Here is a 72,089-nt window from a genome sequence, read left to right as displayed (position 1 = left end):
TCCCATCATTGTATGAGGTATCTAGACCATTAAAATTTCCTAGATTTGTAAAAGATTTGGATCGCAAAGGTCCATTGCAACAACACCAAAGTGGAAATTTGTTCTTAACAACCATCTTTTGGGTGCATCTCCTTTCTTGCGAGGTCACGAATGTGCATCTAGCACCCCTTTGATTGATTTTCAAACAATCCCAGCAGACTGAGCTATAATTTTTCTAAAATTTCTTCTGATTCATCTGGCTGTCATTTGATAGCTTTTTCTTTGTTCAATCTTTGTGTGTAAGAGTACGGTAATTATCGAGGGTTTTTCCGTTTGATATGATAGTAGGATGATAATTGGCAGAAAAAAAATGCATTATAAGAGTAGCGAAGCGCAGTTTAGTACAAATCTTTGCTCTATAAAAAATTGTCGAAAGAAGTTAATGGTTATAAGTAGTCAAATAGAGCTTTAAGTGTGATCGTCTACCAGTGCCTGCCCACAGGAGCAAGGATAGGTGACACGATTTGGCTTTGTTGTGATTCCTTATGCTTGCTTGAACCTTTGAAACTGTGAAGGTTTGAAAATCTTTAAAGGACCTTACTCATATAAGAGCCCCCAAAAGAGAAATTTCTGGAGCTCTTCATAGTGAGGTCTCTTTCCACCTCCCATCATTGTATTAGGTATCTAGACCGTTAAAATTTCCTAGATTTGTAAAAGATTTGGATCGCAAAGGTCCATCGAAACAACACCAAAGTGGAAATTTGTTCTTAACAACCATTTTTTGGGTGCATCTCCTTTCTTGCGAGGTCACGGATGTGCATCTAGCCCTCTTCGATGACATGGAATCTCTAATGTGTACGTACAAAGGAGTAGCTTGTGAGTGGCACAAGAACGGGTAGCATCATTCTCTCATGAGCATAGGCAAAATTGTCGTGGCCAAAATCATTCATATCTCTCTCTCTCTCTCTCTTCTCTTAACACATTTCCACCACTCTTGATGTATGCAAATATCCTAGATTAGGCAAAAATGTGATTATAGTTTGTATAAAACTAAACCGAATCCCATCCATAAACTCAAGTAAGATTTTCTGTGGCTTTGACATGTATGCTTTTGCTGGAGCTTCCCTAACAAAATAGTCATGATCGTATCCCAAGCTAGTAGCATAAGCATTAGCAAGACGATCACTCGAATTATTTATTCTGTGAGAATTGTAATCTTAACAAGTTTAGTTGGTTTGAAGATAGTAGTGGCAAACTCATATGAGATGATGGATTTGATTGGTGATAGTATTTATTCGCTGCTGATGGATTTGTTTGGTCATAGTATGAGCCTCTAATGCTATCGATACATCCATTTATATTGATTGGCTGGGGTATATGAATCTCTAACTTATAATGAAACACAAGTCCTAGCCACATGTGAATTGGATTGACCTAAGTGTAAAGAATGACTTTGTTCTCGCTCTACTGCATCAAACTTTGTGTTTTGTTTTCATGAAAATGTAGTCTTCTTTTTTTGAATGATGCCACACGTGATTGATTTTGAATTGACTACTATAGTGTCACTTAGCGCATATAATTGTGGTGTGTTAACCTTGTGCATTTTCGTGTGAGCTTGATTAGCATGGAATAACCTCATCAAGCTCTTGCATTTGGTATCTGTGCTTCACCTTTTTTCGGCACTTGTAGCCCAAAAGCCACGAATTTTTGAGACAAAGCCCATGAAAATTGGGATTTGTGTGTATTCTCACAAGCTTAGAGCTCGTGAGAGCTTAATCTATTAGTATGGCATCGTTTAGAGCTCATAATTTGTCATTGAGTGGAAACTTCACTACCATTACTAGCTTGTAGGATTTGGCTTGGTAAGATGTTTGTAATAGACGCTGCGTGTGACTCTTGCTTATAGTCATCACACTCGATGATCCACTCCCCCATATTAACACGAGTGCTGGCTTGATTAGCTTTTCAACATCATGTATCATGCGACCCACTAACATTGGCACACCTTTCTTGGGAGGGAATCCTAGGCCAGTGGTCCTGTAGAGAAGTCTAGAGTGCCCCACATTCATATTACTCTTAGGTGCTACCCTAGCAGAGATACAAGGCTCTTATAGCAGTTAGAGACATGGAAATGTCTTTAGGGCTTCTTTTAGGCACTCGAGTTGTTTGGTTGGTTATTTTTGCTTGATTTTCAAACAATCCCAGCAGACTCAGCTATAATTTTTCTAAAATTTCTTCTCATTCATGTGACTTTCATTTAATAGGTTCGTCTTTGTTCAATTTTTGTGTATAAGAGTACGGTAATTTTCGAGGGTTTTTCCGTTTGATATGATAGTAGGGAGCGTAGCGTAGTTTAGTACAAATCTTTGCTCTACAAAAAATTGTCAAAAAAAGTTAATGGTTATAAGTAGTCAAATAGGGCTTTAAGTGTGATCGTCTACTAGTTAGTGCTTGCGCACAGGAGCAAGGATAGGTGACACCATTTGGCTTTGTTGTGATTCCTTACGCTTTGCTTGAACCTTTGAAACTGTGAAAGTTTGAAAATCTATAAAGAACCTTACTCATATAAGAGTCCCCAAAAAAGAAATTTCTGGAGTTCTTCATAGTGAGGTCTCTTTCCACCTCCCATCATTGTATGAGGTATCTAGACCATTAAAATTTCCTAGATTTGTAAAAGATTTCGATCGCAAAGGTCCATTGCAACAACACCAAAGTGGAAATTTGTTCTTAACAACCATCTTTTGGGTACATCTCCTTTCTTGCGAGGTCACGAATGTGCATCTAGCACCCCTTTGATTGATTTTCAAACAATCCCAGCAGACTCAGCTATAATTTTTCTAAAATTTCTTCTGATTCATCTGGCTGTCATTTGATAGCTTTTTCTTTGTTCAATCTTTGTGTGTAAGAGTACGGTAATTATCGAGGGTTTTTCCGCTTGATATGATAGTAGGATGATAATTGGTAGAAAAAAAATGCATTATAAGAGTAGCGAAGCGCAGTTTAGTACAAATCTTTGCTCTACAAAAAATTGTCGAAAGAAGTTAATGGTTATAAGTAGTCAAATAGAGCTTTAAGTGTGATCGTCTACCAGTGCCTGCCCACAGGAGCAAGGATAGGTGACACGATTTGGCTTTGTTGTGATTCCTTATGCTTGCTTGAACCTTTGAAACTCTGAAGGTTTGAAAATCTTTAAAGGACCTTACTCATATAAGAGCCCCCAAAAAAGCAATTTCTGGAGCTCTTCATACTGAGGTCTCTTTCCACCTCCCATCATTGTATTAGGTATCTAGACCGTTAAAATTTCCTAGATTGGTAAAAGATTTGGATCGCAAAGGTCCATCGAAACAACACAAAGTGGAAATTTGTTCTTAACAACCATTTTTTGGGTGCATCTCCTTTCTTGCGAGGTCACGAATGTGCATCTAGCCCCCTTCGATGACATGGAAGCTCAAATGTGTACATACAAAGGAGTAGCTTGTGAGTGGCACAAGAACGGGTAGCATCATTCTCTCATGAGCATAGGCAAAATTGTCATGGCCAAAATCATTCATATCTCTCTCCTCTTAACACATTTCCACCACTCTTGATGTATGCAAATATCCCATGTCATTTAATCAGAGTGCATGCCAACCCTCATTGATTACTTCCTTGCAATATACTAGATTAGGCGAAAATATGATTATAGTTTGTATAAAACTAAACCGAATCCCATCCATAAACTCAAGTAAGATTTTCTGTGGCTTTGACGTGTATGCTTTTGCTGGAGCTTCCCTAACAAAATAGTCATGATCGTATCCCAAGCTAGTAGCATAAGCATTAGCAAGACGATCACTCGAATTATTTATTCTGTGAGAATTATAATCTTAACAAGTTTAGTTGGTTTGAAGATAGTAGTAGCAAACTCATATGAGATGACGGATTTGATTGGTGATAGTATTTATTCGCTGCTGATGGATTTGTTTGGTCATAGTATGAGCCTCTAATGCTATCTATACATCCATTTATATTGATTGGCTGGGGTATATGAATCTCTAACTTATAATGAAACACAAGTCCTAGCCACATGTGAATTGGATTGACCTAAGTGTAAAGAATGACTTTGTTCTCGCTCTACTGCATCAAACTTTGTGTTTTGTTTTCATGAAAATGTAGTCTTCTTTTTTTGAATGATGCCACACGTGATTGATTTTGAATTGACTACTATAGTGTCACTTAGCGCATATAATTGTGGTGTGTTAACCTTGTGCATTTTCATGTGAGCTTGATTAGCATGGAATAACCTCATCAAGCTCTTGCATTTGGTATCTGTGCTTCACCTTTTTTCGGCACTTGTAGCCCAAAAGCCACGAATTTTTGAGACAAAGCCCATGAAAATTGGGATTTGTGTGTATTCTCACACGCTTAGAGCTCGTGAGAGCTTAATCTATTAGTATGGCGTCGTTTAGAGCTCATGATTTGTCATTGAGTGGAAACTTCACTACCATTACTAGCTTGTAAGATTTGGCTTGGTAAGATGTTTGTAATAGACGCTGCGTGTGACTCTTGCTTATAGTCATCACACTCGATGATCCACTCCCCCATATTAACACGAGTGCTGGCTTGATTAGCTTTTCAACATCATGTATCATGCGACCCACTAACATTGGCACACCTTTCTTGGGAGGGAATCCTAGGCCAGTGGTCCTGTAGAGAAGTCTAAAGTGCCCCACATTCATATTACTCTTAGGTGCTATCCTAGCAGAGATACAAGGCTCTTATAGCAGTTAGAGACATGGAAATGTCTTTAGGGCTTCTTTCAGGCACTCGAGTTGTTTGGTTGGTTATTTTTGCTTGATTTTCAAACAATCCCAGCAGACTCAGCTATAATTTTCTAAAATTTCTTCTCATTCATGTGACTGTCATTTGATAGGTTCTTCTTTGTTCAATTTTTGTGTATAAGAGTACGGTAATTATCGAGGGTTTTTCCGTTTGATATGATAGTAGGGAGCGTAGCGTAGTTTAGTACAAATCTTTGCTCTACAAAAAAATTGTCAAAAAAAGTTAATGGTTATAAGTAGTCAAATAGGGCTTTAAGTGTGATCGTCTACTAGTTAGTGCCTGCGCACAGGAGCAAGGATAGGTGACACCATTTGGCTTTGTTGTGATTCCTTACGCTTTGCTTGAACCTTTGAAACTGTGAAAGTTTGAAAATCTATAATATAAGAGCCCCCAAAAAAGCAATTTCTGGAGCTCTTCATAGTGAGGTCTCTTTCCACCTCCCATCATTGTATGAGGTATCTAGACCATTAAAATTTCCTAGATTTGTAAAAGATTTGGATCGCAAAGGTCCATTGCAACAACACCAAAGTGGAAATTTGTTCTTAACAACCATCTTTTGGGTGCATCTCCTTTCTTGCGAGGTCACGAATGTGCATCTAGCACCCCTTTGATTGATTTTCAAACAATCCCAGCAGACTCAGCTATAATTTTTCTAGAATTTCTTCTGATTCATCTGGCTGTCATTTGATAGCTTTTTCTTTGTTCAATCTTTGTGTGTAAGAGTACGGTAATTATCGAGGGTTTTTCCGTTTGATATGATAGTAGGATGATAATTGGCAGAAAAAAAATGCATTATAAGAGTAGCGAAGCGCAGTTTAGTACAAATCTTTGCTCTATAAAAAATTGTCGAAAGAAGTTAATGGTTATAAGTAGTCAAATAGAGCTTTAAGTGTGATCTTCTACCAGTGCCTGCCCACAGGAGCAAGGATAGGTGACACGATTTGGCTTTGTTGCGATTCCTTATGCTTGCTTGAACCTTTGAAACTGTGAAGGTTTGAAAATCTTTAAAGGACCTTACTCATATAAGAGCCCCCAAAAGAGAAATTTTTGGAGCTCTTCATAGTGAGGTCTCTTTCCACCTCCCATCATTGTATTAGGTATCTAGACCGTTAAAATTTCCTAGATTTGTAAAAGATTTGGATCGCAAGGGTCCATCGAAACAACACCAAAGTGGAAATTTGTTCTTAACAACCATTTTTTGGGTGCATCTCCTTTCTTGCGAGGTCACGAATGTGCATCTAGCCCCCTTCGATGACATGGAAGCTCAAATGTGTACATACAAAGGAGTAGCTTGTGAGTGGCACAAGAACGGGTAGCATCATTCTCTCATGAGCATAGGCAAAATTGTCATGGCCAAAATCATTCATATCTCTCTCCTCTTAACACATTTCCACCACTCTTGATGTATGCAAATATCCCATGTCATTGAATCGAAGTGCATGCCAACCCTCATTTGATTATTTCCTTGCAATATACTAGATTAGGCGAAAATGTGATTATAGTTTGTATAAAACTAAACCGAACCCCATCCATAAACTCAAGTAAGATTTTATGTGGCTTTGACATGTATGCTTTGGCTGGAGCTTCCCTAACAAAATAGTCATGATCGTATCCCAAGCTAGTAGCATAAGCATTAGCAAGATGATCACTCGAATTATTTATTCTGTGAGAATTATAATCTTAACAAGTTTAGTTGGTTTAAAGATAGTAGTGGCAAACTCATATGAGATGACGGATTTGATTGGTGATAGTATTTATTCGCTGCTGATGGATTTGTTTGGTCATAGTATGAGCCTCTAATGCTATCGATACATCCATTTATATTGATTGGCTGGGGTATATGAATCTCTAACTTATAATGAAACACAAGTCCTAGCCACATGTGAATTGGATTGACCTGAGTGTAAAGAATGACTTTGTTCTCGCTCTACTGCATCAAACTTTGTGTTTTGTTTTCATGAAAATGTAGTCTTCTTTTTTTGAATGATGCCACACGTGATTGATTTTGAATTGACTACTATAGTGTCACTTAGCGCATATAATTGTGGTGTGTTAACCTTGTGCATTTTCATGTGAGCTTGATTAGCATGGAATAACCTCATCAAGCTCTTGCATTTGGTATCTGTGCTTCACCTTTTTTCGGCACTTGTAGCCCAAAAGCCACGAATTTTTGAGACAAAGCCCATGAAAATTGGGATTTGTGTGTATTCTCACACGCTTAGAGCTTGTGAGAGCTTAATCTATTGGTATGGCGTCGTTTAGAGCTCATAATTTGTCATTGAGTGGAAACTTCACTACCATTACTAGCTTGTAAGATTTGGCTTGGTAAGATGTTTGTAATAGACGATGCGTGTGACTCTTGCTTATAGTCATCACACTCGATGATCCACTCCCCCATATTAACACGAGTGCTGGCTTGATTAGCTTTTCAACAATACGTGATGCCTTGCCCTTTCATAATGAGCTGCTTCCACACTCAAAGATGCAATGTTATGGCAATCTCTATGAAAGCTATTACTATACCTATACTACCCAACGATAGAATATACACAAGCCTTTCGAAAAATGTGGATGTGAATCCATTGGATAAGGGGAATTTCGTACAGAGGGGAACATATTATTATTTGACCATGCATTACTATGGATTATTAGGCATAATCTAGGAATTTTTTTCCTTGCTACATCCCTTAAAAAATTCACCCTTTTTTTTTCATGACGTGGCTAGATACAAAAACTCAAGAAGCAATCAAAGTCCTACTAATGCATCTATTCTACAAGAAGAAACTACAAGAAGCCATTAAAAACTTCTCCCTCTTTGGACAACTCTCACCTTTGTCTAGCAAAATGATAGTGGTGGACGTCTTCATCAAAAAAGCTATGCTATATATTAAGGAAAAATTCTTGAAAGGGATATTCAAAAGGGAGAGATTGATGATACTGATAAAAGTCATAGGGGAAGAGAGGGAGAGCTTCTACACCACAAAGAACCGCATATTCAGCTCCCCCTCCCCATAGAATATGGACAGACTCCTCACTTATTGACTCCTCTGAAAGTTTTGATAACCCCAAAACAATGTTGGTCATATGCACTGTTAGATAGCATGCATGTTAGTGATGTAGTAAATCTAGCTTCCATTTATTAGAAAAGAACGTTTTTCTTGTTGAAGACAGGCATGCATGAAATGTATCAAGAGTGACATCTTTTGAAATATTTAGCTTGCATCATTGAGATCAAATCATATATATAGGTGAAGACATTCTATGAACTTCACATGTCTCCACGTGGACATACATGGAATGCCTTATTAGGCATAATCTATGAAATGTTTTTCTTGCTATATCCCTTAAGAAATTCACCCTTTTGTTCATGACATGGCATCTGTTCTACAAGAAGCCAAAAAAATCTTCTCCCTCTTTGGAAAACTCCCACCTTTTTCTAGCAAAATTATAGTGGTAGATATCTATCTTCATTAAAAAAGCTATGTTATATATTAAGAAAAAATTATTGAGAGGGATATTCAAAATGGACAGACTAATGATACTAAGACAAGCCATAGGGGAAGTGAGGGAGAGCTTCTACACCACAAAGAACCGCATGTTCAGCTCCCCCTCCCTATAGAATATGGTAAGGCTCCTCACTTGTTAACTCCTCTCGAAGTTTTCATACCCCCAAAACAATGTTGGTCAAATGCACTGCTAGATAACATGCATGTTAGTGATGTAGTAAATATAGCTTCCATTCATCAAAAAACAAGAGACAAGCATCTTGTGACATATAAAATGTATCAAGAGTGACATCTTTTGAAATATTTAGCTTGCATCATCGAGATCAAATCATTTAGGTGAATACATTCTTTGAACTTCACATATCTCTAGGTGAACACACACATGGATTAGAACTAAGATACCATATGATTGATATGGTATGCAAATGTATTTATATGTGGCTAGATGAGCTATCTATAGTATAGGAATAATCTATCCAAACCACGATAGTGGCCATATAGTAGGTGGTAGAAATATAATCTATTAATAAAGGCGTAAACCATGAAGTATCAAAAAATATGACATCGTTTTTTCCACAACTTGATAATGTGGCTATCCCACTTGGATATGAATTTTTAGTAACGCAACTCTCTCAAAAGTTGTAGCTCTCGGTTTTGTTGTAGCTAAGGTCTCCCTCCAAAATAAATATAGAACCTTTATGTAACAACACTTAAGAATTTACGTTTGGATGGACGTCTTAGACTTTAATATAAGCATTGCCAAACCGTCCATGAACCTGAAGAACGAAGAATTTTTGTGCCTTGGTAGAAGAACGAATCATGCAATCCATTATAAACTATTTCCTAGAATCCCAACCTCTGCTTGAAAATCTAACTTGGATTCTTTAAAAGAGTATTCTTTGCCAACTTCAAATCTCCAATCTAATAGAGCACCTTTTATATACAATCATGCAGGAAGTATACCATACCATGCAAGGAAAGATCTCAAGTTGCTCTCATTAAATTAATAGAAGACCGTCTTAAAAGATTGTCTATCATGGAGTCTCCAAGCACCTTGCATCCCACCACTTGGGTCCCACACCTAAAATAACCCCCAACGCTTACCTCTACGCACAATACTTCATGTTCACATAAGAAATCTAAGCTCGCTCCCCTTCTTCCACACGGAAAGAGCCCCAAACAGTCGCTCCAAATCAACCTACTCCTCTGTCCCTCCAATCCTCCAAAACGTTTGTGATTTTCCAAAAAGCTAGCTAGTACAACCCCTATCTCCTACCTACCACCGCTAGAGCTAACACTATCGTCAAATGTAACCCCCCCTTTTGGTCTTTAAGACTAAGTTGTCTACCAAACCCTTCCACTCAAAATATCTCCGAAGGATGAGGATCTAGGGTTAGAGATTTCTCCTTACGTGGGATTCATTTGTTCTTAATACTCCACCCCTCTGTCTATATTTTGGTTTTCCTTTTGTGCCTTTGAAAATCTCCCCCAATCTCCCTACAATAAAATATTTGGCTTTCCCTCATTGACCCTTTCTTTGCTCTTTGAAACCTGTAATACATATGCTAAGCTAATAAAATCTGATCTTGTTTATTTTGTCTTTGCTTGAAAAGATTTAACTGGGTTGAAGACCTATTTCAATCCTAGTTCAATGTGCAAAATCATTGGAATGAATCTTTATTCTAACTATGACGTAAAAACATGATTTATATATAGAAGAGTTTTTGTGCAAATACTTTCCAATTTTTATAGAGTCTATTGTCTTTGAAATTTAAGCTCTTTTTGGTACGAGTATTAGCTCTAAACTCTCTCTCTCTTGTAGCCACTGTGGGTTGCTTCTTGCGCGCTTCACCAGGGGCACTTTTCTCCCATTGGGTTTTTCCCCCTGGACATCCGATGTGAAAGGACACCTTATCTCTTAGGGTTTCATATAAGCTTTGTAGCTCTGAGTTTTTAGATACATTATAATTCCAATACAGAGAGAGAGAGAGAGAGAGAGAGACTACAGAGATCTCGTACACAAGCTCTGTGTCTTCTCCTTCTCCATCTTCTTCCTACTCTGAGTTGCTGTCTTCCTTCTGTTTCCTGTTTCATCATCTTCAACAATTGGTATCAGAGCGAGGTGATTTCCAGAGCCTCTACTTGCGTTTTCGCGTCCGCGCGCGCAATCGCAATTTTCAGGCAGTTTTCGGAAAATTTGCTCGTGGGAGCATCCTCGATGTTCCGGGAGTATTCTGATTAGGTGACCTGGGGTTTTACCCCCCTTTCGAAGCCGTTCGAGCCCTCAGAATTTTGTTCTGAGCAGCGTAGCAGAAGTTACTTTTCGGAGGCGTTTAGATCAAGAGGGTGTGCTTTTTGACAGATTTTCTTCAGGTAAACAGTTCTTTTGGGAAGCAGCTTGTCTTAGCTTTGTGCTGAGATTTTGTGTAGAGTTTTGCTTGGATTGGAGAGGAGATTTGTGAATCTCTTGGAGGTTCTTTTGCTCTCTTGTGTGCATCTACAGTATGGCTCAATCTACGGAGAAAGAGAATTTTGGTGCGTTTACATCCAAAGACAAATTGGATGGTACCAACTATTCTCTTTGGTCTTTTATGGCCAAAAATGTTTTGGTTGGTAAAGGATTGTGGGATTATGTATCTGGAGATGAAGTTCGTCCAGGTAGCATTGCACCTGCCACGCCTGGTCGTGGTGCAGCTGTTGGTGCAGGACCCTCACAAATCACTCCAGAGCAAAAGAGATGGGATACTAAAGATGCACAGGCTATGGCTGTGATTGCCTTAACCATAAAGAGGACAATCACACCACATATCAGATCTTGCAGAACTTCTGAGGATGCTTGGAACACTCTGCAAGCTATGTTTGGAGGAAGAAACGCTGCTAGAATAGAGTTTTTGAAGAAACAACTTGACAAAATACAGATGGACGAAGGTGACGATATTGTCGAGCATCTTACAAAAATCAGGGATCTTAAAGAGCAATTGCTCAGCATTGATGAAGTGATTCTAGAGAAGGACTTGGTTTCCAAAACACTCAATTCACTACCACCATCTTATTTGACTTTTCAGACTTCTTTGACTCTGTCTTTGAGAGCTAATCCTGAGCCTGTTCATTTTGAAGAGTTAGTGGCTTTGCTATTGCAGGAGGATCAATCACGTAAGAACAAGTCTTTACAGGTGGATGGTATGGATCATGCTCTTGTTGTACAGAACAAAAACAAGGGTAAAGAGAGTGCTCATCACTCCAAGTCTAGTGCAGGACAATCTTCAGAGAAGTCTAAAGGTGATTCCGACAAGTCCAAAAAGAAAGATAAATGTCACTACTGCAAGAAACCTGGTCACTACATTAGTGAGTGTAAAAAGCGAATTGCTAAAGAAAAGAAGAAAAAGGTCAAGTTTGGTTGTTTCAGCTTCTGGTGATTCTTCTACAGCTAAAGAAGAGTCTGCAAACTTTGTGCAGGATTCTTATGCTTTTGTAGTATGTTCAGATTTTTCTGCTTACAGTGTTGACAAGACACAAATGATTTGGTACTTTGATAGTGGTGCATCCAGGTATATTACTTCAAGGAAGGATTTGTTTTGTTCATTGGATGCAGCTCCAGCAGGAAAGAAGGTGACATGTGCAAATAATGCTTCTTATCCAATCAAAGGCGTTGGTAAGATTTTGATTACCATTTCAGATGGTTCAGATTTATGCTTGCCATATGTCTTATATGTTCCAGGGATCAAGAAGAATTTGTTGTCTGTATCCTCTCTTGCAAAAAATGGTCTTCGGGTCATTTTTGAGGATGACAGATGTGTTGTACGAGATCGAGAGAATGGCTATTCTCTTATCACTACAGGTACGCTGGACAATGGACTATTTGTGCTAGATCGTTATGAAAAGCAGATTCAGGTATGTATTGCAGAAACAAAGACTCATGCAATGCAGGATGCTGAATTGTGGCATGCTAGATTTGGGCATGTTGGTTATGGCAGTTTGATGACTTTACAACGTCATAATATGGTGCATGATTTGTCTTTATTGGAGATGCCACCAAGACATGTATGTGAAGGTTGCGTTCTTGGAAAGATGCACAGATTTGCATTTTCGCAGGATGGTTCAGTTAGAGCGACACGAAAGTTGCAACTTGTACACAGTGATGTATGTGGTCCTATGAGGATGCCATCTATAGGAAACAGCCTTTAGTTTGTGACCTTCATTGATGATTACCATTTCAGATGGTTCAGATTTATGCTTGCCAGATGTCTTATATGTTCCAGGGATCAAGAAGAATTTGTTGTCTGTATCCTCTCTTGCAAAAAATGGTCTTCGGGTCATTTTTGAGGATGACAGATGTGTTGTACGAGATCGAGAGAATGGCTATTCTCTTATCACTACAGGTACGCTGGACAATGGACTATTTGTGCTAGATCGTTATGAAAAGCAGATTCAGGTATGTATTGCAGAAACAAAGACTCATGCAATGCAGGATGCTGAATTGTGGCATGCTAGATTTGGGCATGTTGGTTATGGCAGTTTGATGACTTTACAACGTCATAATATGGTGCATGATTTGTCTTTATTGGAGATGCCACCAAGACATGTATGTGAAGGTTGCGTTCTTGGAAAGATGCACAGATTTGCATTTTCGCAGGATGGTTCAGTTAGAGCGACACGAAAGTTGCAACTTGTACACAGTGATGTATGTGGTCCTATGAGGATGCCATCTATAGGAAACAGCCTTTAGTTTGTGACCTTCATTGATGACTTTTCCAGGTTTTGTTGGGTGTATCCACTCAAAGCAAAGTCAGATGTGTTTGCAATTTTTCAACATTATGTCGCCATGGTTGAAAATGAAACAGGTTGCAAAGTACAAACTCTTCGTACCGGTCGAGGAGGTGAATACATGTCAGGTGTTGCAGAAAGGAAGAACAGGTCTTTAATGGAGACGGCTAGATGTATGCTCAAGGCTAAGAGTTTGCCTCATAAGCTATGGATGGAGGCAGTTGCTTGTGCAGCACATGTTTTGAACAGGTGTCCTACTCGTGCCTTGAAGACCATTACTGCATATGACAAAAAACCTTCAGTCAGTTATCTTCGTGTTTTTGGTTGTCTTGCTTATGCTCACGTCCCTCAGCAGTTACGTGGGAAGCTTGATGATAAGGCAATCAAATGTATATTTGTGGGGTATAGTAGTGGAAGTAAAGGTTATAAACTTTACAATCCTGCTACAAACAAGATTTTTGAAAGTCGTGATGTAATTTTTGTAGAAACTACTGCTCAACCTATGGTTGCCTTTGATGTACCTCATATGCAGACACATGATGTATTTGAAGGTTTGCTTCCTTCTTTTGTGGAGAATCAAGAATCACAACAGGTTGATAATCTTGATCAATCTTTTTATAAGCATGTGACACCTCATGATGTAGAGGAAATTGTGCGTGAAGAGCAAGAAGTTCTCAGGGAAGAAAGAACCTTGCCTAAATGGGTTCAGAAAACTTTGCAGGATAGCAAGTTGGATGCACCGTTGCCACGAAAAACACGTGCTGGTACTACTTTTGGCAGAGAGCAAGTAGATTTGGCTTGCTTTAGCACTCTTTGTGATGCAGATGATCCTGATTCATTTGAACAAGCTTTAGAGTGTGTTCACTGGAAAGATGCTATGCAGCAAGAAATTGATTCTATTCATAAGAATCATACATGGGATCTAGTGGACTTGCCTACAGGTAAAAAGCCTATTGGTACAAAGTGGGTTTTTAAGGTAAAAAGGAAACAAGATGGTACTGTTGACAGGTACAAAGCAAGGCTTGTGGCAAAAGGCTATGCGCAACAGAAAGGCATAGAGTATGATGAAACCTTTGCTCCTACTTCTCGTGCGTCCACAGTTAGATCATTAGTTGCAATTGCTGCTCATCATGGTTGGAAAGTGCATCAGTTGGATATCAAAACTGCTTTTTTGAATGGTGATTTGCAGAAAGAAGTTTATGTAAGTCAACCAAGTGGTTTTATTGTAAAAGGTCAAGAGCAAAAGGTATGTAGATTGCGTAAAGCTTTGTATGGTCTCAAACAGGCTCCAAGAGCATGGTATGAGAAGATACATACTTATTTGATTGGCCAGGGATTTCAGAATAGTCCAACAGAAAGTACTTTGTATGTCAAAAAGAGAGATGGAGTTCTCATTATGCTAACACTTTATGTCGATGATATGCTTCTTACAGGCAATACTGCAGATGAAATTGAAGCGTTTAAAGATGCTTTGAGAAAAACCTTTGAGATGTCTGATCTTGGTTTGCTACATTATTACTTGGGTATTCAGTTTGTGCAATCAGAGGATGGCATATACATGTTGCAGGCAAAATATTTGCATAAAATTTTGGACAAGTTTGGTATGCAAAATTGTAAGCCAATCTCTACACCCGTAGAAACTGGATCAAAGTTGAGCATGCATGATGCTGGAGAAACTTTTGATGTACATACTTATGCAGCAGCGGTTGGTTGCTTGATATATTTGGCAGGCAACACTCGTCCAGACATTCAATTTGGGGTTTCACAAGCAAGCAGATTTATGCACAGCCCAGGTATGAATCATTGGCAGGCTGTGAAGCGCATACTTCGTTACCTTTCAGGTACCCCTAATCTTGCCATGTTCTTTCCAAGGGGGGATATGTATGGAAAGCACAGTTCTATGCAGCTTCTTGGTTACAGCGATTCAGATTGGGCTGGTGATTTTGACACACGACATTCCACAAGTGGCAATTGTTTTTTCTTGGGAAATGCATGTATATCTTGGCTAAGCAAGAAGCAACCCACAGTGGCTACATCAACTTGTGAAGCTGAGTACAGGGCAGCTTTCATGGCAACAGTTGATTGTGTATGGATACGCAGGTTATTGGCAGATCTTTGTGAGTGTCAACAGGCACCCACTACCATTTTCACTGACAGTCAGAGTGCTATGGCAGTTGCAAGGAATCCAGTATTTCATGCAAGAACAAAGCACATAGAGGTTCACTACCACTATGTCAGGGAAAGGCTACATGCAGGGGAGATCACACTAACTTACTGTCCTACACAGGATAACATTGCAGATCTATTTACGAAGGCGTTATCACAAGAAAAGTTTGAAGCTTTCCGAAAAGCTTTGGGCTTACTCTCATACACATGATGATCTGCTACCTTGTACGGATTCACACTATCACTACAGGGGGGATTTGTAGACATGTAGTAGTGTTAGTGTGTGTATACGCGCTTCACCAGGGGCACTTTTCTCCCACTGGGTTTTTCCCTCTGGACATCCGGTGTGAAAGGACACCTTATCTCTTAGGGTTTCATATAAGCTTTGTAGCTCTGAGTTTTTAGATACATTATTATTCAAATACAGAGAGAGAGAGAGAGAGACTACAGAGATCTCGTACACAAGCTCTGTGTCTTCTCCTTCTCCATCTTCTTCCTACTCTGAGTTGCTGTCTTCCTTCTGTTTCCTGTTTCATCATCTTCAACATCTCTCTCTCTCTCTCTCTCTCTCTCTCTCTCTCTCTCTCTCTCTCTCTCACAGCACCTAGATCTACTTTGGAAATCACTTTAAGCCTTATAAATCTAAGTTGTATACCATGGGAAAACAATCCCTTATAAAAATTTGGAGGATAACTTTGAACTCCATACAATATACAAGGAAATGACTCTTTAAAAAAGGGGACCTCCATAATATGCCCACCCCTACCACTAGTAAGAGCTTTCTCACACTTGAGGAACTCGATGGAGAATAGTTACAAGTGGTTCAATAAACCTTGTCAAGTGCCATTCCCAAATTCAACATGGCAAAGAAACTTATGGAGCAATTCACAAAACCCTACATGCATCGCACCCTTTTGGATATCATTCTTACTAGGGCCAACAATAAATCTAATGACCCTATGCGATGTTTCCTTGATGGTTCTTCTTACAGAAGGTATTTTTCTTACATTGAACTCCCTGAATAACGCTCAAAATACCGACTTAATGCAAGTTCTAAATGTCGACAACTCTGTTATTGAGGAACAATATGTGATGCCTTGCCCTTTCATAACGAGCTGCTTCCACACTCAAAGATGCAATGTTATGGCAATCTCTATGAAAGCTATGACTATACCTATACTACCCAACGATAGAATATACACAAGCCTTTCGACAAATGTGGATGTGAATCCATTGGATAAGGGGAATTTCGTACAGAGGGGAACATATTATGATTCGACCATGCATTACTATGGATTATTAGGCATAATCTAGGAATTTTTTTCCTTGCTACATCCCTTAAGAAATTCACCCTTTTTTTTCATGACGTGGCTAGATACAAAAACTCAAGAAGCAATCAAAGTCCTACTGATGCATCTATTCTACAAGAAGAAACTACAAGAAGCCATTTAAAACTTCTCCCTCTTTGGACAACTCTCACCTTTGTCTAGCAAAATGATAGTGGTGGACGTCTTCATCAAAAAAGCTATGCTATATATTAAGGAAAAATTCTTGAAAGGGATATTCAAAAGGGAGAGATTGATGATACTGATAAAAGTCATAGGGGAAGAGAGGGAGAGCTTCTACACCACAAAGAACCGCATATTCAGCTCCCCCTCCCCATAGAATATGGACAGACTCCTCACTTATTGACTCCTCTGAAAGTTTTGATACCCCCAAAACAATGTTGGTCATATGCACTGTTAGATAGCATGCATGTTAGTGATGTAGTAAATCTAGCTTCCATTGATTAGAAAAGAACGTTTTTCTTGTTGAAGACAGGCATGCATGAAATGTATCAAGAGTGACATCTTTTGAAATATTTAGCTTGCATCATTGAGATCAAATCATATATATAGGTCTTCGAAGACATTCTATGAACTTCACATGTCTCCACGTGGACATACATGGAATGGCTCATTAGGCATAATCTATGAAATGTTTTTCTTGCTGTATCTCTTAAGAAATTCACCCTTTTGTTCATGACATGGCATCTATTCTACAAGAAGCCAATAAAGTCTTCTCCCTCTTTGGAAAACTCCCACCTTTTTCTAGCAAAATTATAGTGGTAGATATCTATCTTCATTAAAAAAGCTATGTTATATATTAAGAAAAAATTATTGAGAGGGATATTCAAAATGGACAGACTAATGATACTAATACAAGCCATAGGGGAAGTGAGGGAGAGCTTCTACCCCACAAAGAACCGCATGTTCAGCTCCCCCTCCCTATAGAATATGGTAAGACTCCTCACTTATTAACTCCTCTCGAAGTTTTCATACCCCCAAAACAATGTTGGTCAAATGCACTGCTAGATAACATGCATGTTAGTGATGTAGTAAATATAGCTTCCATTCATCAAAAAACAAGAGACAAGCATCTTGTGACATATAAAATGTATCAAGAGTGACATCTTTTGAAATATTTAGCTTGCATCATCGAGATGAAATCATATAGGTGAATACATTCTTTGAACTTCACATATCTCTAGGTGAACACACACATGGATTAGAACTAAGATACCATATGATTGATATGGTATGCAAATGTATTTATATGTGGCTAGATGAGCTATCTATAGTATAGGAGTAATCTATCCAAACCACGATAGTGGCCATATAGTAGGTGGTAGAAATATAATCTATTAATAAAGGCGTAAACCATGAAGTATCAAAAAATATGACATCGTTTTTTCCACAACTTGATAATGTGGCTATCCCACTTGGATATGAATTTTTAGTAACGCAACTCTCTCAAAAGTTGTAGCTCTCGGTTTTGTTGTAGCTAAGGTTTCCCTCCAAAATATATATAGAACCTTTATTTAACAACACTTAAGAATTTACGTTTGGATGGACGTCTTAGACTTTAATATAAGCATTGCCAAACCGTCCATGAACCTGAAGAACGAAGAATTATTGTGCCTTGGTAGAAGAACGAATCATGCAATCCATTATAAACTATTTCCTAGAATCCCAACCTCTGCTTGAAAATCTAACTTGGATTCTTTAAAAGAGTATTCTTTGCCAACTTCAAATCTCCAATCTAATAGAGCACCTTTTATATACAATCATGCAGGAAGTATACCATATACCATGCAAGGAAAGATCTCAAGTTGCTCTCATTAAATTAATAGAAGACCGTCTTAAAAGATTGTCTATCATGGAGTCTCCAAGCACCTTGCATCCCACCACTTGGGTCCCACACCTAAAATAACCCCCAACGCTTACCTCTACGCACAATACTTCATGTTCACATAAGAAATCTAAGCTCGCTCCCCTTCTTCCACACGGAAAGAGCCCCAAACAGTCGCTCCAAATCAACCTACTCCTCTGTCCCTCCAGTCCTCCAAAACGTTTGTGATTTTCCAAAAAGCTAGCTAGTACAACCCCTATCTCCTACCTACCACCGCTAGAGCTAACACTATCGTCAAATGTAACCCCCCCCTTTTGGTCTTTAAGCCTAAGTTATCTACCAAACCCTTCCACTCAAAATATCTCCAAAGGATGAGGATCTAGGGTTAGAGCTTTCTCCTTACGTGGGATTCATTTGTTCTTAATACTCCACCCCTTTTGGTTTTCCTTTTGTGCCTTTGAAAATCTCCCCCAATCTCCCTACAATAAAATATTTGGCTTTCCCTCATTGACCCTTTCTTTGCTCTTTGAAACCTGTAATACGTATGCTAAGTTAATAAAATCTGATCTTGTTTATTTTGTCTTTGCTTGAAAAGATTTAACTGGGTTGAAGACCTATTTCAATCCTAGTTCAATGTGCAAAATCATTGGAATGAATCTTTATTCTAACTATGACGTAAAAACATGATTTATATATAGAAGAGTTTTTGTGCAAATACTTTCCAATTTTTATAGAGTCTATTGTCTTTGAAATTTAAGCTCTTTTTGGTACGAGTATTAGCTCTAAACTCTCTCTCTCTCTCTCTTTCTCTCTCTCTCTCTCTCACAGCACCTAGATCTACTTTGGAAATCACTTTAAGCCTTATAAATCTAAGTTGTATACCATGGGAAAACAATCCCTTATAAAAATTTGGAGGATAACTTTGAACTCCATACAATATACAAGGGAATGACTCCTTAAAAAAGGGGACCTCCATAATATACCCACTCCCACCCCTACCACTAGTAAGAGCTTTCTCACACTTGAGGAACTCGATGGAGAATAGTTACAAGTGGTTCAATAAACCTTGTCAAGTGCCATTCCCAAATTCAACATGGCAAAGAAACTTATGGAGAAATTCACAAAACCCTACATGCATCGCACCCTCTTGGATATCATTCTTACTAGGGCCAACAATAAATCTAATGACCCTGTGGGATGTTTCCTTGATGGTTCTTCTTACAGAAGGTATTTTTCTTACATTGAACTCCCTGAATAACGCTCAAAAGACCGACTTAATGCAAGTTCTAAATGTCGACAACTCTGTTATTGAGGAACAATATGTGATGCCTTGCCCTTTCATAACGAGCTGCTTCCACACTCAAAGATGCAATGTTATGGCAATCTCTATGAAAGCTATGACTATACCTATACTACCCAACGATAGAATATACACAAGCCTTTCGACAAATGTGGATGTGAATCCATTGGATAAGGGGAATTTCGTACAGAGGGGAACATATTATGATTCGACCATGCATTACTATGGATTATTAGGCATAATCTAGGAATTTTTTTCCTTGCTACATCCCTTAAGAAATTCACCCTTTTTTTTCATGACGTGGCTAGATACAAAAACTCAAGAAGCAATCAAAGTCCTACTGATGCATCTATTCTACAAGAAGAAACTACAAGAAGCCATTAAAAACTTCTCCCTCTTTGGACAACTCTCACCTTTGTCTAGCAAAATGATAGTGGTGGACGTCTTCATCAAAAAAGCTATGCTATATATTAAGGAAAAATTCTTGAAAGGGATATTCAAAAGGGAGAGATTGATGATACTGATAAAAGTCATAGGGGAAGAGAGGGAGAGCTTCTACACCACAAAGAACCGCATATTCAGCTCCCCCTCCCCATAGAATATGGACAGACTCCTCACTTATTGACTCCTCTGAAAGTTTTGATACCCCCAAAACAATGTTGGTCATATGCACTGTTAGATAGCATGCATGTTAGTGATGTAGTAAATCTAGCTTCCATTGATTAGAAAAGAACGTTTTTCTTGTTGAAGACAGGCATGCATGAAATGTATCAAGAGTGACATCTTTTGAAATATTTAGCTTGCATCATTGAGATCAAATCATATATATAGGTCTTCGAAGACATTCTATGAACTTCACATGTCTCCACGTGGACATACATGGAATGGCTCATTAGGCATAATCTATGAAATGTTTTTCTTGCTGTATCTCTTAAGAAATTCACCCTTTTGTTCATGACATGGCATCTGTTCTACAAGAAGCCAATAAAGTCTTCTCCCTCTTTGGAAAACTCCCACCTTTTTCTAGCAAAATTATAGTGGTAGATATCTATCTTCATTAAAAAAGCTATGTTATATATTAAGAAAAAATTATTGAGAGGGATATTCAAAATGGACAGACTAATGATACTAATACAAGCCATAGGGGAAGTGAGGGAGAGCTTCTACCCCACAAAGAACCGCATGTTCAGCTCCCCCTCCCTATAGAATATGGTAAGACTCCTCACTTATTAACTCCTCTCGAAGTTTTCATACCCCCAAAACAATGTTGGTCAAATGCACTGCTAGATAACATGCATGTTAGTGATGTAGTAAATATAGCTTCCATTCATCAAAAAACAAGAGACAAGCATCTTGTGACATATAAAATGTATCAAGAGTGACATCTTTTGAAATATTTAGCTTGCATCATCGAGATGAAATCATATAGGTGAATACATTCTTTGAACTTCACATATCTCTAGGTGAACACACACATGGATTAGAACTAAGATACCATATGATTGATATGGTATGCAAATGTATTTATATGTGGCTAGATGAGCTATCTATAGTATAGGAATAATCTATCCAAACCACGATAGTGGCCATATAGTAGGTGGTAGAAATATAATCTATTAATAAAGGCGTAAACCATGAAGTATCAAAAAATATGACATCGTTTTTTCCACAACTTGATAATGTGGCTATCCCACTTGGATATGAATTTTTAGTAACGCAACTCTCTCAAAAGTTGTAGCTCTCGGTTTTGTTGTAGCTAAGGTTTCCCTCCAAAATATATATAGAACCTTTATGTAACAACACTTAAGAATTTACGTTTGGATGGACGTCTTAGACTTTAATATAAGCATTGCCAAACCGTCCATGAACCTGAAGAACGAAGAATTATTGTGCCTTGGTAGAAGAACGAATCATGCAATCCATTATAAACTATTTCCTAGAATCCCAACCTCTGCTTGAAAATCTAACTTGGATTCTTTAAAAGAGTATTCTTTGCCAACTTCAAATCTCCAATCTAATAGAGCACCTTTTATATACAATCATGCAGGAAGTATACCATATACCATGCAAGGAAAGATCTCAAGTTGCTCTCATTAAATTAATAGAAGACCGTCTTAAAAGATTGTCTATCATGGAGTCTCCAAGCACCTTGCATCCCACCACTTGGGTCCCACACCTAAAATAACCCCCAACGCTTACCTCTACGCACAATACTTCATGTTCACATAAGAAATCTAAGCTCGCTCCCCTTCTTCCACACGGAAAGAGCCCCAAACAGTCGCTCCAAATCAACCTACTCCTCTGTCCCTCCAGTCCTCCAAAACGTTTGTGATTTTCCAAAAAGCTAGCTAGTACAACCCCTATCTCCTACCTACCACCGCTAGAGCTAACACTATCGTCAAATGTAACCCCCCCCTTTTGGTCTTTAAGCCTAAGTTATCTACCAAACCCTTCCACTCAAAATATCTCCAAAGGATGAGGATCTAGGGTTAGAGCTTTCTCCTTACGTGGGATTCATTTGTTCTTAATACTCCACCCCTTTTGGTTTTCCTTTTGTGCCTTTGAAAATCTCCCCCAATCTCCCTACAATAAAATATTTGGCTTTCCCTCATTGACCCTTTCTTTGCTCTTTGAAACCTGTAATACGTATGCTAAGCTAATAAAATCTGATCTTGTTTATTTTGTCTTTGCTTGAAAAGATTTAACTGGGTTGAAGACCTATTTCAATCCTAGTTCAATGTGCAAAATCATTGGAATGAATCTTTATTCTAACTATGACGTAAAAACATGATTTATATATAGAAGAGTTTTTGTGCAAATACTTTCCAATTTTTATAGAGTCTATTGTCTTTGAAATTTAAGCTCTTTTTGGTACGAGTATTAGCTCTAAACTCTCTCTCTCTCTCTCTCTCTCTCTTTCTCTCTCTCTCTCTCTCTCACAGCACCTAGATCTACTTTGGAAATCACTTTAAGCCTTATAAATCTAAGTTGTATACCATGGGAAAACAATCCCTTATAAAAATTTGGAGGATAACTTTGAACTCCATACAATATACAAGGGAATGACTCCTTAAAAAAGGGGACCTCCATAATATACCCACTCCCACCCCTACCACTAGTAAGAGCTTTCTCACACTTGAGGAACTCGATGGAGAATAGTTACAAGTGGTTCAATAAACCTTGTCAAGTGCCATTCCCAAATTCAACATGGCAAAGAAACTTATGGAGAAATTCACAAAACCCTACATGCATCGCACCCTCTTGGATATCATTCTTACTAGGGCCAACAATAAATCTAATGACCCTGTGGGATGTTTCCTTGATGGTTCTTCTTACAGAAGGTATTTTTCTTACATTGAACTCCCTGAATAACGCTCAAAAGACCGACTTAATGCAAGTTCTAAATGTCGACAACTCTGTTATTGAGGAACAATATGTGATGCCTTGCCCTTTCATAACGAGCTGCTTCCACACTCAAAGATGCAATGTTATGGCAATCTCTATGAAAGCTATGACTATACCTATACTACCCAACGATAGAATATACACAAGCCTTTCGACAAATGTGGATGTGAATCCATTGGATAAGGGGAATTTCGTACAGAGGGGAACATATTATGATTCGACCATGCATTACTATGGATTATTAGGCATAATCTAGGAATTTTTTTCCTTGCTACATCCCTTAAGAAATTCACCCTTTTTTTTCATGACGTGGCTAGATACAAAAACTCAAGAAGCAATCAAAGTCCTACTGATGCATCTATTCTACAAGAAGAAACTACAAGAAGCCATTAAAAACTTCTCCCTCTTTGGACAACTCTCACCTTTGTCTAGCAAAATGATAGTGGTGGACGTCTTCATCAAAAAAGCTATGCTATATATTAAGGAAAAATTCTTGAAAGGGATATTCAAAAGGGAGAGATTGATGATACTGATAAAAGTCATAGGGGAAGAGAGGGAGAGCTTCTACACCACAAAGAACCGCATATTCAGCTCCCCCTCCCCATAGAATATGGACAGACTCCTCACTTATTGACTCCTCTGAAAGTTTTGATACCCCCAAAACAATGTTGGTCATATGCACTGTTAGATAGCATGCATGTTAGTGATGTAGTAAATCTAGCTTCCATTGATTAGAAAAGAACGTTTTTCTTGTTGAAGACAGGCATGCATGAAATGTATCAAGAGTGACATCTTTTGAAATATTTAGCTTGCATCATTGAGATCAAATCATATATATAGGTCTTCGAAGACATTCTATGAACTTCACATGTCTCCACGTGGACATACATGGAATGGCTCATTAGGCATAATCTATGAAATGTTTTTCTTGCTGTATCTCTTAAGAAATTCACCCTTTTGTTCATGACATGGCATCTGTTCTACAAGAAGCCAATAAAGTCTTCTCCCTCTTTGGAAAACTCCCACCTTTTTCTAGCAAAATTATAGTGGTAGATATCTATCTTCATTAAAAAAGCTATGTTATATATTAAGAAAAAATTATTGAGAGGGATATTCAAAATGGACAGACTAATGATACTAATACAAGCCATAGGGGAAGTGAGGGAGAGCTTCTACCCCACAAAGAACCGCATGTTCAGCTCCCCCTCCCTATAGAATATGGTAAGACTCCTCACTTATTAACTCCTCTCGAAGTTTTCATACCCCCAAAACAATGTTGGTCAAATGCACTGCTAGATAACATGCATGTTAGTGATGTAGTAAATATAGCTTCCATTCATCAAAAAACAAGAGACAAGCATCTTGTGACATATAAAATGTATCAAGAGTGACATCTTTTGAAATATTTAGCTTGCATCATCGAGATGAAATCATATAGGTGAATACATTCTTTGAACTTCACATATCTCTAGGTGAACACACACATGGATTAGAACTAAGATACCATATGATTGATATGGTATGCAAATGTATTTATATGTGGCTAGATGAGCTATCTATAGTATAGGAATAATCTATCCAAACCACGATAGTGGCCATATAGTAGGTGGTAGAAATATAATCTATTAATAAAGGCGTAAACCATGAAGTATCAAAAAATATGACATCGTTTTTTCCACAACTTGATAATGTGGCTATCCCACTTGGATATGAATTTTTAGTAACGCAACTCTCTCAAAAGTTGTAGCTCTCGGTTTTGTTGTAGCTAAGGTTTCCCTCCAAAATATATATAGAACCTTTATGTAACAACACTTAAGAATTTACGTTTGGATGGACGTCTTAGACTTTAATATAAGCATTGCCAAACCGTCCATGAACCTGAAGAACGAAGAATTATTGTGCCTTGGTAGAAGAACGAATCATGCAATCCATTATAAACTATTTCCTAGAATCCCAACCTCTGCTTGAAAATCTAACTTGGATTCTTTAAAAGAGTATTCTTTGCCAACTTCAAATCTCCAATCTAATAGAGCACCTTTTATATACAATCATGCAGGAAGTATACCATATACCATGCAAGGAAAGATCTCAAGTTGCTCTCATTAAATTAATAGAAGACCGTCTTAAAAGATTGTCTATCATGGAGTCTCCAAGCACCTTGCATCCCACCACTTGGGTCCCACACCTAAAATAACCCCCAACGCTTACCTCTACGCACAATACTTCATGTTCACATAAGAAATCTAAGCTCGCTCCCCTTCTTCCACACGGAAAGAGCCCCAAACAGTCGCTCCAAATCAACCTACTCCTCTGTCCCTCCAGTCCTCCAAAACGTTTGTGATTTTCCAAAAAGCTAGCTAGTACAACCCCTATCTCCTACCTACCACCGCTAGAGCTAACACTATCGTCAAATGTAACCCCCCCCCTTTTGGTCTTTAAGCCTAAGTTATCTACCAAACCCTTCCACTCAAAATATCTCCAAAGGATGAGGATCTAGGGTTAGAGCTTTCTCCTTACGTGGGATTCATTTGTTCTTAATACTCCACCCCTTTTGGTTTTCCTTTTGTGCCTTTGAAAATCTCCCCCAATCTCCCTACAATAAAATATTTGGCTTTCCCTCATTGACCCTTTCTTTGCTCTTTGAAACCTGTAATACGTATGCTAAGCTAATAAAATCTGATCTTGTTTATTTTGTCTTTGCTTGAAAAGATTTAACTGGGTTGAAGACCTATTTCAATCCTAGTTCAATGTGCAAAATCATTGGAATGAATCTTTATTCTAACTATGACGTAAAAACATGATTTATATATAGAAGAGTTTTTGTGCAAATACTTTCCAATTTTTATAGAGTCTATTGTCTTTGAAATTTAAGCTCTTTTTGGTACGAGTATTAGCTCTAAACTCTCTCTCTCTCTCTCTCTCTCTCTCTCTCTCTCTCTCTCTCTCTCTCACAGCACCTAGATCTACTTTGGAAATCACTTTAAGCCTTATAAATCTAAGTTGTATACCATGGGAAAACAATCCCTTATAAAAATTTGGAGGATAACTTTGAACTCCATACAATATACAAGGGAATGACTCCTTAAAAAAGGGGACCTCCATAATATACCCACTCCCACCCCTACCACTAGTAAGAGCTTTCTCACACTTGAGGAACTCGATGGAGAATAGTTACAAGTGGTTCAATAAACCTTGTCAAGTGCCATTCCCAAATTCAACATGGCAAAGAAACTTATGGAGAAATTCACAAAACCCTACATGCATCGCACCCTCTTGGATATCATTCTTACTAGGGCCAACAATAAATCTAATGACCCTGTGGGATGTTTCCTTGATGGTTCTTCTTACAGAAGGTATTTTTCTTACATTGAACTCCCTGAATAACGCTCAAAAGACCGACTTAATGCAAGTTCTAAATGTCGACAACTCTGTTATTGAGGAACAATATGTGATGCCTTGCCCTTTCATAACGAGCTGCTTCCACACTCAAAGATGCAATGTTATGGCAATCTCTATGAAAGCTATGACTATACCTATACTACCCAACGATAGAATATACACAAGCCTTTCGACAAATGTGGATGTGAATCCATTGGATAAGGGGAATTTCGTACAGAGGGGAACATATTATGATTCGACCATGCATTACTATGGATTATTAGGCATAATCTAGGAATTTTTTTCCTTGCTACATCCCTTAAGAAATTCACCCTTTTTTTTCATGACGTGGCTAGATACAAAAACTCAAGAAGCAATCAAAGTCCTACTGATGCATCTATTCTACAAGAAGAAACTACAAGAAGCCATTAAAAACTTCTCCCTCTTTGGACAACTCTCACCTTTGTCTAGCAAAATGATAGTGGTGGACGTCTTCATCAAAAAAGCTATGCTATATATTAAGGAAAAATTCTTGAAAGGGATATTCAAAAGGGAGAGATTGATGATACTGATAAAAGTCATAGGGGAAGAGAGGGAGAGCTTCTACACCACAAAGAACCGCATATTCAGCTCCCCCTCCCCATAGAATATGGACAGACTCCTCACTTATTGACTCCTCTGAAAGTTTTGATACCCCCAAAACAATGTTGGTCATATGCACTGTTAGATAGCATGCATGTTAGTGATGTAGTAAATCTAGCTTCCATTGATTAGAAAAGAACGTTTTTCTTGTTGAAGACAGGCATGCATGAAATGTATCAAGAGTGACATCTTTTGAAATATTTAGCTTGCATCATTGAGATCAAATCATATATATAGGTCTTCGAAGACATTCTATGAACTTCACATGTCTCCACGTGGACATACATGGAATGGCTCATTAGGCATAATCTATGAAATGTTTTTCTTGCTGTATCTCTTAAGAAATTCACCCTTTTGTTCATGACATGGCATCTGTTCTACAAGAAGCCAATAAAGTCTTCTCCCTCTTTGGAAAACTCCCACCTTTTTCTAGCAAAATTATAGTGGTAGATATCTATCTTCATTAAAAAAGCTATGTTATATATTAAGAAAAAATTATTGAGAGGGATATTCAAAATGGACAGACTAATGATACTAATACAAGCCATAGGGGAAGTGAGGGAGAGCTTCTACCCCACAAAGAACCGCATGTTCAGCTCCCCCTCCCTATAGAATATGGTAAGACTCCTCACTTATTAACTCCTCTCGAAGTTTTCATACCCCCAAAACAATGTTGGTCAAATGCACTGCTAGATAACATGCATGTTAGTGATGTAGTAAATATAGCTTCCATTCATCAAAAAACAAGAGACAAGCATCTTGTGACATATAAAATGTATCAAGAGTGACATCTTTTGAAATATTTAGCTTGCATCATCGAGATGAAATCATATAGGTGAATACATTCTTTGAACTTCACATATCTCTAGGTGAACACACACATGGATTAGAACTAAGATACCATATGATTGATATGGTATGCAAATGTATTTATATGTGGCTAGATGAGCTATCTATAGTATAGGAATAATCTATCCAAACCACGATAGTGGCCATATAGTAGGTGGTAGAAATATAATCTATTAATAAAGGCGTAAACCATGAAGTATCAAAAAATATGACATCGTTTTTTCCACAACTTGATAATGTGGCTATCCCACTTGGATATGAATTTTTAGTAACGCAACTCTCTCAAAAGTTGTAGCTCTCGGTTTTGTTGTAGCTAAGGTTTCCCTCCAAAATATATATAGAACCTTTATGTAACAACACTTAAGAATTTACGTTTGGATGGACGTCTTAGACTTTAATATAAGCATTGCCAAACCGTCCATGAACCTGAAGAACGAAGAATTATTGTGCCTTGGTAGAAGAACGAATCATGCAATCCATTATAAACTATTTCCTAGAATCCCAACCTCTGCTTGAAAATCTAACTTGGATTCTTTAAAAGAGTATTCTTTGCCAACTTCAAATCTCCAATCTAATAGAGCACCTTTTATATACAATCATGCAGGAAGTATACCATATACCATGCAAGGAAAGATCTCAAGTTGCTCTCATTAAATTAATAGAAGACCGTCTTAAAAGATTGTCTATCATGGAGTCTCCAAGCACCTTGCATCCCACCACTTGGGTCCCACACCTAAAATAACCCCCAACGCTTACCTCTACGCACAATACTTCATGTTCACATAAGAAATCTAAGCTCGCTCCCCTTCTTCCACACGGAAAGAGCCCCAAACAGTCGCTCCAAATCAACCTACTCCTCTGTCCCTCCAGTCCTCCAAAACGTTTGTGATTTTCCAAAAAGCTAGCTAGTACAACCCCTATCTCCTACCTACCACCGCTAGAGCTAACACTATCGTCAAATGTAACCCCCCCCCTTTTGGTCTTTAAGCCTAAGTTATCTACCAAACCCTTCCACTCAAAATATCTCCAAAGGATGAGGATCTAGGGTTAGAGCTTTCTCCTTACGTGGGATTCATTTGTTCTTAATACTCCACCCCTTTTGGTTTTCCTTTTGTGCCTTTGAAAATCTCCCCCAATCTCCCTACAATAAAATATTTGGCTTTCCCTCATTGACCCTTTCTTTGCTCTTTGAAACCTGTAATACGTATGCTAAGCTAATAAAATCTGATCTTGTTTATTTTGTCTTTGCTTGAAAAGATTTAACTGGGTTGAAGACCTATTTCAATCCTAGTTCAATGTGCAAAATCATTGGAATGAATCTTTATTCTAACTATGACGTAAAAACATGATTTATATATAGAAGAGTTTTTGTGCAAATACTTTCCAATTTTTATAGAGTCTATTGTCTTTGAAATTTAAGCTCTTTTTGGTACGAGTATTAGCTCTAAACTCTCTCTCTCTCTCTCTCTCTCTCTTTCTCTCTCTCTCTCTCTCTCTCACAGCACCTAGATCTACTTTGGAAATCACTTTAAGCCTTATAAATCTAAGTTGTATACCATGGGAAAACAATCCCTTATAAAAATTTGGAGGATAACTTTGAACTCCATACAATATACAAGGGAATGACTCCTTAAAAAAGGGGACCTCCATAATATACCCACTCCCACCCCTACCACTAGTAAGAGCTTTCTCACACTTGAGGAACTCGATGGAGAATAGTTACAAGTGGTTCAATAAACCTTGTCAAGTGCCATTCCCAAATTCAACATGGCAAAGAAACTTATGGAGAAATTCACAAAACCCTACATGCATCGCACCCTCTTGGATATCATTCTTACTAGGGCCAACAATAAATCTAATGACCCTGTGGGATGTTTCCTTGATGGTTCTTCTTACAGAAGGTATTTTTCTTACATTGAACTCCCTGAATAACGCTCAAAAGACCGACTTAATGCAAGTTCTAAATGTCGACAACTCTGTTATTGAGGAACAATATGTGATGCCTTGCCCTTTCATAACGAGCTGCTTCCACACTCAAAGATGCAATGTTATGGCAATCTCTATGAAAGCTATGACTATACCTATACTACCCAACGATAGAATATACACAAGCCTTTCGACAAATGTGGATGTGAATCCATTGGATAAGGGGAATTTCGTACAGAGGGGAACATATTATGATTCGACCATGCATTACTATGGATTATTAGGCATAATCTAGGAATTTTTTTCCTTGCTACATCCCTTAAGAAATTCACCCTTTTTTTTCATGACGTGGCTAGATACAAAAACTCAAGAAGCAATCAAAGTCCTACTGATGCATCTATTCTACAAGAAGAAACTACAAGAAGCCATTAAAAACTTCTCCCTCTTTGGACAACTCTCACCTTTGTCTAGCAAAATGATAGTGGTGGACGTCTTCATCAAAAAAGCTATGCTATATATTAAGGAAAAATTCTTGAAAGGGATATTCAAAAGGGAGAGATTGATGATACTGATAAAAGTCATAGGGGAAGAGAGGGAGAGCTTCTACACCACAAAGAACCGCATATTCAGCTCCCCCTCCCCATAGAATATGGACAGACTCCTCACTTATTGACTCCTCTGAAAGTTTTGATACCCCCAAAACAATGTTGGTCATATGCACTGTTAGATAGCATGCATGTTAGTGATGTAGTAAATCTAGCTTCCATTGATTAGAAAAGAACGTTTTTCTTGTTGAAGACAGGCATGCATGAAATGTATCAAGAGTGACATCTTTTGAAATATTTAGCTTGCATCATTGAGATCAAATCATATATATAGGTCTTCGAAGACATTCTATGAACTTCACATGTCTCCACGTGGACATACATGGAATGGCTCATTAGGCATAATCTATGAAATGTTTTTCTTGCTGTATCTCTTAAGAAATTCACCCTTTTGTTCATGACATGGCATCTGTTCTACAAGAAGCCAATAAAGTCTTCTCCCTCTTTGGAAAACTCCCACCTTTTTCTAGCAAAATTATAGTGGTAGATATCTATCTTCATTAAAAAAGCTATGTTATATATTAAGAAAAAATTATTGAGAGGGATATTCAAAATGGACAGACTAATGATACTAATACAAGCCATAGGGGAAGTGAGGGAGAGCTTCTACCCCACAAAGAACCGCATGTTCAGCTCCCCCTCCCTATAGAATATGGTAAGACTCCTCACTTATTAACTCCTCTCGAAGTTTTCATACCCCCAAAACAATGTTGGTCAAATGCACTGCTAGATAACATGCATGTTAGTGATGTAGTAAATATAGCTTCCATTCATCAAAAAACAAGAGACAAGCATCTTGTGACATATAAAATGTATCAAGAGTGACATCTTTTGAAATATTTAGCTTGCATCATCGAGATGAAATCATATAGGTGAATACATTCTTTGAACTTCACATATCTCTAGGTGAACACACACATGGATTAGAACTAAGATACCATATGATTGATATGGTATGCAAATGTATTTATATGTGGCTAGATGAGCTATCTATAGTATAGGAATAATCTATCCAAACCACGATAGTGGCCATATAGTAGGTGGTAGAAATATAATCTATTAATAAAGGCGTAAACCATGAAGTATCAAAAAATATGACATCGTTTTTTCCACAACTTGATAATGTGGCTATCCCACTTGGATATGAATTTTTAGTAACGCAACTCTCTCAAAAGTTGTAGCTCTCGGTTTTGTTGTAGCTAAGGTTTCCCTCCAAAATATATATAGAACCTTTATGTAACAACACTTAAGAATTTACGTTTGGATGGACGTCTTAGACTTTAATATAAGCATTGCCAAACCGTCCATGAACCTGAAGAACGAAGAATTATTGTGCCTTGGTAGAAGAACGAATCATGCAATCCATTATAAACTATTTCCTAGAATCCCAACCTCTGCTTGAAAATCTAACTTGGATTCTTTAAAAGAGTATTCTTTGCCAACTTCAAATCTCCAATCTAATAGAGCACCTTTTATATACAATCATGCAGGAAGTATACCATATACCATGCAAGGAAAGATCTCAAGTTGCTCTCATTAAATTAATAGAAGACCGTCTTAAAAGATTGTCTATCATGGAGTCTCCAAGCACCTTGCATCCCACCACTTGGGTCCCACACCTAAAATAACCCCCAACGCTTACCTCTACGCACAATACTTCATGTTCACATAAGAAATCTAAGCTCGCTCCCCTTCTTCCACACGGAAAGAGCCCCAAACAGTCGCTCCAAATCAACCTACTCCTCTGTCCCTCCAGTCCTCCAAAACGTTTGTGATTTTCCAAAAAGCTAGCTAGTACAACCCCTATCTCCTACCTACCACCGCTAGAGCTAACACTATCGTCAAATGTAACCCCCCCCCTTTTGGTCTTTAAGCCTAAGTTATCTACCAAACCCTTCCACTCAAAATATCTCCAAAGGATGAGGATCTAGGGTTAGAGCTTTCTCCTTACGTGGGATTCATTTGTTCTTAATACTCCACCCCTTTTGGTTTTCCTTTTGTGCCTTTGAAAATCTCCCCCAATCTCCCTACAATAAAATATTTGGCTTTCCCTCATTGACCCTTTCTTTGCTCTTTGAAACCTGTAATACGTATGCTAAGCTAATAAAATCTGATCTTGTTTATTTTGTCTTTGCTTGAAAAGATTTAACTGGGTTGAAGACCTATTTCAATCCTAGTTCAATGTGCAAAATCATTGGAATGAATCTTTATTCTAACTATGACGTAAAAACATGATTTATATATAGAAGAGTTTTTGTGCAAATACTTTCCAATTTTTATAGAGTCTATTGTCTTTGAAATTTAAGCTCTTTTTGGTACGAGTATTAGCTCTAAACTCTCTCTCTCTCTCTCTCTCTCTCTCTCTCTCTCTCTCTCTCTCACAGCACCTAGATCTACTTTGGAAATCACTTTAAGCCTTATAAATCTAAGTTGTATACCATGGGAAAACAATCCCTTATAAAAATTTGGAGGATAACTTTGAACTCCATACAATATACAAGCGAATGACTCCTTAAAAAAGGGGACCTCCATAATATAACCACTCCCACCCCTACCACTAGTAAGAGCTTCCTCACACTTGAGGAACTAGATGGAGAATAGTTACAAGTGGCTCAATAAATCTTGTCAAGTGCCATTTCCAAATTCAACATGGCAAAGAAACTTATGGAGCAATTCACAAAACCCTACATGCATCGCATCCTCTTGGATATTATTCTTACTAGGGCTAACAATAAATCTATTGACCCTATGGGATTTTTCCTTGATGGTTCTTCTTACAGAAGGTATTTTTCTTACATTGAAATCCATGAATTATGCTCAAAAGACCGACCTAATGCAAGTTCTAAATGTAGACAACTCTGTTATTGAGGAACAATATGTGATGCCTTGCCCTTTCACAATGAGCTGCTTCCACACTCAAAGATGCAATGTTATGGCTATGACTATACCTATACTACCCAACGATAGAATATACACAAGCCTTTCGACAAATGTGGATGTGAATCCATTGGATAAGGGGAATTTCGTACAGAGGGGAACATATTATGATTCGACCATGCATTACTATGGATTATTAGGCATAATCTAGGAATTTGTTTCCTTGCTACATCCCTTAAGAAATTCACCCTTTTTTTTCATGACGTGGCTAGATACAAAAACTCAAGAAGCAATCAAAGCCCTACTGATGCATCTATTCTACAAGAAGAAACTACAAGAAGCCATTAAAAACTTCTCCCTCTTTGGACAACTCTCACCTTTGTCTAGCAAAATGATAGTGGTGGACGTCTTCATCAAAAAAGCTATGCTATATATTAAGGAAAAATTCTTGAAAGGGATATTCAAAAGGGAGAGATTGATGATACTGATAAAAGTCATAGGGGAAGAGAGGGAGAGCTTCTACACCACAAAGAACCGCATATTCAGCTCCCCCTCCCCATAGAATATGGACAGACTCCTCACTTATTGACTCCTCTGAAAGTTTTGATACCCCCAAAACAATGTTGGTCATATGCACTGTTAGATAGCATGCATGTTAGTGATGTAGTAAATCTAGCTTCCATTGATTAGAAAAGAACGTTTTTCTTGTTGAAGACAGGCATGCATGAAATGTATCAAGAGTGACATCTTTTGAAATATTTAGCTTGCATCATTGAGATCAAATCATATATATAGGTCTTCGAAGACATTCTATGAACTTCACATGTCTCCACGTGGACATACATGGAATGGCTCATTAGGCATAATCTATGAAATGTTTTTCTTGCTGTATCTCTTAAGAAATTCACCCTTTTGTTCATGACATGGCATCTGTTCTACAAGAAGCCAATAAAGTCTTCTCCCTCTTTGGAAAACTCCCACCTTTTTCTAGCAAAATTATAGTGGTAGATATCTATCTTCATTAAAAAAGCTATGTTATATATTAAGAAAAAATTATTGAGAGGGATATTCAAAATGGACAGACTAATGATACTAATACAAGCCATAGGGGAAGTGAGGGAGAGCTTCTACCCCACAAAGAACCGCATGTTCAGCTCCCCCTCCCTATAGAATATGGTAAGACTCCTCACTTATTAACTCCTCTCGAAGTTTTCATACCCCCAAAACAATGTTGGTCAAATGCACTGCTAGATAACATGCATGTTAGTGATGTAGTAAATATAGCTTCCATTCATCAAAAAACAAGAGACAAGCATCTTGTGACATATAAAATGTATCAAGAGTGACATCTTTTGAAATATTTAGCTTGCATCATCGAGATGAAATCATATAGGTGAATACATTCTTTGAACTTCACATATCTCTAGGTGAACACACACATGGATTAGAACTAAGATACCATATGATTGATATGGTATGCAAATGTATTTATATGTGGCTAGATGAGCTATCTATAGTATAGGAATAATCTATCCAAACCACGATAGTGGCCATATAGTAGGTGGTAGAAATATAATCTATTAATAAAGGCGTAAACCATGAAGTATCAAAAAATATGACATCGTTTTTTCCACAACTTGATAATGTGGCTATCCCACTTGGATATGAATTTTTAGTAACGCAACTCTCTCAAAAGTTGTAGCTCTCGGTTTTGTTGTAGCTAAGGTTTCCCTCCAAAATATATATAGAACCTTTATGTAACAACACTTAAGAATTTACGTTTGGATGGACGTCTTAGACTTTAATATAAGCATTGCCAAACCGTCCATGAACCTGAAGAACGAAGAATTATTGTGCCTTGGTAGAAGAACGAATCATGCAATCCATTATAAACTATTTCCTAGAATCCCAACCTCTGCTTGAAAATCTAACTTGGATTCTTTAAAAGAGTATTCTTTGCCAACTTCAAATCTCCAATCTAATAGAGCACCTTTTATATACAATCATGCAGGAAGTATACCATATACCATGCAAGGAAAGATCTCAAGTTGCTCTCATTAAATTAATAGAAGACCGTCTTAAAAGATTGTCTATCATGGAGTCTCCAAGCACCTTGCATCCCACCACTTGGGTCCCACACCTAAAATAACCCCCAACGCTTACCTCTACGCACAATACTTCATGTTCACATAAGAAATCTAAGCTCGCTCCCCTTCTTCCACACGGAAAGAGCCCCAAACAGTCGCTCCAAATCAACCTACTCCTCTGTCCCTCCAGTCCTCCAAAACGTTTGTGATTTTCCAAAAAGCTAGCTAGTACAACCCCTATCTCCTACCTACCACCGCTAGAGCTAACACTATCGTCAAATGTAACCCCCCCCTTTTGGTCTTTAAGCCTAAGTTATCTACCAAACCCTTCCACTCAAAATATCTCCAAAGGATGAGGATCTAGGGTTAGAGCTTTCTCCTTACGTGGGATTCATTTGTTCTTAATACTCCACCCCTTTTGGTTTTCCTTTTGTGCCTTTGAAAATCTCCCCCAATCTCCCTACAATAAAATATTTGGCTTTCCCTCATTGACCCTTTCTTTGCTCTTTGAAACCTGTAATACGTATGCTAAGCTAATAAAATCTGATCTTGTTTATTTTGTCTTTGCTTGAAAAGATTTAACTGGGTTGAAGACCTATTTCAATCCTAGTTCAATGTGCAAAATCATTGGAATGAATCTTTATTCTAACTATGACGTAAAAACATGATTTATATATAGAAGAGTTTTTGTGCAAATACTTTCCAATTTTTATAGAGTCTATTGTCTTTGAAATTTAAGCTCTTTTTGGTACGAGTATTAGCTCTAAACTCTCTCTCTCTCTCTCTCTCTCTCTCTCTCTCTCTCTCTCTCTCTCACAGCACCTAGATCTACTTTGGAAATCACTTTAAGCCTTATAAATCTAAGTTGTATACCATGGGAAAACAATCCCTTATAAAAATTTGGAGGATAACTTTGAACTCCATACAATATACAAGGGAATGACTCCTTAAAAAAGGGGACCTCCATAATATACCCACTCCCACCCCTACCACTAGTAAGAGCTTTCTCACACTTGAGGAACTCGATGGAGAATAGTTACAAGTGGTTCAATAAACCTTGTCAAGTGCCATTCCCAAATTCAACATGGCAAAGAAACTTATGGAGAAATTCACAAAACCCTACATGCATCGCACCCTCTTGGATATCATTCTTACTAGGGCCAACAATAAATCTAATGACCCTGTGGGATGTTTCCTTGATGGTTCTTCTTACAGAAGGTATTTTTCTTACATTGAACTCCCTGAATAACGCTCAAAAGACCGACTTAATGCAAGTTCTAAATGTCGACAACTCTGTTATTGAGGAACAATATGTGATGCCTTGCCCTTTCATAACGAGCTGCTTCCACACTCAAAGATGCAATGTTATGGCTATGACTATACCTATACTACCCAACGATAGAATATACACAAGCCTTTCGACAAATGTGGATGTGAATCCATTGGATAAGGGGAATTTCGTACAGAGGGGAACATATTATGATTCGACCATGCATTACTATGGATTATTAGGCATAATCTAGGAATTTGTTTCCTTGCTACATCCCTTAAGAAATTCACCCTTTTTTTTCATGACGTGGCTAGATACAAAAACTCAAGAAGCAATCAAAGCCCTACTGATGCATCTATTCTACAAGAAGAAACTACAAGAAGCCATTAAAAACTTCTCCCTCTTTGGACAACTCTCACCTTTGTCTAGCAAAATGATAGTGGTGGACGTCTTCATCAAAAAAGCTATGCTATATATTAAGGAAAAATTCTTGAAAGGGATATTCAAAAGGGAGAGATTGATGATACTGATAAAAGTCATAGGGGAAGAGAGGGAGAGCTTCTACACCACAAAGAACCGCATATTCAGCTCCCCCTCCCCATAGAATATGGACAGACTCCTCACTTATTGACTCCTCTGAAAGTTTTGATACCCCCAAAACAATGTTGGTCATATGCACTGTTAGATAGCATGCATGTTAGTGATGTAGTAAATCTAGCTTCCATTGATTAGAAAAGAACGTTTTTCTTGTTGAAGACAGGCATGCATGAAATGTATCAAGAGTGACATCTTTTGAAATATTTAGCTTGCATCATTGAGATCAAATCATATATATAGGTCTTCGAAGACATTCTATGAACTTCACATGTCTCCACGTGGACATACATGGAATGGCTCATTAGGCATAATCTATGAAATGTTTTTCTTGCTGTATCTCTTAAGAAATTCACCCTTTTGTTCATGACATGGCATCTGTTCTACAAGAAGCCAATAAAGTCTTCTCCCTCTTTGGAAAACTCCCACCTTTTTCTAGCAAAATTATAGTGGTAGATATCTATCTTCATTAAAAAAGCTATGTTATATATTAAGAAAAAATTATTGAGAGGGATATTCAAAATGGACAGACTAATGATACTAATACAAGCCATAGGGGAAGTGAGGGAGAGCTTCTACCCCACAAAGAACCGCATGTTCAGCTCCCCCTCCCTATAGAATATGGTAAGACTCCTCACTTATTAACTCCTCTCGAAGTTTTCATACCCCCAAAACAATGTTGGTCAAATGCACTGCTAGATAACATGCATGTTAGTGATGTAGTAAATATAGCTTCCATTCATCAAAAAACAAGAGACAAGCATCTTGTGACATATAAAATGTATCAAGAGTGACATCTTTTGAAATATTTAGCTTGCATCATCGAGATGAAATCATATAGGTGAATACATTCTTTGAACTTCACATATCTCTAGGTGAACACACACATGGATTAGAACTAAGATACCATATGATTGATATGGTATGCAAATGTATTTATATGTGGCTAGATGAGCTATCTATAGTATAGGAATAATCTATCCAAACCACGATAGTGGCCATATAGTAGGTGGTAGAAATATAATCTATTAATAAAGGCGTAAACCATGAAGTATCAAAAAATATGACATCGTTTTTTCCACAACTTGATAATGTGGCTATCCCACTTGGATATGAATTTTTAGTAACGCAACTCTCTCAAAAGTTGTAGCTCTCGGTTTTGTTGTAGCTAAGGTTTCCCTCCAAAATATATATAGAACCTTTATGTAACAACACTTAAGAATTTACGTTTGGATGGACGTCTTAGACTTTAATATAAGCATTGCCAAACCGTCCATGAACCTGAAGAACGAAGAATTATTGTGCCTTGGTAGAAGAACGAATCATGCAATCCATTATAAACTATTTCCTAGAATCCCAACCTCTGCTTGAAAATCTAACTTGGATTCTTTAAAAGAGTATTCTTTGCCAACTTCAAATCTCCAATCTAATAGAGCACCTTTTATATACAATCATGCAGGAAGTATACCATATACCATGCAAGGAAAGATCTCAAGTTGCTCTCATTAAATTAATAGAAGACCGTCTTAAAAGATTGTCTATCATGGAGTCTCCAAGCACCTTGCATCCCACCACTTGGGTCCCACACCTAAAATAACCCCCAACGCTTACCTCTACGCACAATACTTCATGTTCACATAAGAAATCTAAGCTCGCTCCCCTTCTTCCACACGGAAAGAGCCCCAAACAGTCGCTCCAAATCAACCTACTCCTCTGTCCCTCCAGTCCTCCAAAACGTTTGTGATTTTCCAAAAAGCTAGCTAGTACAACCCCTATCTCCTACCTACCACCGCTAGAGCTAACACTATCGTCAAATGTAACCCCCCCCCTTTTGGTCTTTAAGCCTAAGTTATCTACCAAACCCTTCCACTCAAAATATCTCCAAAGGATGAGGATCTAGGGTTAGAGCTTTCTCCTTACGTGGGATTCATTTGTTCTTAATACTCCACCCCTTTTGGTTTTCCTTTTGTGCCTTTGAAAATCTCCCCCAATCTCCCTACAATAAAATATTTGGCTTTCCCTCATTGACCCTTTCTTTGCTCTTTGAAACCTGTAATACGTATGCTAAGCTAATAAAATCTGATCTTGTTTATTTTGTCTTTGCTTGAAAAGATTTAACTGGGTTGAAGACCTATTTCAATCCTAGTTCAATGTGCAAAATCATTGGAATGAATCTTTATTCTAACTATGACGTAAAAACATGATTTATATATAGAAGAGTTTTTGTGCAAATACTTTCCAATTTTTATAGAGTCTATTGTCTTTGAAATTTAAGCTCTTTTTGGTACGAGTATTAGCTCTAAACTCTCTCTCTCTCTCTCTCTCTCTCTCTCTCTCTCTCTCTCTCTCTCACAGCACCTAGATCTACTTTGGAAATCACTTTAAGCCTTATAAATCTAAGTTGTATACCATGGGAAAACAATCCCTTATAAAAATTTGGAGGATAACTTTGAACTCCATACAATATACAAGGGAATGACTCCTTAAAAAAGGGGACCTCCATAATATACCCACTCCCACCCCTACCACTAGTAAGAGCTTTCTCACACTTGAGGAACTCGATGGAGAATAGTTACAAGTGGTTCAATAAACCTTGTCAAGTGCCATTCCCAAATTCAACATGGCAAAGAAACTTATGGAGAAATTCACAAAACCCTACATGCATCGCACCCTCTTGGATATCATTCTTACTAGGGCCAACAATAAATCTAATGACCCTGTGGGATGTTTCCTTGATGGTTCTTCTTACAGAAGGTATTTTTCTTACATTGAACTCCCTGAATAACGCTCAAAAGACCGACTTAATGCAAGTTCTAAATGTCGACAACTCTGTTATTGAGGAACAATATGTGATGCCTTGCCCTTTCATAACGAGCTGCTTCCACACTCAAAGATGCAATGTTATGGCAATCTCTATGAAAGCTATGACTATACCTATACTACCCAACGATAGAATATACACAAGCCTTTCGACAAATGTGGATGTGAATCCATTGGATAAGGGGAATTTCGTACAGAGGGGAACATATTATGATTCGACCATGCATTACTATGGATTATTAGGCATAATCTAGGAATTTTTTTCCTTGCTACATCCCTTAAGAAATTCACCCTTTTTTTTCATGACGTGGCTAGATACAAAAACTCAAGAAGCAATCAAAGTCCTACTGATGCATCTATTCTACAAGAAGAAACTACAAGAAGCCATTAAAAACTTCTCCCTCTTTGGACAACTCTCACCTTTGTCTAGCAAAATGATAGTGGTGGACGTCTTCATCAAAAAAGCTATGCTATATATTAAGGAAAAATTCTTGAAAGGGATATTCAAAAGGGAGAGATTGATGATACTGATAAAAGTCATAGGGGAAGAGAGGGAGAGCTTCTACACCACAAAGAACCGCATATTCAGCTCCCCCTCCCCATAGAATATGGACAGACTCCTCACTTATTGACTCCTCTGAAAGTTTTGATACCCCCAAAACAATGTTGGTCATATGCACTGTTAGATAGCATGCATGTTAGTGATGTAGTAAATCTAGCTTCCATTGATTAGAAAAGAACGTTTTTCTTGTTGAAGACAGGCATGCATGAAATGTATCAAGAGTGACATCTTTTGAAATATTTAGCTTGCATCATTGAGATCAAATCATATATATAGGTCTTCGAAGACATTCTATGAACTTCACATGTCTCCACGTGGACATACATGGAATGGCTCATTAGGCATAATCTATGAAATGTTTTTCTTGCTGTATCTCTTAAGAAATTCACCCTTTTGTTCATGACATGGCATCTGTTCTACAAGAAGCCAATAAAGTCTTCTCCCTCTTTGGAAAACTCCCACCTTTTTCTAGCAAAATTATAGTGGTAGATATCTATCTTCATTAAAAAAGCTATGTTATATATTAAGAAAAAATTATTGAGAGGGATATTCAAAATGGACAGACTAATGATACTAATACAAGCCATAGGGGAAGTGAGGGAGAGCTTCTACCCCACAAAGAACCGCATGTTCAGCTCCCCCTCCCTATAGAATATGGTAAGACTCCTCACTTATTAACTCCTCTCGAAGTTTTCATACCCCCAAAACAATGTTGGTCAAATGCACTGCTAGATAACATGCATGTTAGTGATGTAGTAAATATAGCTTCCATTCATCAAAAAACAAGAGACAAGCATCTTGTGACATATAAAATGTATCAAGAGTGACATCTTTTGAAATATTTAGCTTGCATCATCGAGATGAAATCATATAGGTGAATACATTCTTTGAACTTCACATATCTCTAGGTGAACACACACATGGATTAGAACTAAGATACCATATGATTGATATGGTATGCAAATGTATTTATATGTGGCTAGATGAGCTATCTATAGTATAGGAATAATCTATCCAAACCACGATAGTGGCCATATAGTAGGTGGTAGAAATATAATCTATTAATAAAGGCGTAAACCATGAAGTATCAAAAAATATGACATCGTTTTTTCCACAACTTGATAATGTGGCTATCCCACTTGGATATGAATTTTTAGTAACGCAACTCTCTCAAAAGTTGTAGCTCTCGGTTTTGTTGTAGCTAAGGTTTCCCTCCAAAATATATATAGAACCTTTATGTAACAACACTTAAGAATTTACGTTTGGATGGACGTCTTAGACTTTAATATAAGCATTGCCAAACCGTCCATGAACCTGAAGAACGAAGAATTATTGTGCCTTGGTAGAAGAACGAATCATGCAATCCATTATAAACTATTTCCTAGAATCCCAACCTCTGCTTGAAAATCTAACTTGGATTCTTTAAAAGAGTATTCTTTGCCAACTTCAAATCTCCAATCTAATAGAGCACCTTTTATATACAATCATGCAGGAAGTATACCATATACCATGCAAGGAAAGATCTCAAGTTGCTCTCATTAAATTAATAGAAGACCGTCTTAAAAGATTGTCTATCATGGAGTCTCCAAGCACCTTGCATCCCACCACTTGGGTCCCACACCTAAAATAACCCCCAACGCTTACCTCTACGCACAATACTTCATGTTCACATAAGAAATCTAAGCTCGCTCCCCTTCTTCCACACGGAAAGAGCCCCAAACAGTCGCTCCAAATCAACCTACTCCTCTGTCCCTCCAGTCCTCCAAAACGTTTGTGATTTTCCAAAAAGCTAGCTAGTACAACCCCTATCTCCTACCTACCACCGCTAGAGCTAACACTATCGTCAAATGTAACCCCCCCCCTTTTGGTCTTTAAGCCTAAGTTATCTACCAAACCCTTCCACTCAAAATATCTCCAAAGGATGAGGATCTAGGGTTAGAGCTTTCTCCTTACGTGGGATTCATTTGTTCTTAATACTCCACCCCTTTTGGTTTTCCTTTTGTGCCTTTGAAAATCTCCCCCAATCTCCCTACAATAAAATATTTGGCTTTCCCTCATTGACCCTTTCTTTGCTCTTTGAAACCTGTAATACGTATGCTAAGCTAATAAAATCTGATCTTGTTTATTTTGTCTTTGCTTGAAAAGATTTAACTGGGTTGAAGACCTATTTCAATCCTAGTTCAATGTGCAAAATCATTGGAATGAATCTTTATTCTAACTATGACGTAAAAACATGATTTATATATAGAAGAGTTTTTGTGCAAATACTTTCCAATTTTTATAGAGTCTATTGTCTTTGAAATTTAAGCTCTTTTTGGTACGAGTATTAGCTCTAAACTCTCTCTCTCTCTCTCTCTCTCTCTTCTCTCTCTCTCTCTCTCTCTCACAGCACCTAGATCTACTTTGGAAATCACTTTAAGCCTTATAAATCTAAGTTGTATACCATGGGAAAACAATCCCTTATAAAAATTTGGAGGATAACTTTGAACTCCATACAATATACAAGGGAATGACTCCTTAAAAAAGGGGACCTCCATAATATACCCACTCCCACCCCTACCACTAGTAAGAGCTTTCTCACACTTGAGGAACTCGATGGAGAATAGTTACAAGTGGTTCAATAAACCTTGTCAAGTGCCATTCCCAAATTCAACATGGCAAAGAAACTTATGGAGAAATTCACAAAACCCTACATGCATCGCACCCTCTTGGATATCATTCTTACTAGGGCCAACAATAAATCTAATGACCCTGTGGGATGTTTCCTTGATGGTTCTTCTTACAGAAGGTATTTTTCTTACATTGAACTCCCTGAATAACGCTCAAAAGACCGACTTAATGCAAGTTCTAAATGTCGACAACTCTGTTATTGAGGAACAATATGTGATGCCTTGCCCTTTCATAACGAGCTGCTTCCACACTCAAAGATGCAATGTTATGGCAATCTCTATGAAAGCTATGACTATACCTATACTACCCAACGATAGAATATACACAAGCCTTTCGACAAATGTGGATGTGAATCCATTGGATAAGGGGAATTTCGTACAGAGGGGAACATATTATGATTCGACCATGCATTACTATGGATTATTAGGCATAATCTAGGAATTTTTTTCCTTGCTACATCCCTTAAGAAATTCACCCTTTTTTTTCATGACGTGGCTAGATACAAAAACTCAAGAAGCAATCAAAGTCCTACTGATGCATCTATTCTACAAGAAGAAACTACAAGAAGCCATTAAAAACTTCTCCCTCTTTGGACAACTCTCACCTTTGTCTAGCAAAATGATAGTGGTGGACGTCTTCATCAAAAAAGCTATGCTATATATTAAGGAAAAATTCTTGAAAGGGATATTCAAAAGGGAGAGATTGATGATACTGATAAAAGTCATAGGGGAAGAGAGGGAGAGCTTCTACACCACAAAGAACCGCATATTCAGCTCCCCCTCCCCATAGAATATGGACAGACTCCTCACTTATTGACTCCTCTGAAAGTTTTGATACCCCCAAAACAATGTTGGTCATATGCACTGTTAGATAGCATGCATGTTAGTGATGTAGTAAATCTAGCTTCCATTGATTAGAAAAGAACGTTTTTCTTGTTGAAGACAGGCATGCATGAAATGTATCAAGAGTGACATCTTTTGAAATATTTAGCTTGCATCATTGAGATCAAATCATATATATAGGTCTTCGAAGACATTCTATGAACTTCACATGTCTCCACGTGGACATACATGGAATGGCTCATTAGGCATAATCTATGAAATGTTTTTCTTGCTGTATCTCTTAAGAAATTCACCCTTTTGTTCATGACATGGCATCTGTTCTACAAGAAGCCAATAAAGTCTTCTCCCTCTTTGGAAAACTCCCACCTTTTTCTAGCAAAATTATAGTGGTAGATATCTATCTTCATTAAAAAAGCTATGTTATATATTAAGAAAAAATTATTGAGAGGGATATTCAAAATGGACAGACTAATGATACTAATACAAGCCATAGGGGAAGTGAGGGAGAGCTTCTACCCCACAAAGAACCGCATGTTCAGCTCCCCCTCCCTATAGAATATGGTAAGACTCCTCACTTATTAACTCCTCTCGAAGTTTTCATACCCCCAAAACAATGTTGGTCAAATGCACTGCTAGATAACATGCATGTTAGTGATGTAGTAAATATAGCTTCCATTCATCAAAAAACAAGAGACAAGCATCTTGTGACATATAAAATGTATCAAGAGTGACATCTTTTGAAATATTTAGCTTGCATCATCGAGATGAAATCATATAGGTGAATACATTCTTTGAACTTCACATATCTCTAGGTGAACACACACATGGATTAGAACTAAGATACCATATGATTGATATGGTATGCAAATGTATTTATATGTGGCTAGATGAGCTATCTATAGTATAGGAATAATCTATCCAAACCACGATAGTGGCCATATAGTAGGTGGTAGAAATATAATCTATTAATAAAGGCGTAAACCATGAAGTATCAAAAAATATGACATCGTTTTTTCCACAACTTGATAATGTGGCTATCCCACTTGGATATGAATTTTTAGTAACGCAACTCTCTCAAAAGTTGTAGCTCTCGGTTTTGTTGTAGCTAAGGTTTCCCTCCAAAATATATATAGAACCTTTATGTAACAACACTTAAGAATTTACGTTTGGATGGACGTCTTAGACTTTAATATAAGCATTGCCAAACCGTCCATGAACCTGAAGAACGAAGAATTATTGTGCCTTGGTAGAAGAACGAATCATGCAATCCATTATAAACTATTTCCTAGAATCCCAACCTCTGCTTGAAAATCTAACTTGGATTCTTTAAAAGAGTATTCTTTGCCAACTTCAAATCTCCAATCTAATAGAGCACCTTTTATATACAATCATGCAGGAAGTATACCATATACCATGCAAGGAAAGATCTCAAGTTGCTCTCATTAAATTAATAGAAGACCGTCTTAAAAGATTGTCTATCATGGAGTCTCCAAGCACCTTGCATCCCACCACTTGGGTCCCACACCTAAAATAACCCCCAACGCTTACCTCTACGCACAATACTTCATGTTCACATAAGAAATCTAAGCTCGCTCCCCTTCTTCCACACGGAAAGAGCCCCAAACAGTCGCTCCAAATCAACCTACTCCTCTGTCCCTCCAGTCCTCCAAAACGTTTGTGATTTTCCAAAAAGCTAGCTAGTACAACCCCTATCTCCTACCTACCACCGCTAGAGCTAACACTATCGTCAAATGTAACCCCCCCCCTTTTGGTCTTTAAGCCTAAGTTATCTACCAAACCCTTCCACTCAAAATATCTCCAAAGGATGAGGATCTAGGGTTAGAGCTTTCTCCTTACGTGGGATTCATTTGTTCTTAATACTCCACCCCTTTTGGTTTTCCTTTTGTGCCTTTGAAAATCTCCCCCAATCTCCCTACAATAAAATATTTGGCTTTCCCTCATTGACCCTTTCTTTGCTCTTTGAAACCTGTAATACGTATGCTAAGCTAATAAAATCGGATCTTGTTTATTTTGTCTTTGCTTGAAAAGATTTAACTGGGTTGAAGACCTATTTCAATCCTAGTTCAATGTGCAAAATCATTGGAATGAATCTTTATTCTAACTATGACGTAAAAACATGATTTATATATAGAAGAGTTTTTGTGCAAATACTTTCCAATTTTTATAGAGTCTATTGTCTTTGAAATTTAAGCTCTTTTTGGTACGAGTATTAGCTCTAAACTCTCTCTCTCTCTCTCTCTCTCTCTCTCTCTCTCTCTCTCACAGCACCTAGATCTACTTTGGAAATCACTTTAAGCCTTATAAATCTAAGTTGTATACCATGGGAAAACAATCCCTTATAAAAATTTGGAGGATAACTTTGAACTCCATACAATATACAAGGGAATGACTCCTTAAAAAAGGGGACCTCCATAATATACCCACTCCCACCCCTACCACTAGTAAGAGCTTTCTCACACTTGAGGAACTCGATGGAGAATAGTTACAAGTGGTTCAATAAACCTTGTCAAGTGCCATTCCCAAATTCAACATGGCAAAGAAACTTATGGAGAAATTCACAAAACCCTACATGCATCGCACCCTCTTGGATATCATTCTTACTAGGGCCAACAATAAATCTAATGACCCTGTGGGATGTTTCCTTGATGGTTCTTCTTACAGAAGGTATTTTTCTTACATTGAACTCCCTGAATAACGCTCAAAAGACCGACTTAATGCAAGTTCTAAATGTCGACAACTCTGTTATTGAGGAACAATATGTGATGCCTTGCCCTTTCATAACGAGCTGCTTCCACACTCAAAGATGCAATGTTATGGCAATCTCTATGAAAGCTATGACTATACCTATACTACCCAACGATAGAATATACACAAGCCTTTCGACAAATGTGGATGTGAATCCATTGGATAAGGGGAATTTCGTACAGAGGGGAACATATTATGATTCGACCATGCATTACTATGGATTATTAGGCATAATCTAGGAATTTTTTTCCTTGCTACATCCCTTAAGAAATTCACCCTTTTTTTTCATGACGTGGCTAGATACAAAAACTCAAGAAGCAATCAAAGTCCTACTGATGCATCTATTCTACAAGAAGAAACTACAAGAAGCCATTAAAAACTTCTCCCTCTTTGGACAACTCTCACCTTTGTCTAGCAAAATGATAGTGGTGGACGTCTTCATCAAAAAAGCTATGCTATATATTAAGGAAAAATTCTTGAAAGGGATATTCAAAAGGGAGAGATTGATGATACTGATAAAAGTCATAGGGGAAGAGAGGGAGAGCTTCTACACCACAAAGAACCGCATATTCAGCTCCCCCTCCCCATAGAATATGGACAGACTCCTCACTTATTGACTCCTCTGAAAGTTTTGATACCCCCAAAACAATGTTGGTCATATGCACTGTTAGATAGCATGCATGTTAGTGATGTAGTAAATCTAGCTTCCATTGATTAGAAAAGAACGTTTTTCTTGTTGAAGACAGGCATGCATGAAATGTATCAAGAGTGACATCTTTTGAAATATTTAGCTTGCATCATTGAGATCAAATCATATATATAGGTCTTCGAAGACATTCTATGAACTTCACATGTCTCCACGTGGACATACATGGAATGGCTCATTAGGCATAATCTATGAAATGTTTTTCTTGCTGTATCTCTTAAGAAATTCACCCTTTTGTTCATGACATGGCATCTGTTCTACAAGAAGCCAATAAAGTCTTCTCCCTCTTTGGAAAACTCCCACCTTTTTCTAGCAAAATTATAGTGGTAGATATCTATCTTCATTAAAAAAGCTATGTTATATATTAAGAAAAAATTATTGAGAGGGATATTCAAAATGGACAGACTAATGATACTAATACAAGCCATAGGGGAAGTGAGGGAGAGCTTCTACCCCACAAAGAACCGCATGTTCAGCTCCCCCTCCCTATAGAATATGGTAAGACTCCTCACTTATTAACTCCTCTCGAAGTTTTCATACCCCCAAAACAATGTTGGTCAAATGCACTGCTAGATAACATGCATGTTAGTGATGTAGTAAATATAGCTTCCATTCATCAAAAAACAAGAGACAAGCATCTTGTGACATATAAAATGTATCAAGAGTGACATCTTTTGAAATATTTAGCTTGCATCATCGAGATGAAATCATATAGGTGAATACATTCTTTGAACTTCACATATCTCTAGGTGAACACACACATGGATTAGAACTAAGATACCATATGATTGATATGGTATGCAAATGTATTTATATGTGGCTAGATGAGCTATCTATAGTATAGGAATAATCTATCCAAACCACGATAGTGGCCATATAGTAGGTGGTAGAAATATAATCTATTAATAAAGGCGTAAACCATGAAGTATCAAAAAATATGACATCGTTTTTTCCACAACTTGATAATGTGGCTATCCCACTTGGATATGAATTTTTAGTAACGCAACTCTCTCAAAAGTTGTAGCTCTCGGTTTTGTTGTAGCTAAGGTTTCCCTCCAAAATATATATAGAACCTTTATGTAACAACACTTAAGAATTTACGTTTGGATGGACGTCTTAGACTTTAATATAAGCATTGCCAAACCGTCCATGAACCTGAAGAACGAAGAATTATTGTGCCTTGGTAGAAGAACGAATCATGCAATCCATTATAAACTATTTCCTAGAATCCCAACCTCTGCTTGAAAATCTAACTTGGATTCTTTAAAAGAGTATTCTTTGCCAACTTCAAATCTCCAATCTAATAGAGCACCTTTTATATACAATCATGCAGGAAGTATACCATATACCATGCAAGGAAAGATCTCAAGTTGCTCTCATTAAATTAATAGAAGACCGTCTTAAAAGATTGTCTATCATGGAGTCTCCAAGCACCTTGCATCCCACCACTTGGGTCCCACACCTAAAATAACCCCCAACGCTTACCTCTACGCACAATACTTCATGTTCACATAAGAAATCTAAGCTCGCTCCCCTTCTTCCACACGGAAAGAGCCCCAAACAGTCGCTCCAAATCAACCTACTCCTCTGTCCCTCCAGTCCTCCAAAACGTTTGTGATTTTCCAAAAAGCTAGCTAGTACAACCCCTATCTCCTACCTACCACCGCTAGAGCTAACACTATCGTCAAATGTAACCCCCCCCCTTTTGGTCTTTAAGCCTAAGTTATCTACCAAACCCTTCCACTCAAAATATCTCCAAAGGATGAGGATCTAGGGTTAGAGCTTTCTCCTTACGTGGGATTCATTTGTTCTTAATACTCCACCCCTTTTGGTTTTCCTTTTGTGCCTTTGAAAATCTCCCCCAATCTCCCTACAATAAAATATTTGGCTTTCCCTCATTGACCCTTTCTTTGCTCTTTGAAACCTGTAATACGTATGCTAAGCTAATAAAATCTGATCTTGTTTATTTTGTCTTTGCTTGAAAAGATTTAACTGGGTTGAAGACCTATTTCAATCCTAGTTCAATGTGCAAAATCATTGGAATGAATCTTTATTCTAACTATGACGTAAAAACATGATTTATATATAGAAGAGTTTTTGTGCAAATACTTTCCAATTTTTATAGAGTCTATTGTCTTTGAAATTTAAGCTCTTTTTGGTACGAGTATTAGCTCTAAACTCTCTCTCTCTCTCTCTCTCTCTCTCTTCTCTCTCTCTCTCTCTCTCACAGCACCTAGATCTACTTTGGAAATCACTTTAAGCCTTATAAATCTAAGTTGTATACCATGGGAAAACAATCCCTTATAAAAATTTGGAGGATAACTTTGAACTCCATACAATATACAAGGGAATGACTCCTTAAAAAAGGGGACCTCCATAATATACCCACTCCCACCCCTACCACTAGTAAGAGCTTTCTCACACTTGAGGAACTCGATGGAGAATAGTTACAAGTGGTTCAATAAACCTTGTCAAGTGCCATTCCCAAATTCAACATGGCAAAGAAACTTATGGAGAAATTCACAAAACCCTACATGCATCGCACCCTCTTGGATATCATTCTTACTAGGGCCAACAATAAATCTAATGACCCTGTGGGATGTTTCCTTGATGGTTCTTCTTACAGAAGGTATTTTTCTTACATTGAACTCCCTGAATAACGCTCAAAAGACCGACTTAATGCAAGTTCTAAATGTCGACAACTCTGTTATTGAGGAACAATATGTGATGCCTTGCCCTTTCATAACGAGCTGCTTCCACACTCAAAGATGCAATGTTATGGCAATCTCTATGAAAGCTATGACTATACCTATACTACCCAACGATAGAATATACACAAGCCTTTCGACAAATGTGGATGTGAATCCATTGGATAAGGGGAATTTCGTACAGAGGGGAACATATTATGATTCGACCATGCATTACTATGGATTATTAGGCATAATCTAGGAATTTTTTTCCTTGCTACATCCCTTAAGAAATTCACCCTTTTTTTTCATGACGTGGCTAGATACAAAAACTCAAGAAGCAATCAAAGTCCTACTGATGCATCTATTCTACAAGAAGAAACTACAAGAAGCCATTAAAAACTTCTCCCTCTTTGGACAACTCTCACCTTTGTCTAGCAAAATGATAGTGGTGGACGTCTTCATCAAAAAAGCTATGCTATATATTAAGGAAAAATTCTTGAAAGGGATATTCAAAAGGGAGAGATTGATGATACTGATAAAAGTCATAGGGGAAGAGAGGGAGAGCTTCTACACCACAAAGAACCGCATATTCAGCTCCCCCTCCCCATAGAATATGGACAGACTCCTCACTTATTGACTCCTCTGAAAGTTTTGATACCCCCAAAACAATGTTGGTCATATGCACTGTTAGATAGCATGCATGTTAGTGATGTAGTAAATCTAGCTTCCATTGATTAGAAAAGAACGTTTTTCTTGTTGAAGACAGGCATGCATGAAATGTATCAAGAGTGACATCTTTTGAAATATTTAGCTTGCATCATTGAGATCAAATCATATATATAGGTCTTCGAAGACATTCTATGAACTTCACATGTCTCCACGTGGACATACATGGAATGGCTCATTAGGCATAATCTATGAAATGTTTTTCTTGCTGTATCTCTTAAGAAATTCACCCTTTTGTTCATGACATGGCATCTGTTCTACAAGAAGCCAATAAAGTCTTCTCCCTCTTTGGAAAACTCCCACCTTTTTCTAGCAAAATTATAGTGGTAGATATCTATCTTCATTAAAAAAGCTATGTTATATATTAAGAAAAAATTATTGAGAGGGATATTCAAAATGGACAGACTAATGATACTAATACAAGCCATAGGGGAAGTGAGGGAGAGCTTCTACCCCACAAAGAACCGCATGTTCAGCTCCCCCTCCCTATAGAATATGGTAAGACTCCTCACTTATTAACTCCTCTCGAAGTTTTCATACCCCCAAAACAATGTTGGTCAAATGCACTGCTAGATAACATGCATGTTAGTGATGTAGTAAATATAGCTTCCATTCATCAAAAAACAAGAGACAAGCATCTTGTGACATATAAAATGTATCAAGAGTGACATCTTTTGAAATATTTAGCTTGCATCATCGAGATGAAATCATATAGGTGAATACATTCTTTGAACTTCACATATCTCTAGGTGAACACACACATGGATTAGAACTAAGATACCATATGATTGATATGGTATGCAAATGTATTTATATGTGGCTAGATGAGCTATCTATAGTATAGGAATAATCTATCCAAACCACGATAGTGGCCATATAGTAGGTGGTAGAAATATAATCTATTAATAAAGGCGTAAACCATGAAGTATCAAAAAATATGACATCGTTTTTTCCACAACTTGATAATGTGGCTATCCCACTTGGATATGAATTTTTAGTAACGCAACTCTCTCAAAAGTTGTAGCTCTCGGTTTTGTTGTAGCTAAGGTTTCCCTCCAAAATATATATAGAACCTTTATGTAACAACACTTAAGAATTTACGTTTGGATGGACGTCTTAGACTTTAATATAAGCATTGCCAAACCGTCCATGAACCTGAAGAACGAAGAATTATTGTGCCTTGGTAGAAGAACGAATCATGCAATCCATTATAAACTATTTCCTAGAATCCCAACCTCTGCTTGAAAATCTAACTTGGATTCTTTAAAAGAGTATTCTTTGCCAACTTCAAATCTCCAATCTAATAGAGCACCTTTTATATACAATCATGCAGGAAGTATACCATATACCATGCAAGGAAAGATCTCAAGTTGCTCTCATTAAATTAATAGAAGACCGTCTTAAAAGATTGTCTATCATGGAGTCTCCAAGCACCTTGCATCCCACCACTTGGGTCCCACACCTAAAATAACCCCCAACGCTTACCTCTACGCACAATACTTCATGTTCACATAAGAAATCTAAGCTCGCTCCCCTTCTTCCACACGGAAAGAGCCCCAAACAGTCGCTCCAAATCAACCTACTCCTCTGTCCCTCCAGTCCTCCAAAACGTTTGTGATTTTCCAAAAAGCTAGCTAGTACAACCCCTATCTCCTACCTACCACCGCTAGAGCTAACACTATCGTCAAATGTAACCCCCCCCCTTTTGGTCTTTAAGCCTAAGTTATCTACCAAACCCTTCCACTCAAAATATCTCCAAAGGATGAGGATCTAGGGTTAGAGCTTTCTCCTTACGTGGGATTCATTTGTTCTTAATACTCCACCCCTTTTGGTTTTCCTTTTGTGCCTTTGAAAATCTCCCCCAATCTCCCTACAATAAAATATTTGGCTTTCCCTCATTGACCCTTTCTTTGCTCTTTGAAACCTGTAATACGTATGCTAAGCTAATAAAATCTGATCTTGTTTATTTTGTCTTTGCTTGAAAAGATTTAACTGGGTTGAAGACCTATTTCAATCCTAGTTCAATGTGCAAAATCATTGGAATGAATCTTTATTCTAACTATGACGTAAAAACATGATTTATATATAGAAGAGTTTTTGTGCAAATACTTTCCAATTTTTATAGAGTCTATTGTCTTTGAAATTTAAGCTCTTTTTGGTACGAGTATTAGCTCTAAACTCTCTCTCTCTCTCTCTCTCTCACAGCACCTAGATCTACTTTGGAAATCACTTTAAGCCTTATAAATCTAAGTTGTATACCATGGGAAAACAATCCCTTATAAAAATTTGGAGGATAACTTTGAACTCCATACAATATACAAGGGAATGACTCCTTAAAAAAGGGGACCTCCATAATATACCCACTCCCACCCCTACCACTAGTAAGAGCTTTCTCACACTTGAGGAACTCGATGGAGAATAGTTACAAGTGGTTCAATAAACCTTGTCAAGTGCCATTCCCAAATTCAACATGGCAAAGAAACTTATGGAGAAATTCACAAAACCCTACATGCATCGCACCCTCTTGGATATCATTCTTACTAGGGCCAACAATAAATCTAATGACCCTGTGGGATGTTTCCTTGATGGTTCTTCTTACAGAAGGTATTTTTCTTACATTGAACTCCCTGAATAACGCTCAAAAGACCGACTTAATGCAAGTTCTAAATGTCGACAACTCTGTTATTGAGGAACAATATGTGATGCCTTGCCCTTTCATAACGAGCTGCTTCCACACTCAAAGATGCAATGTTATGGCAATCTCTATGAAAGCTATGACTATACCTATACTACCCAACGATAGAATATACACAAGCCTTTCGACAAATGTGGATGTGAATCCATTGGATAAGGGGAATTTCGTACAGAGGGGAACATATTATGATTCGACCATGCATTACTATGGATTATTAGGCATAATCTAGGAATTTTTTTCCTTGCTACATCCCTTAAGAAATTCACCCTTTTTTTTCATGACGTGGCTAGATACAAAAACTCAAGAAGCAATCAAAGTCCTACTGATGCATCTATTCTACAAGAAGAAACTACAAGAAGCCATTAAAAACTTCTCCCTCTTTGGACAACTCTCACCTTTGTCTAGCAAAATGATAGTGGTGGACGTCTTCATCAAAAAAGCTATGCTATATATTAAGGAAAAATTCTTGAAAGGGATATTCAAAAGGGAGAGATTGATGATACTGATAAAAGTCATAGGGGAAGAGAGGGAGAGCTTCTACACCACAAAGAACCGCATATTCAGCTCCCCCTCCCCATAGAATATGGACAGACTCCTCACTTATTGACTCCTCTGAAAGTTTTGATACCCCCAAAACAATGTTGGTCATATGCACTGTTAGATAGCATGCATGTTAGTGATGTAGTAAATCTAGCTTCCATTGATTAGAAAAGAACGTTTTTCTTGTTGAAGACAGGCATGCATGAAATGTATCAAGAGTGACATCTTTTGAAATATTTAGCTTGCATCATTGAGATCAAATCATATATATAGGTCTTCGAAGACATTCTATGAACTTCACATGTCTCCACGTGGACATACATGGAATGGCTCATTAGGCATAATCTATGAAATGTTTTTCTTGCTGTATCTCTTAAGAAATTCACCCTTTTGTTCATGACATGGCATCTGTTCTACAAGAAGCCAATAAAGTCTTCTCCCTCTTTGGAAAACTCCCACCTTTTTCTAGCAAAATTATAGTGGTAGATATCTATCTTCATTAAAAAAGCTATGTTATATATTAAGAAAAAATTATTGAGAGGGATATTCAAAATGGACAGACTAATGATACTAATACAAGCCATAGGGGAAGTGAGGGAGAGCTTCTACCCCACAAAGAACCGCATGTTCAGCTCCCCCTCCCTATAGAATATGGTAAGACTCCTCACTTATTAACTCCTCTCGAAGTTTTCATACCCCAAAACAATGTTGGTCAAATGCACTGCTAGATAACATGCATGTTAGTGATGTAGTAAATATAGCTTCCATTCATCAAAAAACAAGAGACAAGCATCTTGTGACATATAAAATGTATCAAGAGTGACATCTTTTGAAATATTTAGCTTGCATCATCGAGATGAAATCATATAGGTGAATACATTCTTTGAACTTCACATATCTCTAGGTGAACACACACATGGATTAGAACTAAGATACCATATGATTGATATGGTATGCAAATGTATTTATATGTGGCTAGATGAGCTATCTATAGTATAGGAATAATCTATCCAAACCACGATAGTGGCCATATAGTAGGTGGTAGAAATATAATCTATTAATAAAGGCGTAAACCATGAAGTATCAAAAAATATGACATCGTTTTTTCCACAACTTGATAATGTGGCTATCCCACTTGGATATGAATTTTTAGTAACGCAACTCTCTCAAAAGTTGTAGCTCTCGGTTTTGTTGTAGCTAAGGTTTCCCTCCAAAATATATATAGAACCTTTATGTAACAACACTTAAGAATTTACGTTTGGATGGACGTCTTAGACTTTAATATAAGCATTGCCAAACCGTCCATGAACCTGAAGAACGAAGAATTATTGTGCCTTGGTAGAAGAACGAATCATGCAATCCATTATAAACTATTTCCTAGAATCCCAACCTCTGCTTGAAAATCTAACTTGGATTCTTTAAAAGAGTATTCTTTGCCAACTTCAAATCTCCAATCTAATAGAGCACCTTTTATATACAATCATGCAGGAAGTATACCATATACCATGCAAGGAAAGATCTCAAGTTGCTCTCATTAAATTAATAGAAGACCGTCTTAAAAGATTGTCTATCATGGAGTCTCCAAGCACCTTGCATCCCACCACTTGGGTCCCACACCTAAAATAACCCCCAACGCTTACCTCTACGCACAATACTTCATGTTCACATAAGAAATCTAAGCTCGCTCCCCTTCTTCCACACGGAAAGAGCCCCAAACAGTCGCTCCAAATCAACCTACTCCTCTGTCCCTCCAGTCCTCCAAAACGTTTGTGATTTTCCAAAAAGCTAGCTAGTACAACCCCTATCTCCTACCTACCACCGCTAGAGCTAACACTATCGTCAAATGTAACCCCCCCCCTTTTGGTCTTTAAGCCTAAGTTATCTACCAAACCCTTCCACTCAAAATATCTCCAAAGGATGAGGATCTAGGGTTAGAGCTTTCTCCTTACGTGGGATTCATTTGTTCTTAATACTCCACCCCTTTTGGTTTTCCTTTTGTGCCTTTGAAAATCTCCCCCAATCTCCCTACAATAAAATATTTGGCTTTCCCTCATTGACCCTTTCTTTGCTCTTTGAAACCTGTAATACGTATGCTAAGCTAATAAAATCTGATCTTGTTTATTTTGTCTTTGCTTGAAAAGATTTAACTGGGTTGAAGACCTATTTCAATCCTAGTTCAATGTGCAAAATCATTGGAATGAATCTTTATTCTAACTATGACGTAAAAACATGATTTATATATAGAAGAGTTTTTGTGCAAATACTTTCCAATTTTTATAGAGTCTATTGTCTTTGAAATTTAAGCTCTTTTTGGTACGAGTATTAGCTCTAAACTCTCTCTCTCTCTCTCTCTCTCTCTCTCTCTCTCTCTCTCTCTCTCACAGCACCTAGATCTACTTTGGAAATCACTTTAAGCCTTATAAATCTAAGTTGTATACCATGGGAAAACAATCCCTTATAAAAATTTGGAGGATAACTTTGAACTCCATACAATATACAAGGGAATGACTCCTTAAAAAAGGGGACCTCCATAATATACCCACTCCCACCCCTACCACTAGTAAGAGCTTTCTCACACTTGAGGAACTCGATGGAGAATAGTTACAAGTGGTTCAATAAACCTTGTCAAGTGCCATTCCCAAATTCAACATGGCAAAGAAACTTATGGAGAAATTCACAAAACCCTACATGCATCGCACCCTCTTGGATATCATTCTTACTAGGGCCAACAATAAATCTAATGACCCTGTGGGATGTTTCCTTGATGGTTCTTCTTACAGAAGGTATTTTTCTTACATTGAACTCCCTGAATAACGCTCAAAAGACCGACTTAATGCAAGTTCTAAATGTCGACAACTCTGTTATTGAGGAACAATATGTGATGCCTTGCCCTTTCATAACGAGCTGCTTCCACACTCAAAGATGCAATGTTATGGCAATCTCTATGAAAGCTATGACTATACCTATACTACCCAACGATAGAATATACACAAGCCTTTCGACAAATGTGGATGTGAATCCATTGGATAAGGGGAATTTCGTACAGAGGGGAACATATTATGATTCGACCATGCATTACTATGGATTATTAGGCATAATCTAGGAATTTTTTTCCTTGCTACATCCCTTAAGAAATTCACCCTTTTTTTTCATGACGTGGCTAGATACAAAAACTCAAGAAGCAATCAAAGTCCTACTGATGCATCTATTCTACAAGAAGAAACTACAAGAAGCCATTAAAAACTTCTCCCTCTTTGGACAACTCTCACCTTTGTCTAGCAAAATGATAGTGGTGGACGTCTTCATCAAAAAAGCTATGCTATATATTAAGGAAAAATTCTTGAAAGGGATATTCAAAAGGGAGAGATTGATGATACTGATAAAAGTCATAGGGGAAGAGAGGGAGAGCTTCTACACCACAAAGAACCGCATATTCAGCTCCCCCTCCCCATAGAATATGGACAGACTCCTCACTTATTGACTCCTCTGAAAGTTTTGATACCCCCAAAACAATGTTGGTCATATGCACTGTTAGATAGCATGCATGTTAGTGATGTAGTAAATCTAGCTTCCATTGATTAGAAAAGAACGTTTTTCTTGTTGAAGACAGGCATGCATGAAATGTATCAAGAGTGACATCTTTTGAAATATTTAGCTTGCATCATTGAGATCAAATCATATATATAGGTCTTCGAAGACATTCTATGAACTTCACATGTCTCCACGTGGACATACATGGAATGGCTCATTAGGCATAATCTATGAAATGTTTTTCTTGCTGTATCTCTTAAGAAATTCACCTTTTGTTCATGACATGGCATCTGTTCTACAAGAAGCCAATAAAGTCTTCTCCCTCTTTGGAAAACTCCCACCTTTTTCTAGCAAAATTATAGTGGTAGATATCTATCTTCATTAAAAAAGCTATGTTATATATTAGAAAAAATTATTGAGAGGGATATTCAAAATGGACAGACTAATGATACTAATACAAGCCATAGGGGAAGTGAGGGAGAGCTTCTACCCCACAAAGAACCGCATGTTCAGCTCCCCCTCCCTATAGAATATGGTAAGACTCCTCACTTATTAACTCCTCTCGAAGTTTTCATACCCCCAAAACAATGTTGGTCAAATGCACTGCTAGATAACATGCATGTTAGTGATGTAGTAAATATAGCTTCCATTCATCAAAAAACAAGAGACAAGCATCTTGTGACATATAAAATGTATCAAGAGTGACATCTTTTGAAATATTTAGCTTGCATCATCGAGATGAAATCATATAGGTGAATACATTCTTTGAACTTCACATATCTCTAGGTGAACACACACATGGATTAGAACTAAGATACCATATGATTGATATGGTATGCAAATGTATTTATATGTGGCTAGATGAGCTATCTATAGTATAGGAATAAATCTATCCAAACCACGATAGTGGCCATATAGTAGGTGGTAGAAATATAATCTATTAATAAAGGCGTAAACCATGAAGTATCAAAAAATATGACATCGTTTTTTCCACAACTTGATAATGTGGCTATCCCACTTGGATATGAATTTTTAGTAACGCAACTCTCTCAAAAGTTGTAGCTCTCGTTTTGTTGTAGCTAAGGTTTCCCTCCAAAATATATATAGAACCTTTATGTAACAACACTTAAGAATTTACGTTTGGATGGACGTCTTAGACTTTAATATAAGCATTGCCAAACCGTCCATGAACCTGAAGAACGAAGAATATTGTGCCTTGGTAGAAGAACGAATCTGCAATCATTATAAACTATTTCCTAGAATCCCAACCTCTGCTTGAAAATCTAACTTGGATTCTTTAAAAGAGTATTCTTGCCAACTTCAAATCTCCAATCTAATAGAGCACCTTTTATATACAATCATGCAGGAAGTATACCATACCATGCAAGGAAAGATCTCAAGTTGCTCTCATTAAATTAATAGAAGACCGTCTTAAAAATTTGTCTATCAAGGAGTCTCCAAGCACCTTGCATCCCACCACTTGGGTCCCACACCTAAAATAACCCCCAACGCTTACCTCTACGCACAATACTTCATGTTCACATAAGAAATCTAAGCTCCGCTCCCCTTCTTCCACACGGAAAGAGCCCCAAACAGTCGCTCCAAATCAACCTACTCCTCTGTCCCTCCAGTCCTCCAAAACGTTTGTGATTTTCCAAAAAGCTAGCTAGTACAACCCCTATCTCCTACCTACCACCGCTAGAGCTAACACTATCATGGATAGGATTCGGTTTAGTTTTATCAATAATTATACAAACTATTCTCAAATTTTAATCTAATTTAGTATATTGTAAGCAGATAATCAATGAGGGTTGGCGTGCACTTTGATTCAATGACATGGGATATTTGCATACATCAAGAGTGGTGGAAATGTGTTAAGAGGAGAGCGATATGTATGATTTTGGCCATGACAATTTTGCCTATGCTCATGAGAGAATGCTGCTACCCGTTATTGTGTGACTCACCAGCTACTCCTTTCTATGTATATATTTGACATTCCATGTCATCAAAGGGGGCTAGATGCACATTTGTGACCTGGCAAGAAAGGAGATGCACCCAAAAAATGGTTGCTAAGAACAAATTTCCACTTGGTGTTGTTTCAATGGACCTTTGTGATCCAAATCTTTTAAAAATCTATGAAATTTTGTCTAGATACCTCATACAATGATGGGAGGTGGAAAGAGACCTCACTATGAAGAGCTCCAAAAATTGCATTTTTTGGGCTCTTATATAAGGTTCTTTATAGATTTTCAAACTTTCACAGTTTCAAAGGTTCAAGCAAGCATAAGGAATCACAACAAAGACAAATAGTGTCACTTATACTTGCTCGTGTGGGCAGGTACTAGTAGATGACCACACTTAAAGCCCTATTTGACTACTTATAACCATTAGCTTTTTTTGATATTTTGTTGAGCAATGTTTTGTACTAAAGTACGCTACTCTTATATGGAATTTTTTTCTGGCAATCATCCTACTATCATATGTTAATATGGGGGAGTGGATCATTGAGTGTGATACCTATAAGCAAGATTCATACACTGCATCTATTACAAACATCTCACCAAGCCCAATCTACAAGCTAGTAATGGTAGTGAAGTTACACACTACATCTATTACAAACATCTCACCAAGCCAAATCTACAAGCTAGAAAAGTTTCCATTCAATGATAATTATGAGCTCTAAATGACACCATACTAATAGATTAGGCTCTCACAAGCTCCAAGCATGTGAGATTACACACAAATCCTAATTTTCATGGGCTTTGTCTCAAAAATTCATGGTTTTTGGGCTTCAGGTGTTGAAAAAAGTAAAGTACAGATACTAAATGCAAGAGCTTGATGAGGTTATCCTATGCTATCAAGCTCACATCAAAATGCACAAGGTTAACACACCACAATTATATGCGCTATGTGACTCTAAAGTAGTCAATTCGAAATCAATCACATGTGCATCATTCAATAAAAGAAGACAAGAAGACTACATTACCATGAACAAAGCACAAAGTTTGATGCAGTAGAGCGAGAACAAAGTCATTTTTTACACTTAGGTCAATCCAATTCACATGTAGCTAGGACTTGTGTTTCATTATAAGTTAGAGATTCATATACCCCAGCTAATCAATATAAATGGATGTATCGATAGCATTAGAAGCTCATACTATCACCAAACAAATCCATCATCGAATAAATACTATCACCAATAAAATCTGTCATTTCATGTTTGCCACTACTATCTTCAAACCAATTAAACTTGTTAAGATTATCTCACAGAACTAATAATTCAAGTGATCAGATTGCTAATGCTTATGCTCCTAGCTTGGGATATAATCATGGCTATTCCGTTAGGGAAGCTCCAGCAAAAGCATACATATCAAAGCCATAAAATTTTTTACTTGAGTTTATGAATGGGATTCGGTTTAGTTTTATCAACAATTATACAAACTATAATCCAATTTTAATCTAATCTAGTATTTTGTAATGAAACAATCAATGAGGGTTGGCATGCGCTTTGATTCAATGACATGGATATTTGCATACATCAAGAGTGGTGGAAATGTGTTAAGATATGAATGATTTTGGCCATGACAATTTTGACTATGCTCATGAGAGAATGATGATACCCGTTGTTGTGAACCTCATGAGCTACTCCTTTCTATGTATACATTTGAACTTTCATGTCATCAAAGGGGGCTAGATGCACATTTGTGACCTCGCAAGAAAGGAGATGCACCCAAAAAAATGGTTGCTAAGAACAAATTTCCACTTTGGTGTTGTTTCAATGGACCTTTGTGATCCAAATATTTTACAAATCTAGGAAATTTTGTTTAGATACCTCATACAATGATGGGAGGTGGAAAGAGACCTCACTATGAAGAGCTCCAAAAATTGCATTTTTTGGGCTCTCATATAAGGTTCTTTATAGATTTTCAAACTTTCACAGTTTCAAAGGTTCAAGCAAGCATAAGGAATCACAACAAAGCCAAATAGTGTCACCTATCCTTGCTCCTTGGGCAGGTACTAGTAGATGATCACACTTAAAGCTCTATTTGACTACTTATAACCATTATCTTTTTTTGACATTTTGTTGGGCAAAGTTTTGTACTAAACTACCCTACTCTTATATGCAATTTTTTTCTGCCAATTATCCTACTATCATATAAAGAAATCATACAAAAAAACCCTCAATAAATACCCTACTCTTATACACAAAAAATCGAACAAAGAAAAACCTATCAAATGAAACTAAGATGAATCAGAAAAGATTTTAGAAAAATCATAGTTGAGGCTACTGGGATTGTTTGAACATCAAGCAAAAATAACCAACCAAACAACTCAAATGCATGAAAGAAGCCCTAAAGACATTTCCATGTCTCTAACTGCTTTATGAGCCTTGTATCTCTGCTAGGGTAGCACCTAAGAGTAATATGAATGTGGGGCACTCTAGACTTCTCTACATGGCCACTGATCTAGGATTCCTTCCCAAGAAAGGTGTGCCAATGTTAGTGGGTTGCATGATAGATGATGTTTAAAAGCAAGCACCAACATACTCATGTTAATATGGGGGAGTGGATCATTGAGTGTGATAACTATAAGCAAGAGTCACACACTGCATCAATTACAAACATCTCACCAAGCCAAATCTACAAGCTAGTAATGGTAGTGAAGTTTCCATTCAATGACAAATTATGAGCTCTAAATGACACCATACTAATAGCTTAAGCTCTCACAAGCTCCAAGCATGTGAGGATACACACAAATCCCAATTTTCATGGGATTTGTCTCAAAAATTCATGGTTTTTGGGCTATAAGTGCTGAAAAAAGTAAAGTACAGATACCAAATGCAAGAGCTTGATGAGGTTATCCTATGCTATCAAGCTCACATGAAAATGCACAAGGTTAACACACCACAATTATATGCGCTAAGTGACTCTATAGTAGTCAATTGGAAATCAATCACATGTGACATCATTCAATAAAAGAAGACAAGAAGACTACATTACCATGAACAAAACACAAAGTTTGATGCAGTCGAGTGAGAACAAAGTCATTTTTTACACTTGATAATTCTAAGATTGAGTTGTTTTTGTACTTATCATTTCCCTTCCTCTGGAGCCAGCTATCTTTTGAATATAAAAGTTCAATTATGTCTTATTATTTATGTTAATATAGCTACACACATGTCCTAAACACTGGTTTTTCAAGTCTTTTGGATAAACCACGACACTGGCTTTGAATCTTAGTTCTAAGTTGGACGTATAGTGTATAATTTCTTGACTGGTTGGCTGGTGGTAGGTGGTCCCTCATGGACTAATTTTTTGGTTTCCTGCTTATGACTATTTTTAAGGATTGCAAGCCCAATCTACAAGACTAATCACATTTATATTTATATATTTCTTTTCAGGTTCACAAACACTTTAGAATGACAGTCCGCATGAAAGTAAAATACAACCCAGAAAATCATACAAGGATCCCAGAGCAGATTAAGTTTTACCTAAAAGACATACTCCAAAAAATGCCTTAGCAGTTAGAGCTCGACCTTTCTTGGCAAGAAAGGCCAAATGTTGTATTACTTACTACCATGAATAGTCATAGCCTTACTAACTATTTTGTATATTGCAGACCCTTGCTTTCTCGCAAGGCTTGGAATTATCTTATGAACCCCTCTCTGTGTGGAAACATCTCTTGTTCTCAGATGTATTGACAGCCTGGATTGTTCTCAACTAATTTATGATTCAACACTTACCACATACAGAAAGATGTTTATCTTGCACATGTTATCCTTCAATAATTGGGTCAAGATTTTAGCTACCTTGGACAAGGATTCCAAAGATGGTGTAAATTTGATTTCCCCATACATAGCCCAACTACCTATACTCTCTGTACAATATCACCATGAGCTTGCCTATTTTCATATTTTGGGGCTAATTTGTCTAACTTTTTGAAAAAACTATGCGGCCTCAATCTTTCTTTTATCAGTACCCCAGCTACTCCCACTATCCCGCGATGGGTGGTATCATTTGTAGAGATAGTGTGGCTCTTGAAGCCATCAAAGAATTGATTTATCTTTCTTTAGGGTTTTTTTTAATAAAAAAATTTAAACCATTTTTGCCTTGACTGGTTAATGGTGGCTTAAAGTTGAAACTATTTTTTCTGGATAAAAAATTGAAACTTAATGCTTCGACTGGTTGAGAATGTTGCTAAGCTAGTGACCGGGTCAAAATTGTTAGCTTTCTTTGAGCTTATTTCTATCCAATTACTAAAGTTTATTGAAAGTATTTTTCCTTTCTCTTTGATATCTGGGATAATCTGTAGGAATCAAGACTTATCATCTTTAACTATGTAGTCATAGTCCCCTAAGGAGATTTACTTACTCGCTATGGCATTTAGGGTTTTTTTGATGATAAATATATGGCATTCTTTGTGTATTTACAACATGGTTGAAATACTTTGTGTTGGGGTATAAAGCCCAATGTGGTCGCCCAGGTAAGTGGGCGGGCCGCCCGGTATGTACACATATTCTTTTGTTAAAACCTAATAAGAACTCACTATGCTCTACACATTACAGTAGAGCGAGTTCACCATATTGTCGTGCTCTCCTTCTTGCACTCTCTCTCCCGTCGCACTTCCGCTCGTACTCCTTCAACTGGTATCAGAGCTCAGATCGAGGCTCGGGGCAGCATCAGAGTCACCTGCTCAGATTGGAGTGAGATTTGACAGGCGAAGACACGGCCCCAAATCCTGTGGGAAAGCTCGATGGGCTTGGTGTTCTCAGAATTTCATTCTAAGGTCATCTCGGCCACCGTTCGGCTTCGACAAAGCTCTGCGTAGGCCATTTTCGACTACATGGTCTTGGCGGGTGGAGATCCGACTGCAGGTGCTGAGGATATCGGCACTCCTAGAGTGCTGATTTGTGGCTATCTACACATCGAAGGACGGCTCACAGTTCTTGCAGGCGTGTCACATATGACACGGACGCATCTACACACATACTATAGGCGACATCCACTAGTTCATCAGGTAGCTTGTGTTTGCTGCTTGATATTCCAGATTTCATCCTGACATTGCAGGTACTTCCACATGGGATGTATTGTCAGAGATGATGTATGTATGTTGAGGGTTTGCTGGTTGTGAGTCACACAGCAAACAACCGCCGAAACGGTTACAACATATAGTGGGAAATTTATGGATGTATGACTTTGTGGGAAGTCTATGTATTGTCATATTTACTGCAGCCTTTGTTGAGGGTCGAGTGAGGTTTTATTGAGCTGGGGGATTCTCGAATGTTGAGATCCTTTCGGTGATACAAGACTTGGAGTGATCCCTCGAGCACCCTTAGATAGGCAGCTAGGATGTATTGACTGTGAGTTAGACAGTTGGGATTGCATCTTTGCTTTACTGCCATTGAGGCATTGTCGCAGTCTATGCTTACAGGACAGTGAGAGATACTACAGGTGCAGGACAGGTTTACCCACAGCTTACAGTGTTAGAGAGACAATGGTTTTTTAAGCTGTTTTTGGTCTGTTTTTTGAGTACACCAGAGCCATTTTACAAAGGAGACTCCGCCAAAATTTCTGCAGAATCTGAAGCTTTCTCGGTTCATTTGACAGGTTGATATTGGTTCAGAAGTCAATTTACAGGGGGAAAACTCTGCCGAATTTTTCCCGGGAAAGTAAACTACTGTGAAGCGTAGCTATGGCTAGATCACAGGACATTGCTCTTTACAATATCAAGAAGCTGGATGGAACCAATTTCCCATTGTGGAAGAAGAAGATTTGGCACGTGTTGGTACAAAAGAAGAAGATAAAACCTATAAAGCTCAAGGGTATAAAACCAGAAGATATGGATGAAGACGAATGGAGTGAAATGGATGAATTGGCACTTTCTACCATTATGCTGACTTTGGCAGAAAGCGTTTACTTCAATGTAGCAGATGAGATGTTTCCTTATGAAGCATGGACAAAGCTGAGTGATCTTTATGAGAAGCAGAGTGCAGCTTCACAGGTATACTGGCTTAAGAAGCTTGTTGACTTGAAGATGAAAGAAGGGACACCTATGTCCAATCATCTGAATGAATTCAACACAATCTATAGTCAGTTGTCAGCTCAAGGTGTCAAGTTTGATGAACCTATTAGAGCTATGTTCGTATTGATCACATTGCCAAAAAGTTGGGATACTTTTTGCACAGCTTTGAGTAATTCTGCACCTCTAGATGGTTTGACCATAGCAGGTGTAGAAGGCAGTTTGCTTACTGAAGAAACCAACTGAAAGACAATGGACAAAGGCAATGGAACAGCCTTAGTTGTCAGGGGAAGGACCAAAGAAAAATACAAAGGTGGAAAGAGGAATCAGTCTCGTAGCAAGTCCCGCAGTGCTAAAGGCAAGAGTGACATAGAATGCTACCATTGTGGCAAGAAGGGTCACATGAAAAGAGACTGCAGAGAATGGAAAGCAGAAAAAGGCAAAGAGAAAGCTGAAGACCATGGTGAGAAGAACAAGTCCTCAGTGAAGATTCAAGAAATAAATATGACAAACACTATTGCAGAGGATGACAGTCTAGTGTCAAGAGACATCTACTTCTTGAAGAATACAATGGACTCAGCTCTTCTTACAGCATCTGATGGAAATGCACTGAGTGACTGGATTATAGACTCAGGGGCATCACTTCATGTGTCTCCAAACAAGGAGTGGTTTACCTCTTATGTGACCACTAAAGATCATGTTCGGCTAGGCAATGGCAGACATGTGAGATCTTAGGTGTTGGAGATGTTCAATTGAAGTTTCAGAATGGCTCTTCTTTCACGCTGAAGAATGTGAGACATGTTCCCGCAATTACAAAGAGCTTGATCAGCACAGGTTTACTTGATGATGCTAGCTACGTCACCACTTTTGGACAGAACATGTGGAAGATATCAAGGGTTCTATGACAGTAGCACATGGAGTAAAGTCTGGAGGACTTTACATGATTTATGTATCAAATGTCTCTAAAAATGTAATCAATGTAACCAAGCATCCAAACGTTTCTTTGTGGCATATCCGGTTAGGACATATGTCCAAGAAGGGAATGGAAATCTTGTCTCGTTCTGGTTATTTGCCTGGCTTTTCATTTAATGATTTTGAATTCTATGAACATTGTCTGTATGGTAAGCAAACACAGCAGCCACATAAGCATAGAAGTAGTAGAAGAGATACACAGTTGACACTTGTTCATAGTGATTTGTGTGGACCTATGCCTAACCTATCTCTTACACTTAAAGTACCACATTGGACTTTAAGTGGGAGGTTGTTGGGGTATAAAGCCCAATGTGGTGGCCCAGGTAAGTGGGCGGGCTGCCAGGTATGTACACATATTCTTTTGTTAAAACCTAATAAGAACTCACTATGCTCTACACATTACAATAGAGCGAGTTCACCATATCGTCGTGCTCTTCTTCTTGCACTCTCTCTTGCATCGTACTTTCGCTCGTACTCCTTCACATTGGATATCACAGAGTTTGTAAAAGTTTGAGCTTGAAATGGGCTGCTTCTCAGTTTTTCTCATAACTACATGGTGTTACTCACTCTAAACTTGAATAGCAAAAATTGCTTGGTACTCCAGCTTACTTTTGTCTGAACTTAACCTAGGGTTGGGCTTGCTTGGGTTTGATTATCAGGGTTTTCTTCTCCTAGGTTATAAAACTAATATTGGTTATGAGTTTTGACTCATGATTAGGCTGAGAACATTGCTAGCCCTTGATGATTTTATTGATCTAATGTTTATTAGAATTCTAATACTTTACTTTGAAATTAATGGAGTTATATGACCTAGCAATACTTCGACTTCTGCTGGCTCAAAATGCCTTGATGTTATAGGGCTATTATGCCTTCCTACTTTGTGTTGAAATACTATACCATACAGTAGGTATTAATTGGGTGTTTTTAGATCGCCCACTCTCTTATATTTCTGTCGTGTTGGGATACCTAGCTACTGATAATTTTTTCGTATTAGTGACTTGTGTTAAAAAAAACTTCTTTAAACTATAAGTGGTTTTTGGATATAAGGCATTTTGAAAGCAATGCCTGTTGGGTGTAAACATATGGTTTTACTGACTCCAAAAAAATATATATTCCTTGATGAAAACTCCACTTATTAGCATAAACCATCACCTACATTACTAGGTAGTGGTTGGCATATTGTTTTGAGCACTATGAGTGGACCTCACTAATGGGTTGGTACTTGATTACCAAAAACCTCTTTAGACCAAAATTAGTTTTAGAAAAAAAGTTTGCTCCATAATATTTTCCCATAAATGGTTTGGACTAAGATGTGATCACATCATTTTTTGATTTCATTACAAAAAAAAAAAGAACATCTTAAAGCTCGGAAATGGTTGACTAAAAAAGCTTCATGAGATTAAAAAATGGATAAGACACTTGGATCAGAAGGGGTGATGGCCTTTTGGTGAAAATTTTATGTAATTATTATGCATAATTTCCTTAAAAATTAGGGTTAACTAGCTACTTTTACAACCTATTATAAAGATACCACTTGAATTGGAAGGGGTGATGGTCTTCTTATCACAAACTTAAAACAAATTTAAAAAAACTTTTTGAAACACACATTTTACATACTAAATTGAAGTAAAGGCTTCCAGGTCTCAATGTAACAACATCATTACCTTGGTGAATTAAACTCTTCATGGATGGTAGGTTTAAGTTTAAAAAGATTTTAAGTAGGACATGGATAACAACTGATAGGTTCATTGACACCTGTAAAACATATTCAAGGCTAATGAATCTGTTGTCTTGTTTATATGGATGCAGGTGATGAATCTATCTTTACTTAGGATCTTTTTGGCTTTGTTGCTGTTCATCACTGATATACTTGGCCTCTGTCACTTTAGTATCAGTTGTTTTTAACTATCTTATGTAGAAATCACTAAAATGATACCTCATTCTCATTATGATGTACAAAGATGAATCAACAAATACTGGGTCATTTTTGTGCTAATCCTTGTCTTTTGTCTAAAGCTAGCTGTCTTTTGAACTGATATGTTCTTTTGTGTATGAGTATTAGTTTAAAACTAGCAACACAAACACACATATACACATACACACACACACACACACACACCCTTGCTTATGTTGTACTATCCATACTTTCTTTACACGGTCGTGGATCCTCTCGTCCTTGCTTATGTTGTACAATCTGCACTTTCTTTAAATAGATGTGGATTCTCTTGTCCTTGCTTATGTTGTACTATGCTTTTGAGAAGGATTATTGTTAGAACTCCTATTTAGCAATGTAAACTATGACACAAAGGTACACAGCATGGAATTTTCAAAGGTGCTTGTAGACACCCCATACTGGTGGTAGAGTTTGATTGGGCATCGACATCTACCACTAGAGAAGTGGATGCCGAGTGTGTTTGGGGTATGAGGTGAGGGCTTCCAAGGTCATAGTGCATGTGGGTGACCATGCCACTGTGGATAGGTAGGCTAGCAGTATATAGCTTTGCGTTGAGGCGTTATTCTTATTATATGATGAATAACACATGTGGTGCTAGAATCACTCTCTGTATGGGTGTGAATTACAACTCCATGGCGGACGTTACAATGGTGTAACATTGGTATCAAAGCCTTCTGTGAATCAAGGACCACCTTGATTTTCTAGCACAAACAATTTGATGCTACAAATATAGATTCATTAAATTCTATTTGAAACCAATTTGATCTTATTGGTTTTCTCTTACAAGTAATTTTGTATTGCAAAGGGTGTTATAACTTTGCTAAGAATCTTATATGTGCACATAAGCACAAGTGGGTATGATGGCACCAATTATGATTTTACAAAATAATTTTTATGATTTTTGAATGTTTTTAAATGAGAATTAATTTCAGAATGCATTTTTGGAGTGCTTTCTTAAAAGCAAAAAATACATTTTTAAAAACAGTGCTTTTATTTAATGTTTTCTTAAAGAGGATGATTTCACCATGAAGAATTTACCCTCAAATGTGAAATATATGAACTTTAAATGTTTGCTTTTTAAGATTGACTAGTTTTCATGGTTTTTATCAAGTTATAGTATGCGAAGTAAGTTTGCTAGAAGAAGATAAGAGAAGGTCATCAAAAGTACCCAAAAAGCTCCAAAAGGGAGGAGCAAGTGCGCTTATGGAGGCAAAGCACTCTCTCCCTATATTAAAAAAAAGACAATTGCATCTACACGACAACCCTTCACAAAAATAGACATAAAATTTTCACACCAATTGTCAAAATCATGCAACCCAAGACTCAAATGAAAGCTCTCTTTAAGCTCTATGTATCTATGCATGGAGGGCCTTGAGAAATTAGCACAAAACCTTGCTTTGCAAGAGGAAGGTCTTGAGCTAACTGCCCACCAAAGGCTTTTGATGTTGTATCTTTTTGTATAAAATGATTCTATAGGACTAAAATATTCCTACTAGAGCTAAAATATTTAAAATGTGAGAATAGAGAGCGATGACCCATGCACTCCCATCCAACCCATATATATAGGTAGAGCCTATACATAGGGCCCTTGCACATGTCATCATCAACAGTCATGCTTCGCTAGGACTGGAGTTGTCCTCCCAAGTATTCTTGTATTGAAATTATCTCCCCCTTGGAGAAAATTTTTTGTCCTAAAAAATAGTATGAGGAATTTTTCCTTAATAACATGAATGCTTTTCCAAGAGCCATCTTCTTCAAGTCTATCTTTCTAATTGACTAGTACTTGACAATGAACGTGATGTCATGTCCATAACTCATGAAATTTTGTGATTCTTTTGGGTTCATGCAGTACAGTTGGAGGTTCAATAAAATCACCCAAGGTATCTTGACCAACAAGATTGTCATCCTTGTGTAAGCATTAGCATAAAAGACTTACATGAAATACTAAGTGGATGTGAGAGTGTGATGGAAGAGCTAATATGTAAGCCATTTGTTCTACTCACTAGAGTATTTTAAAAGGTCCACAATATCTTGGAGATAACTTACTGTGGGTCCAACTTTAAAACTTTGTAAGTGCTCTAGAATCTTCAAGAAGACATCATCCGATTCCTTTAAAGGACCTTGCATCACTTTTCACTTGCATTTTTATTGTAGTTGTCTTCAGCTTGTCGAACAATTTGGTGAGATGTACATAACATATTTATATGATCTTAGAGAAAGTCCTAGATATGTAAAAGTGTTTCCGTGGTTATCCTCACCAAATTTGGTGACCTCAATTGAAAGTTATATATAAGAATAAATGGACTAAACTTGGTAGTCACATGTTCTGTACTATTGCAATAAAACTCTAAGATGGTGAAATAATCTTCCTGATTTATTTTCTTCTTGTTGATATACTCATAGCTTATCTTCCAAGACTTTATTAACTTGTTTATCTGACCATCCATCTCTAAATGATCAAAGGTAGTTAGATTATATTCCATACCCAATCATTTAAAAAAAGCCCTTCAAATTTGACTGTTAAACTTTAGATCGGATCACGTGCAATGTCACTAAAGCAATGTCCTAAATTAAAGGTGAAAGAGGCCAAGAAGAAAGAGGTCAGATTTATTACCAATGAAGCTATTGTAGAATCTTCTCAAAATGGAGATTGTGATTTTGATATAGATGCCAAGTGGGCATTTGGTGTAGAGTGTACTTATGATCCTTTTGTCCATGATGCACGTATGTCAGTTGCTATAGAGTCACATGTTTGGTACTTTGATAGTGATGCCACAAAGCACATTAATTTTGCATCATGAGTTGTTTGCCTCTCTCGAGACTGCCCCTCATGGGAATACAGATACTTATGTCAACAATGCCTGTATCTAATCAAGGGAGTTGAAAGATTGTGCCAACTGCTATAAATGGAAATTATTTCACACTTATTCATGCACTTTATGTACCAAGGATTAAAAAGGACCTTTTGTCTATAATTGCATTTGTAAGACTTGGTCTTATTTTCAAATTTTTGGATGACAAATGTATAATTCATGATCTCAATTTTAATGATAAAATGATTGAATTTGGTATTTTTTATCGTGCCTTGTGTGGAGAAAATTTTGCAAATGCAATTGTGGATTCAAAGGTTTTTTCAAATGTCAAACTTTGACATGCACATTTGCAGAAATCTGATATGGTCGCTTCTTTGGAGCCTCTTAAAGCACCTTCTAAGCATGTTTGTGAAGGCTGTATTTTGGGTAATATGCAACGTTTAAAG

Source organism: Adiantum capillus-veneris, chromosome 8, assembly GCF_014529385.1.
Source record: "Adiantum capillus-veneris isolate H3 chromosome 8, ASM1452938v2, whole genome shotgun sequence".
Classification (NCBI taxonomy): Eukaryota; Viridiplantae; Streptophyta; class Polypodiopsida; order Polypodiales; family Pteridaceae; genus Adiantum; species Adiantum capillus-veneris.
This window is presented reverse-complemented; position numbering follows the sequence as displayed.